Source organism: Camellia sinensis, chromosome 10 (genome assembly GCF_055761805.1).
Source record: "Camellia sinensis isolate YWXY chromosome 10, ASM5576180v1, whole genome shotgun sequence".
NCBI classification, from domain to species: Eukaryota; Viridiplantae; Streptophyta; class Magnoliopsida; order Ericales; family Theaceae; genus Camellia; species Camellia sinensis.
In genome coordinates, this window is record NC_138970.1 from 107412705 (window position 1) to 107484793 (window position 72089).

At 40.3% G+C, this 72089-nt stretch overlaps 1 protein-coding gene across 1 annotated transcript; it reads right to left on the reverse strand.

Annotated features, from left to right (window-relative positions):
* Positions 1 to 24082: 24082 nt before the first annotated feature.
* LOC145800613 (serine/threonine-protein kinase AFC1-like) lies at positions 24083 to 56351 on the reverse strand. The gene is made up of 9 exons (XM_082890324.1): positions 56315 to 56351; positions 55715 to 55741; positions 28819 to 28927; positions 28574 to 28731; positions 26799 to 27002; positions 26201 to 26227; positions 25870 to 25978; positions 25692 to 25783; positions 24083 to 24198 (listed from the first exon to the last, which is right to left on the reverse strand). Exons 1-9 carry the CDS (start codon positions 56349 to 56351, stop codon positions 24083 to 24085), a joined length of 879 nt encoding a protein of 292 aa, XP_082746450.1.
* Between the last annotated feature and the right edge of the window lie 15738 nt (positions 56352 to 72089).

A 72089-nucleotide genomic window follows, 5' to 3' on the forward strand; every position in this document is an offset into this window, starting at 1 on the left:
GTACCTCTCAAAGCTCCGGAACTGACGCAGGCCGTCTGGGGGCAGAACGTGGATCGCCGGCCGGTAGGTCGCCGGGTCGAACGGGCGCTCGCTCAGTGGTAAGAGCTCGACCCCGGGATCCATCTCGTGGTCCGGGGGAGTCCCGCCGCGTGGAATGTCGTCCGCCATGAAGAGAGTGGTGTGAAAATGGCCGGAAAAGGAAAACCGAGCCGGAATACGAAGAGTCAACTGAAAAGTCAACTCCCGAGAGGGTCGGAAATGGCAGGGAAGGCCGGAATGTGAAAAGGCACGAAAACGAAGAGCGAAGTGAGGGGAACAAACCCCGAAAAGGCTAGAACGCCAAACGAGGCACCAAAACGAAAATGTGATCGGTGGAAAACGTCTGAAACGCGAAGAGAAACGCGAATCCGACGACGAAACGGGCGTAGAACGCGAAGAAACGGAGAAACGGGGAAGAGAAAAAGCTCTAGAGAGAGAGAGCACGAGATTTCGGCATGGAGGAAATGAGAAAATAGGGTTTGAAACCCTATTTTATAACACCCAAGGTGAAAAGACAAAACTGCCCCGCACCAGCAACTGTTTGCCGGTCGGCAATATTTTGTGCCGGCCGGCACTTTTTTGTGCCGATAGAATTGTTTTTGTGCCGATGGCCAGCCGGTGGCCTCCCCTTTCGGCCGGTGGGGTTCCCACAGCCTTGTTTAGGCCATTTGAGTTGTTTTGGGTCTTCATAGCTCAAGAAAGTGCAAGAAAGTGCATCTCCGACGTTCAACCGGCCTCCGTTCTGACCGCGGGCCGTGTCTCCAGTGCGTGGCACTCGAATTCGTACAAGGTGTATCCTTTTTGTATCCTTTTGAATTCAAAAGTTACCCCATGTGTGTTGCACAAGTTCATCACACTACTTCGGTGCATTGCATCGCGCTGTCATGCGCCACACATTTGCATTGTTATGCACGTGCTACATGCGTTGCAACACGCACCGCTTTGCATTGTCGTGCACATTTCTCATGCATCATCATTGCATTTCCATTCCATGCATTGTCATGCATTCCGGAATACGTGCGTTGTTGCGCATTTAAGCCCATTTACACTCCGTGTGGCATGCGTGCCGCACTTAGCATTGCACTGTTTTGTGCATTTCAAATCGTCGCACTGTTTTGTGCATTGCAAACCGTCGCACTGTTTTGTGCATTTCAAACCATCGCACTGTTTTGTGCATTGCAAACCGTAGCACTGTTTTGTGCATTTCAAATCGTCGCACTGTTTTGTGCGTTACATTTCAAACCTCGCGCTGTTCTGCGCATCGCACTGTTTTGTGCATTTCAAACCTCGCGCTGTTCTGCGCATCGCACTGTTTTGTGCATTTCAAACCTCGCGCTGTTCTGCGCATCGCACTGTTTTGTGCATTTCAAACCTCGTGCTGTTCTGCGCATCGCACTGTTTTGTGCATTTCAAAATTGTTCGCGTTGTTCTGCGCATCGCACTGTTTTGTGCACCTCGCTTGCATCTTGCATGTATCAATTTCGCGCTGTTTTGCGCATCTCATTGCATTTTGCATGCATTCCATCGCACTGTCCTGTGCACTCGCGTTGCCTAACGCATTGCGCTATTTTGCGCATCATCCCACCGTGATCGCATGGTCTGGCGAGACCTTAAACACGCATGGTCTGGCGAGACCTTAAACACGTACGGTCTAGGAGACCTTAAATCCTTGGAAGGTGTAAGACCTTTAGTGTTCGCATTGTCATGCGTCTCGAAAGCCGCGTGTTGTCGCGCATTCCATGCAACATGCATCACTTGCATCATTTGCATTTCAAAAAACAAAAAAACAACATGCATTATCATGCATACATTTTGCATTCCGGTCTAGGAGACCTTAAATCCTCTAAAGGTGCAATTCCTTTGGTGTTCGTCGTGCCCGAACGACTTTCGGTGGTCTGGTAAAGCCACCTGCCTATGTTTGCGATGAGTTCCTAGAAGACCAACTGGGACGGTGGAAACTAGAGTTCGAACGGCTTATGCCTAGAACGCAAAGGTTCGGGAGTTCCGAGACTAAAGTCTGGTTTAAATACCCAGAGGTTTGCCCTCGGCTTGAAATCTGTATGGAAGCCCCATAGGTTGAGGCGGCATGTCTACGCCTCAATTCTGGATACTGAACCAACCTAGTATATCACCCTGTTGGTAAGATAGGGAAAGTTGCAATCATAGTCATTGCATCATAGTGCATTGTCATGCATTTCCATTGTAGCTTGCATCCATTGCATTTTCCCCAGTAAGTCGCATCATACTGCATTGTCATGTATATTTGTAAATATCCATTCCATTGCATATTTGTGAATATTGCATTGTAGATTGCATGCATTCATTGCATCACCTTCCGCTTATGGCCTGCGCCCTTCCAGGTTGAGCTTGGTCCGGTATGTGTCCTTACTTTTCATGTTAAAACACAGTTCTGCATGTGTATCGCGCCGATTCCACGCTGGTATGTTGGTTGAGGGTTGCGGCACCTTTTCTGTGTTACACATGACTCGTATGTGTACATGCCTTTCCTAGGCAAGATTTGGTTTGGCTTGTATGCCATATCCATTGTATCCATATCCATTCCATTGCATATTTGTACATATTGCATTGTAGCCTGCATGCATTCATTGCATCACCTTCCATCTATGGCTTGCGCCTTTCCATGTTGAGCTTGGTCTGGTATGTGCCCTTACTTTTCATGTTAAAACACAGTTCTGCATGTGTATCGCGCCGATTCCACGCTGGTATGTTGGTTGAGGGTTGCGGCACCTTTTCTGTGTTAGACATGGCTTGTATGTGTACATGCCTTTCTTAGGCAAGATTTGGTTTGGCCTGCATGCCATATCCATACATATTACATTGTAGTGTAATTTTTGCATCCGGCATTAGGATCGTAGTACTTTCTCCAGCGGGTTGTTTCCCCACTTGTGTCAATTCCACCCAATATTTGTTCTTGCGTCTGTCTACAATACTCATAGTTCAGTTGACCGTTCTATGGTAGACAGACTTGTTATCTCCATCAATCTATTTGACATAGGTGTGGTTTCGAACCGCTCGTGATTGGATCACGATTCAAATTCTTTGCATGTAGCTTGCATTGTTTCAATTACATTGCATCTTCATTTGCATTGTTTATACATTGTTTTGTATATATTGCATATCGTTTTGCATTCACATTTGCATTGTCATGCATGTTGCTAACAGTATTGTACCTGTTAAGTTTGTTTTCTTTGCAGGCACGATATTGTATGTACGGTTCACTTGAGGCTGGTGTAACCAGACGAGCCGCACAGGTATTGTATCCTCCGAGTGAGACGTATTGAGAATTCCATAATTCTCTTACATCCTTTCCGTATTGTAGTGTAGTTTGGTATGCTAGCTTAAAATTGTCGCATGTTTGCTTCATTACAGCTTCTTTTGCATGATCATAAGTTATGCTCGGCTTTGTGCATTGCCTTGCATTTTGCCCCTGCCTTCGGGCGCATATCTTATTTGTCTTGTATGTTTGTCTAAGTCTTCGGCCTTGTCAAAAATGGGTCGTCTCTGGGCTTTGACATTCACTCCCGTCATTGTTATGACTTTCGAGTTCTGTCAAAGAGGGGCAACTGTAGACACCCCATTTTTGACCGTCCTCAAGACTTGGACGTCGCCGTTTGAACACTCGGTGATTATCCATGTCTGTGTTCGTTTGGAGTTCCCGGAGGCCTCGGCTCGCATGCCTTACCTCAGGATCTCCGAACTCGACCGTTTAGTGTCTGGTTTTGCACCAAACACTTGCATCTTGCCTTTGAGAGGCAGGGTGGGGATTGTAGACCATCCCCACCCATCACCGGCAGTGGCTAGATGCCACCGGCTGGTTTTTGCTGCCACCGGCAATATAGTTTGCCGGCCGGCACTCTTTGTTGCCGGTCAGCACTATTTGTTGCCGACCGGCACTCTTTTTGGCCAAGATAGCATTTTTGGCCGGCCGATTGCTGTTCATCTGCTTTTGCAGATATTTTTAGACAGCTGTATTGCTTTTGCTCCCCTCCATACACGTGTATGGAGGGATCTCCCTCTTGCAAAGCTTGTCTTGTAAGCTTTACAAGAGGCATATAGAGAGGAGCTCTCTCTAAGGCAAAAAGAGAGGCTTTTAGACATTTTTGAGAGAGAAAAATACAGACCAAGCTCTGGTTTTTCTAGGGTTAGGGTTAGATATACACCTTCCATCTCTCTTTCCCTCTTATTTGCACACTAGGTGTTTTGTGTCTCACTATTGCACACAAACACCTAGTGTTTCACCTTCCTCTTGGAGCTGAGGTTCTAAGGGCTTGTTCTTGAGTTTCTTGACTGGTTTGGAGCCAAAGGAGGTCATTGGAGCATCTTTGTTGAAGAAGGCATCAAGGGTGAGATTCTAGTCCCTTTTTCCCCCTTTTTTGCATTGATTTTATACCTATCTTAGAGCTGTTTTTGTGCTTATTGTATAACATAAAAAAGTTCTGTTTTTAGGCCCTCTTTATTGTTTATTAAGAGTGTTTTGTTGTTTGAGGGTTGTTGACCACCCTTAGGCCTCAAAAGGCCTCATTTTGAGCCATTTTGTGTTAGCTCCGGGATTTTGGTGTTGAGGTCTCTTCACCACTGAAATCTTGAGGGATTTCAGTGGTGAAGATGATGCTTTGAAGTCCCAAGAAGGAGAGGGCCACCCCCTCTCCTTGTTGTCCTTGAAAAGGGCATATTTTGGCCTCTTAAGGAAGCCTATGCTTGAGTGTGTGTTGAGCATGTTTGGTTTGTTTTTCATGCTTATATATCCATAATATAACATGATTTTAAGTTGGTTTTGGAACTCCATGCATGCTTAGCATAGTTGCCATGTAATGCCTTGTTTGTGCCTTAATGTGCCTTAGGTTGTTAGCCTTTGTTGGAGCATGTTTTAGGCTTAGTCTTGTGAAGATTTTGTGCTTATTTTGCCATGTTCTAGGTCTGTCCATAAGTTTTTGGGTCGATTTTAGCATGCATTATATAGCTCCTTTGTATTTGGGCTTGTTGGCCTTGAGTATGTGCATGTGTAGCATGGCATCTTTGCATTGTTTTGGTGATTTGGGGCCACCTTACATGCTATTTTAGTCCCATTTCCATGCTTATTTGATTGCCTTGCATGCCTCTTTAATGCTTTGAAAGCATGTATTGCAATGCTCCATGTTTTAGCCATGGTGTATGCCTTTGTATTTGGGCCATTTAGATGCCATCTAAGTAGTCCTTTAGCTTTGTTTTAACATGCTAAACCTCTGATTTTGGTCCTTCTTGGCATGCCTTGTTTGGTCTTGTTAAGTGTAGTTCATTGCCTCATTGATTTGCTTTGAACACTTAGGCCATTTGTTGCATGCTTCACTTGATTTATAACTTGATTTGGCATCATTTTATAATATGATTTTAGGGCTCATGTCGCATGCTAATTGTCCATGTTTGTCCCTTTCAAGTGTGCTTGAATGTTGCTTGATTTACGCCCAAGTGTAGGCCTTCCATCATGTGTATGTGTACATGTGTTTTGGCTTCTTGTTTTGGTCATTTTGGCCACTGTTTTAGGCCTTATTAGAGTTGCCTAATTCATGTATAAGACCATCTTGCCATCCATTTGCATTGTCTCATGCATGTTTGCATGATTGCATGAGTTCATTACCATGCCATGTTGCATTCCTAGCTTGTATGCCTAGGTTGCATTGCATCTTGCATGCATTCCTTGTTCCTTGAATGGGTGATAGGGATTGGGAGTTTTGTTTGATTGGTTTGCATACATTTGAAACCAAAATTGCATACTTGGTTCCTTGGGCCATCATGCATGGAAATGCGTGATTGGTGGTCCGAGGACCGAGGCACATGTCCCTTTGAATCATCACAATGATAAGAGGCATGATGGGTGCATACATGCCTTGAATTGTGTTGCCATGCTTTGTTTTGCCCTCTGTTGCTGTGAGTTGCAGGTTCTGCAGGAATACTCTGCCGACCGGCAGTGTAATGTGCCGACCGGCACATTTTTCTCTGCCGACAGACCCTATTTTGTGCCGATGGACATACTACACTGCCGGTGGAAGTTTCATTCAGCCGATGGTACTCCTCTCCATCCAAGGGATCAGTCCTGAGGCTTTGACAGCCTCCAGAGAAGGAAAGGAAGGAAAACAGAGGCAGCCCATGCATGGTGGCGCGCTTCCCAAGGCGTTTTCCTGTTTTAATTAATTTATTTAATTTGTTAATTAAATTAGTTAATTTGTAATATTAATTAGCTTGCGTAGTTAATTAATTTGTAATATTTATTCGGTCCCTCCGAGTGAGGGAAAATCTGTAATAAGTGTGCGTGCGTGTGATGTATGCCCTCCAACCCCACTTCTTTCTTCCCTTTTATTTACCTGCTTATGATGGTAGATTAGGGCACGTTTAATTTAGCATACCTTATGCTATGCATGTGTGCATCCATGCATTTGTATTGCATACATTAGGCTCGGTACATCACGCTAACTGCATCAATACTTCAATTCCCAAACTGAATACGTGATAATTGTGCATTTTCACATGACATGTTTAGGATAGCCGAGCCTATTCTAGCAACACTTTGTATGCGATGCATTAGGCACTTAACATGGACTTGGATCATGCATGTTTGCTAACAAGTTCTTTGTTTTGGCACGGCGTACGATGTAAGTATTTCCGCTTTAGCATATCGCATGAGTGTGAATGTTGCCATGACAGCATGCTTAACATGTGGCTAGATGCTTATGTGTTAAACTGTTTTGAATGCCTGTGGGTGAAGGTTGGATTGTTTGAGTTGGAAAAACTCATTGAAATCCGTGTTTTAAGCCTGCTTGCGAGCAGCAAATTCCAAAGCGTTTTTCAAAACAAACGGATATGCAATGTTTCTTCCCAAATTAGGCAATCTAGTCTATACTTGTTTGCTGCGCGCATAACATAGTAATTCTAGGCTAACAATTGGTTTAAGAACACGTAAAGTTTTCAAAAACGGATATCACGGTTAGTAGAGGCCGGTCTTCGGACCAGGCGAAAGGGGGTGCTCATAGCTGACCTTCCCCGATCGTACCCAAGCTCCCGAGCCGAGACAACTCCGGTGATGACGGACGTGTGGCCTTCGGCACCGAGTCAGGGTTTCCTAAATTTCCCATTTTAAAACATTTAGATGGCGACTCTGTATCTGGCAAAGCAGTCCATGTTTGGCACTACTTTTTCAAAAATCTGTTTCTCAAAACGATTTGCCAGATTTGGACTCTTTGGTTCAAGATTAAGAACCGCGACACAAATCGAGTCCGAACTGTAGTAGCGAGGACCACGCGGGCGCTGTTACAACTACACTTAGATATGTAAACACAGAAACACAGAAACAAATTAAAACACAGAAACTCCACTTTTTTCCTTTCTGATCTTCCTTTCTCTTAAAAACTTTCCTGGGGTCTGGGAGTGAGTCTAGACCCATGAGTCTTGTGACTACTCCTGGGGTCTTGACTTGGGTTTTAAAATTCTGTTTTGGGTTTTCAAAGGTGGTGGTGGTGGTAGGGATGTCGATGGTGGGGTCAGATGGTTAGGTTGGGAGGCTGCCGATGCAGAGGAGGCAGCAGAGGATGTCGGAGAAACACTTGAACTTGGAATTCTGTGACTTGGCCATGTTTGAGAGGGAGAGAGAGAGAGAGAGAGACTGTGTGAAAAGGAAGCAAAAGGCAACAAAACTATAAAGGCTTGGTTTGGTACAATATAGAGGGAGGAGTGATCCGTGGAGTCATTTTACCAATTTGAAACTAATTTCCATAATTTAAATCTAATTTTCGTTCTTATTTTAAGACTTATTAGGTAAAATATTTATATAAAAAATTAAGATGATTAGATATTAATTGTGTAACGCCCTCAACAAAATACATATAAACCCAACATTCATGATATCCATAGATATAAGAGAATAAAGTATATTTCCATTTATCAGAGTATTAAATACAAAAGTATTACACGTTGACAACAAAAGTAAATGCCCTACGGGCTTACAACTTTCCAAGTCAACACTTGGGTTTAACAAAAGGAGAGTTCTAACTCTATACAAAAAATAAGCCCTTGGCTTGATATATATGCAATACAAAAAGATAACCACAAAAGATCTCCCAGCCTCTAAGCCTCCCAAGCTACGTCCTTGGAGGTGGCATATTACTTGTACCTGAAAATAATGTCCCATAGAGGGTGAGCCAAAGCCCTGTAGAGATATGCTAAACCAAGTATGAGAAATAATTAAAAATTAGCATTCGATAAATGGTTAACACTCGTAAACCAACTTACAACACTTTCCAATTCCATGACAAATACACCCGTGGTTCATTCCATTTTCCTTTACTTATCCAATTCAAATTCATGAACACGACTCATTATTTAGCCAAACAATTTCCATGAGACTACAACTCATATTGAAACACTTCCAATATCAACAATTCAAATGAGACTACAACTCATATTAAAACACTTCCAATATCGACAATTCAAATGAGACTACAACTTACATTAAAACACTTCCAATATCTATGTTATGCAAACGTAATTAAGATTTCGAGACTTTCACCCTGGACACTCCGACCAACTTAGTTATCAATGGAGTCCGTCCCCTGTCTCCTCCCAAACAGGTTTGAGAGTACATCCCCTATCTCCTCTCAAACCATGGAGTACATCCCCTATCTCCTCCCAAACAAGATACATATGCAATGTATTTAAAAGCTCTATCATATACAATGATCAATCCAGGCACATATTCAATGTGACAATTCAACTGTCATATTCAATGACATATTCAATAACATAACACATTTGATTAGTTTCAATTTTCCCTAATCAACATACAGCGTCTACAACAATAAAGACTATCCTCCACCGATAGTTCAAGGCAGTTATTTCTAAACAGATAATAAATTCATCAAACAGATAAATTAACAACAATTTCTTAAGTGAGTGATTAACTAATCCAACTGCACCATTCAATCTCACAACTTCCCAATTTCATGATTTTCAACTCAATTTCATAATTCCATATTTTCCCAAATTAATTATACAAATTAATTTATCACATTAATTAAGGCATTTTCCCCTTTTCTCAAATATTGATCCTAAGACCAAATTCCACCAATTTGACTTACAAACCCTTATTCCCAAGGCCTTATAAACACATGGAGCTTTAAAACACAAAACCCCTCTTTATATGATTTCAATATAAACCGTAACTTCCCAAATTAACAAAACTTCACCATTTACACAAAATGACTAAAATCTGTGTCAAAACTCATAAGAAGGAGTAGGGTTACCCTACCTTAAGAGAAGAGACTCAAAGGAGATGAAGGTGAAAACCCAAGATGCTCCAAACACCAACTTTTTCGGATTGAAATGTAGCCCACACCAAGCTCCACACTTTTTACAAAGGGACTAGGATAGGCACTCCCAAGAACCAAGGGTATTTGTAGAGAGAAGGTGTATTGTAGAGAGAGTGAGAGACAGCTGATCTAGGGTTTGAGAAGAAAAGGAAATCAAAAGTGAGAGAGAAGACTGCTGCTGCGATCTGATATAATCGAGCCTCGCCCGAGCGAAGGAATGGTCGCACGAGCGACCAGACACAAAGAAACCTCGCTCGAGCGCACAAAGCCTCGCTCGAGCGAGCAACACGAAGCTTTAGGTCCGCAACCCAGACGCACGCTTGTGCGCAGGAGTCCTCGCTCGAGCGAAGAAACCCAAAACATACAGCTCGCTCGCTCGAGCGAAGGAAAGCTCGCTCGAGCCAGGAAACACAACCTTCAGGTCCAAACTAGACGCAGATACACGCTCGAGTGAAGGAAGGAAAACACAGAGCTCGCTCGAGTGACAAAAGCCTCGCTCGAGCGAAGATACCAAAAACTGGGCCGCAGCCATTTGATTCAAAACACTCCCAACCTGTAACAAACCTGCCCAACATATCCCAAAACTCAAATACAAAGAATTAAAGGATGGAAATCCAACATATACAACAACAGACCTCTACGGAACCGAGTCTGGAATACAATAACCAATAGAAGGAAAACCGAGATCGCTATAAATTGTTATAAATTTAAATTATAAAAAACAGATAATTATTTTTAAAATTATATTTGTCGTCTATTTTTTAGAAACAAATATGCTTTAAATATATAGCTACTGATATTCAATTATCTTAATTTTTTATATGAATATTTTAATTAAAGAGTTATAAAAAATGAACAATTCAAATCATCAGAATCGATTCTAAAATAGACCTACTAAATCCAAATGGTCTCTCAAATTAAATAACAACTTAAAAAAAAAGAAGCCAAATCCTTTCTGATACCATGACATGGCTTATGTGTTAATTATATGTACACCAAAAAAAAAAAAAAAAAGTTATAGATAAAACATGTTGAGTTATTTTTTTTAGGTAGTTAAATAAATGGATAAATTATAAATACACATCCGAAATTTATTTAAAATATGAATTATTTCATGTGATTTTAAAAATTATATCATCCCCCTTGAAGTTTTTTACTTCATAATAAATGGACATTTTACCAATAAATCATTTAGTCACAGCTATTATTGATGTCAATAGTATATTTCAATAAGTAATTCAACCAATTTCATTATTATATGGTAGAGCATTTAGAAATTTTATATTTTACAATGATTATTTCTTACTCATTATGTTTTTAAAATTTATTTAATTATTTCCCTTTCAAAAATCAATATGACAAATTTTTAAAATTCATATATTTTTATTCTAAAATAGTGAAATATTATAACTCTGTCATGTTTTATAACAAAGCATAATTTTAATTACTAATTGTTAATACAACAATTTTAATTTATCTATACTATATGCTATAATAAAGGAATATTTGAAACAAAACAATTAGAAAAATGGCTAGTGAGAACAAAGGAAATGATGTTAAATTAGTACCCGCTGCGTACGATTCTATTAACAGTTCAGAATAAACAAATCTACGAATTACCTGTAGGCGGGGTAATTTCCAAACTACCCTCGTCCTTTCTTTGGAGCTTGCACCCTCTAGCCAATCCAATCGTGCACTCCTCTTGAAATATTTCTCAGCACGAAGGTTGAAAAAATACAAATAAGAGCTTTATACATGGGATGAAGCAGATAAATAGTATAAAATAAACAAACAAAAACAACAGATCTTACTCTGCACTAATAATCATGTGCTGTTGCAATGGCCCCAACAACCTCTCCATCATAGCTAGATGTTCCAAGTTCTCATTGTCTAAACATTCTGGCAATAACATTCGGTGGCCGTCCATCAACGTGTACTGTTACAAACATACACTTAGCTATGTAAACACAAAAACTACACTTAGATATGTAAACACAGAAACAAATTAAAACACAGAAACTCCACTTTTTTCCTACTGATCTTCCTTTCTCCTAAAAACCTTCTTGGGGTCTGGGAGTGAGTCTAGACCCTGGGGTCTTGACTTGGGTTTTGAAATTCTGTTTTGGGTTTTCGAAGGTGGTGGTGGTGGTAGGGATGTCGGTGGTGGGGTCGGATGGTTGGGTTGGGAGGCTGCCGATGTAGAGGACGCAGCGGAGGATGTCGGAGAAACACTTGAACTTGAAATTTTGTGACTTGGCCATGTTTGAGAGGGAGAGAGAGAGAGAGAGAGAGAGAGAGAGAGAGAGAGAGAGAGAGAGAGAGAGAGGCAGCAAAATGCAACGAAACTATAAAGGCTTGGTTTGGTACAATATAGAGGGAGGAGTGATTCGTGGAGTCATTTTACCAATTTGAATCTAATTTCCATAATTTGAATCTAATTTTCGTTCTTATTTTAAGACTTATTATGTGAAATATTTATATAAAAAATTAAGATGATTAGATATTAACTGTTATATATTTAAATTAAATTTATATTATAAAAAATAGATAATTATTTTTAAAATTATATTTGTTGTCTATTTTTTTGAAACAAATATGCTTTAAATATATAGCTACCGATATTCAATTATCTTAATTTTTTATATGAATATTTTAATTAAAGAGTTTTAAAAAATGAATAGTTCAAATCATCGGAATCGATTCTAAAATAGACCTACTAAATCCAAACGTTCTCTCAAATTAAATAACAACTTAAAAAAAAGGAAAAGCCAAATCCTTTCTGATACCATGACATGGCTTATGTGTTAATTATATGTACACCCAAAAAAAAAAAAAAAGTTACAGGTGAAACATGTTGAGTTATTTTTTTTAGGTAGTTAAATAAATGGATAAATAATAAATACACATCTGAAATTTATTTAAAATATGAATGTAACGCCCTCAAAATAATAACATTAAAACCCGTCAACTTAGACATGCATTGGTATAAAAGATAAATATTGTTCTATTCATCAGAGTAGTTCTTTACAAAAGTATTACATGTTAACAACAAAAGCAAATGCCCTGCGGGCTTATAGCTTTCCAAGTTAACACTTGGTTACAAAAGAAGAGTACTAACTCAATACATATTAAGCCCTTGGCTTGAATTTACATGTAATACATCAAAAGAAAGCAAATAACAAAGCAGTCTGTCTGCCTCTAGCCTCCCAAGCTATGTCCTTGGAGGTGGAATGCTACCTGTACCTGAAAATGATGTCCCATAAAGGATGAGCCACAGCCCAGTAGAAATATACTAAACCAGCTATGAACAATGACTGAAAGATTAGCAGTTGATAGATGGTCAACACAGCTACATCCACATACATTACATTTCGGTTTCATGACATTAAGTCCATGTTACATTTCATTTCCCATGTCTTTCCAACTTTGAGTTTGAAAACAAGGCTCAACACCTAGCCAAATAACTTAATGAGGTGTTAGACTCATCTTTAAAACACTTTTCAAAATTTATGAGGGATACACATTCTAATGCTGTATCAATAACACATAAACCATTCCCACACTCTGCGAAAGATACAGATTTCGGTGCTGCATCAACGTAACATAGAATCACTTCTATACTTCACAATTGATAAGGATATACATTTTAGTGCTATATCAAATCAATTCAAACACTTCCATAATCAACACTTGATACACATTGTAGTGCTGTATCAATGTCACACAAAATCCGGTTTAGAGGTCCATCCCCTATCTTCCCCTAAATCGTGGAGTACATCCCATATCTCCTCCCACACAACACATGTATATAAACATAGATCATATACAATCAATCAATACATAGAATTAATGTATTATTCCAGTCGCTATATTCAATAGCATACTCAATCGATTAGTTTTAGTTTGCCTAATCATCATGCAGTGTCTACAACAATCAAGGCTATCCTCCACCGATAGCCCAAAGCAGTTATTTCTATACTGAAAATAAATGCCCCAAATGGATATATAATCAACATTTCAACCAGGTGAGCGATGAACGAATTTAACTACACCCTTTATTCCCACACACATCCAATTTCAACATTCTCACTTTAATTCCACTTTTCTTCAAATTAATTATACCAATTAATTTATCAATGTAATTAGAGCATTTCCCATAATTAACATCACAACCCTAAGGTTCCATTTTCACCAATAATCCAACATTGATCTCGTTTCTCTATGCCAAACATGCATATAAGTTTATATAAACAAAACCCCAACTTTTGTAAAATTACACAAAGGCCCAAACTTTCTCAAAATTTCCCAACAACCCCCAACTCATCAAAGTGCTAAAATTCGAAGACCAAAACTCATGAGAAGGAGTAGGATATCCCTACCTCGAAGTTAGAGCTCAAACGGAGAAGAGACCAAAACCAAAATGCTCCAAACTCCGAACTTTTCGGATAAAAAATGACGCCCTTGACGATCAACACAACTCTTACAAAGGCCGAAGGGAAAGGAGGCACTCTATCTAGATCAAACCCTAGAAAGAAGGGAGTTTCTAGAGAGAGGAGCTCTCAAAATATCTTTTTAGAAAGTAAGAGAGAGAGAGAGAATGTAAAAAGTGATTTTAAAATGTCCAGCTGCCAACTGATATACGACATTCCCGCTCGAGCGGAGAACACAACGCTTGAGCGTAAAGAACAAAAAACTAGGTACGCTCGAGCGCAAGAAGGCCCGCTCGAGCGCCATGACACAAGAATAGAGTACATCCGCTCGAGCGCGAAAACCAGTCCGCTCGAGCGTAGATTTCCCCATTTCAGAACTTATATCAAAAAGTACTACCCGCTCGAGCGCGACCACTCGAGCGTAAAGAAACCCGCTCGAGCGTAAAAAGCACACCTACAGAAGTTTTGCAGGGACACGAAATACTGGGAGTGTGCAATATCCACTTGAGCGCAACAAGGCCCGCTCAAGCGGAACGACCAAAAACCTGGCAACAAGATTTTAGACCAAGGTTCAACCCACTTGTTCGAAACATGCCCAACACATCGTAAAACTCAAAAAAATGAAAGTAAAGGATGACAACAAGATAGATACAACTACCAACTCCACGGAACTGGGTCCGGAATGCAACAGAACAGTAAAGGGACAACCGGGATCACTATAATGAATTATTTCATGTGATTTTAAAAATTATATCATGTCCCTTGAAGTTTTTTACTTCATAATAAATGGTCATTTTACCAGTAAATCATTTAGTCACAGCGATTACTGATGTCAACAGTATATTTCAATAAATAATTCAACCAATTTTATTATTATATGGTAGAGCATTTAGAAATTTTATTTTTTACAATGATTATTTCTTACTCATTAAGTTTTTCAAGTTTAATTAATTATTTCCCTTTCAAAAATCAATATGACAAAATTTTAAAATTCATATATTTTTATTGTAAAATAGTGAAATATTATAACTATGTCATTTTTTTTTTCTAACAAAGCATAATTTTAATTATTAATTGCTAATACAACAATTTTAATTTATCTATACTATATGTTATAATAAAGGAATATTTGAAACAAAACACTTAGAAAAATGGCTAGTGAGAACAAAGCAAATGATGTTAAATTAGTACCCGCTGTATACGATTCTATTAACAGTTCACAATAAACAAATCTACCAATTACCTGTAGGCAGGGTAATTTCAAAACTACCCTCGTACTTTCTTTGGAGCTTGCACCCTCTAGCCAATCCAAGCATGCACTCCTCTTGAAATATTTCTCAGCACAAAGGCTGAAAAATACAAATAAGAGCTTTATACATGGGACGAAATAGATAAATAGTATGAAAGAAACAAACAAAAACAACAGATCTTACTCTGCACTAATAATCATATGCTATGTCAGCGGCCCAAACAACCTCTCCATCATAGCTTGATGTTCCAAGTTCTCATTGTCTAAACATTCCAAGACTTGCCCCAAAGTCCCTGCAATTATATTACCCTATGGATTTAATTCATCAAATGAATTAACAATGATGGGATTATGGAATGTCAATTTGAAAGTTTGTGGAACCCAAAAAGTGTGTGTTTTATATTAATACCAATGTCTAGAAGACTTATATTAACAAGAAAAATAAATAATAAATAAAAAAAAGATGGAAAGGAACAAATAAAGAGAGAATGAAAGAAGCTAAAGGAAAAACTAACCTTCACCGATTTTACTCAGAATCCTGTCTGCAAGTACAAGTAAATAAAATATGTTATTGGTGAACAGATTACAATCAAAGAAACAACTGAGAACATGGATCCACAAATAATAGGACATATCTAAACCGAAGATCCATTAGTTTGTTATTTTCAAAAACTGTTTTTAGAAATGAGTTAGAGAACCATTTTCTAGGAAGCACCATATATAGCGATCCCATTTTTCCCTTTCGTGCTTAACTGTAATCCGGATTCGATTTCGTAAGGGTGCCGTTGTCTTATGCTCTTTCCATCCCTTCCTCTGTGTGTGTTCGAGCTTTGGGTCGTGTTGGGCAAGTTGGGAATAAGTTGGTTGTGTTTTAAAACATAAAATCTTCGCCCAGTTTTTGGTCTCTCCGCTCGAGCTGCGCTTTTGACGCCCGAGCGGGACTCTGTTGTTGCTTGTCTGCTCGAGCGGGGTTGTTGGCGCTCGAGCGGGGAAATCACCCATCCAGTATGTCGTCTGCAAAAGGGTAGACGCTCGAGCGGGGTATTGGCCGCTCGAGCGGGAGTTTGTGTCTGACGCTCGAGCGGGGAGCTTGACGCTGGAGCGGGAACCATGTCTGTAAAAGTTCTGGGAGCGTGCATCTGCCGCTCAAGCGGGTAATTGGACGCTCGAGCGGGGATCTATGAGTGACGCTCGAGCGGGGAGTTTGGCGCTCGAGCGGGGCGACTTTTATATAAAGCCGAGATCCGACTTTTTTGTTCACTTTTCAACATCCTTTCTCTCTCTTACTTTTCCAAAAAGCTATTTTGAGAGTTCCTCTCACTAAAACCCTAACTTCTCTCTTAGGATTGATCTAGTAGGAGTTGTTTTCTCACTTTGGGCCTTTACAAAAGTTGTGTTGATCGTCGAGGGCTATCTTTTAATCTGAAAATTTTGGGATTTGGAGCATTTCCGTTTCTTCACCTCCTTCGTTGGGTCCCATTATTTGAGGTAGGGATAACCTACTCCATCTTATGAGCTTTGTCTTTGAATTTTAGCATTTTTATGCGTTGGGGGTTTGTTGGGGAATTTTGAGAAAGTTTGGGGCCTTTGTGTAATTTTTCAAAAGTTGGGGTTTAAAATATATAAACCTATATGCATGTTAAGCACAGAGAAATGAGATTTATGTTGGGACATTGATGGAAATGGAACCTTAGGGTTGTTTTATGAATTATGGTAATTTACCCTAATTGGTCTAATTAATTAGCGCATATAATTAATTGAAGAAAATGAGGAATTGAATTGAGAATGTTATTATATTATCCATGTGTGCATTTATTTCTTGCTTAGAAATAATTGCTTTGGGCTACCGGTGGAGGGTAGTGTTGATTGTTGTAGACAATACATGATGATTAGGCAAACTAAAACTAATCAATTGGATGTGTCATAGAGTATGACGGTTGATAGAATACATTAACTTTATGTATCTGTGGATTGTGCATGTGACCAATGTGTTTATATGCATTATGTGTAGACGGTTGATAGAATACATTAATTTTATGTATTGATTGATTGCGTATGTGATTCTGTGTTTATATGCCTTACTTGTGTATGGGAGGAGATGGGGGATGTACTCCACGGTTTAGGGGAAGATGGGGGATGTACCTCTAAACCGGTTAATGGTTAATGGGAGATGGGGGATGAACCCGGGGATGCAGCTCATATGCTCTCCCATCGTAGTGATGATACAGCTTATATGCTTATCTATTGGAATGTTGATATAGCTTATGTGCTTATCTGTTGTAGTATGGAATATAGCTCATATGCTTATTCGTTGAAGTATTGATATAGCTTATATGCTTATCTGTTGTAGTATTGAATATAGTTCATATGCTTATTCGTTGAAGTATTGATATAGCTTATATGCTTATCTGTTGTAGTATTGAATATAGCTCATATGCTTATTCGTTGAAGTATTGATATAGCCTATATGCTTATCTGTTGTAGTATTGAATGTAGCTCATGTGCTTATCTGTTGTGGTAGTGATATAGCTCATATGCTTATCTATTGAAAAGTTTGTTTGATTTGATATAGCACTAAAATGTATGTCATCATCGTTTGTGAAGTATGGAAGTAGTTTATGTGTTATTGGTACAACACCAAAATGTGTATCCACCTCAAATTTCGAAAATGTTCTAGTGATGAACTATAATCCCATCAAATGTTTTGGCCAGAGTATTGAACCTTGTTTTCAAACCCAAAGTTGAATAAGAAATGGAAGGTGAATTGTAACCTAGACTTAACCGTCATGAAATTGTAATAAGATGTAAATGGTAGTGTCAGTGTTGACCATCTATCAGTTGCTAATTTCTTAGTCATTGTTCATAGTTGGTTTAGTATATTTCTACTGGGCTGTGGCTCACCCTATATGGGAACATCATTTTCAGGTACAGGTAGCATGCCACCTCCAAGGACATAACTTGGAGGCTAGAGACGGACAGACTTTTGTTGTCTGATTTCCTTTTGGATGTATTACGTGTAAATTTGAGTTAGTACCCTATTTTTTTGTAACCAAGCGTTGACTTGGAAAGCTGTAAGCCCGTAGGGCATTTATTATTGTTGTTAACTTGTAATGTTGCTGTAAGAACTACTCTGATGAATTGAAGAATGTGGATCTTTTGTATATAAATGTAGGTTTATATTGTTTGGTTTAATGTCATTATTTCGAGGGCGTTACACCATAACACTATTTTCTGTTCTTTGTTTTGTGGTTTCCAGTTAGAAATAGTATTATGAACACACTCACCCAAAAATGCAAACATGAGTCCTCAAAATTTACACAACTTTTAGAAAAAATGTTTGAGAGCATTTTGGAAACGACTTCTTAATTACGTGATTTGTCCTTTTGAATCATTTAAAAGCAAACTATACCAGCCAGTTTGCATTGGGCCCGAACACAGTTGGGATAAATCTGTAGCATCCTTTTGAAAGAAAAACCACCATTTTCAACAGAAAAAAACGCAAACAACAAACATCAGACAACCAATTTACTCCATGAAAACTGCTCATAAGTCAACCGAACTGGCCATGTTTGAGAGGGGGAGAGAGAGAGAGAGAGAGAGACTGTGTGGAAAGGCATCAAAAGGCAACAATACTATAAAGGCTTGCTTTGGTACAATATAGAGGGAGGAGTGATCCGTGGAGTCATTTTACCAATTTGAATCTAATTTCCGTTCTTATTTTAACACTTATTAGGTAAAATATTTGTGTAAAAGATTAAGATGATTGGATATTAATTGTTATATATTTAAATCAAATTTATATTATAAAAAATAGATTATTATTTTTAAAATTATATTTTTCGTCTATTTTTTTGAAACAAATATGCTTCGAATATATAGTTCTGATATTCAATTATCTTAACTTTTTATATGAATATTTTAATTAAAGAGTTTTAAAAAATGAACAGTTCAAATCATGGGAATCGATTCTAAAATAGGCCTACTAAAACCAAACGCTCTCTCAAATTAAATAACTTTAAAAAAAAGAAGCCAAATCCTTTCTGATACCATGACATGGCTTATGTGTTAATTATATGTACACCCAAAAAAAAAAAGTTATAGATAAAACATGTTGAGTTATTTTTTTAGGTAGTTAAATAAATGGATAAATTATAAATACACATCCGAAATTTATTTAAAATATGAATTATTTCATGTGATTTTAAAAATTATATCATGTCCCTTGAAGTTTTTTACTTCATAATAAATTGTCATTTTACCAATAAATCATTTAGTTACTGTTATTATTGATGTCAACAGTATATTTCAATAAATAAATCAACCAATTTTATTATTATATGGTAGAGCATTTAAAAATTTTATTTTTTACGATGATTATTTCTTACTCATTAAGTTTTTCAAATTTATTTAATTATTTCGCTGTCATAAATCAATATGAATTTTTTTTAAAATTCATATATTTTTATTCTAAAATAGTGAAATATTATAACTATGTCATTTTTTTTTATAACAAGGCATAATTTAATTATTAATTGTTAATACAACAATTTTAATTTATCTATACTATATGTTATAATAAAGGAATATTCGAAAAAAAATACTTAGAAAAATGGCCAGTGAGAACTAAGGAAATGATGTTAAATTAGTACCCGCTGCATACGATTCTGATAACAGTTCAGAATAAACAAATCTACCAATTACCTGTAGGTGGGGTAATTTCCAAATTGCCCTCGTACTTTCTTTGGAGCTTGCACCCTCTAGCCAATCCAAGTGTGCACTCCTCTTGAAATATTTCTTAGCACGAAGGCTGAAAAAATACAAATAAGAGCTTTATACATGGGATGAAACAGATAAAATAGTATGAAATAAACAAACAAAAACAACAGATCTTACTCTGCACTAATAATTATATGTTGTGGTAGTGGCCCTAACAACCTCTACATCATAGCTAGATGTTCCAAGTTCTCATTGTCTAAACATTCCAAGACTCGGCCAAAAGTCCCTGCAATTATATTACCCTATGGATTTAATTCATCAAATGAATTAACAACGATGGGATTATGGAATGTCAATTTGAAAGTTTATGGAACCCAAAAAGTGAGTGTTTCATATTAATACCAATGTCTAGAAGACTCATATTAACAACAAAAATAAATAATAAATTAAAAAAAGAAGGAAAGGAACAGATAAAGGGAGAAGAAAAGAAGCTGAATGAAAAACTAACCTTCACCCATTTTACTCAGAATCCTGTCTACAAATACAAGTAAATAAAATATGTTATTGGTGAACAAATTACAAATCAAAGAAAAAACTGAGAACATGGATCCACAAATAATAGGACATATCTAAACCGAAGATGAATTAGCTTGTTATTTTCAAAAACTGTTTTTAAAAATAAGTTAGATAACCATTTTCAAGGAAGCACCACAACACTATTTTCTGCTCTCTATTTTGTGGTTTCCAGTCAGGAATAGTATTATGAACACACGCACCAAAAAAAAAAAAAAAAACATGAGTCCTCAAAATTTTCACAACTTTAAAAAAAAAATGTTTGAGGGCATTTTGGAAACCACTTCTTAATCACATGATGTGTCCTTTTGAATCTTTTAAAAGCAAACTGGACCAGCCAATTTGCATTGGGCCCGTACACAGTTGGGATAAACTTGTAGCATCCTTTTAAAAGAAAAACCACCTTTTTCAACAGAAAAAAACGCAAAAAACAAAAATCAGACAGCCAATTTAATCCGTGAAAACCGCTCATAAGTCAACAGAACTGGGCTATCCAAATATTATACAACAAAAAAAATTAGTTGAGCAAGAAGCCAACCATGGTCAGCCATGAACTTCTATTGAATGAACGCCATCTCTGCCTCAGACAACTTTGAGTTTATTGTCCTTTTTGCTGGGTAACTACTCCTCTCAACCTTTGATGTATCCAAAACTTCATACTCATCCTTACATTCTTGATGCGCCATTGAGTCTTTCTTATTTGATCGGAGTTCATATGGTTTTCCATCCCTTTGCGGTGATACTGATGTAGTCCATTATCGATAAGTTTTTGAGAACCCTTTATGATGTCTACGAAGAGACTGCTGAGAAGGCAACCTATCAAGACCCATCAATTTGGCAATAACAATCGGTGGCCGTCCATCAACGTGTACTGTTAAAAACATACACTTAGCTATGTAAACACAGAAACAAAGTAAAACAGAGAAACACAGAAACTCCACTTTTTTCCTTTTGATCTGCCTTTCTTCTAAAAATCTTCCTAGGATCTGGGAGTGAGTCTAGACCCATGAGTCTTGCGACTACTCCCGGGGTCTTGACTTGGGTTTTGAAATTCTTTTTTTGGTTTTCGAAGGCGGTGGTGGTGGTGGTGGTGGTGGTGGTAGGGATGTTGGTGGTGGGGATGGATGGTTGGGTTAGGAGGCTGCCGATGCAGATGAGGCCGCAGAGGATGCCGGAGAAACACTTGAACTTGCAATTCTGTGTCTTGGCCATGTTGGAGAGGGAGAGAGATAGACAGAGAGAGAGGGAGACAGTGTGGAAAGGCAGCAAAAGGCAACGAAACTATAAAGGCTTGCTTTGGTACAATACAGAGGGAGGAGTGATCCGTGGAATTATTTTACAAATTTGAATCTAATTTCCATAATTTGAATCTAATTTTCGTTCTTATTTTAAGACTTATTAGGTAAAATATTTATATAAAAAATTAAGATGATTAGATATTAATTGTTATATTTTTAAATCAAATATATATTACAAAAAATAGATCATTATTTTTAAAATTATATTTGTCGTCTATTTTTTTGAAACAAATATGCTTCAAATATATAGCTACTGATATTCAATTATCTTAACTTTTTATATGAATATTTTAATTAAAGAGTTTTAAAAAATGAACAGTTCAAATCATGGGAATCGATTCTAAAATAGACCTACTAAATCCAAACGCTCTCTCAAATTAAATAACTTAAAAAAAAAGAAGCCAAATCCTTTCTGATACCATGACATGGCTTATGTGTTAATTATATGTACACCCAAAAAAAAAAAAAGAGTTATAGATAAAACATGTTGAGTTATTTTTTTTAGGTAGTTAAATAAATGGATAAATTATAAATACACATCCGAAATTTATTTAAAATATGAATTATTTCATGTGATTTTAAAAATTATATCATGTCCCTTGAAGTTTTTTACTTCATAATAAATGGTCATTTTAACAATAAATCATTTAGTCACAGCTATTATTGATGTCAACAGTATATTTCAATAAATAAATCAACCAATTTTATTATTATATGGTAGAGCATTTAGAAATTTTATTTTTTACGATGATTATTTCTTACTCATTAAGTTTTTCAAATTTATTTAATTATTTCGCTTTCATAAATCAATATGAAATTTTTTTAAAATTCATATATTTTTATTCTAAAATAGTGAAATATTATAACTATGTCATTTTTTTTTTTTATAACAAGGCATACTTTAATTATTAATTGTTAATACAACAATTTTAATTTATCTATACTATATGTTATAATATAGGAATATTTGAAACAAAATATTTAGAAAAATGGCCAGTGAGAACTAAGGAAATGATGTTAAATTAGTACTCGCTGCATACGATTCTGATAACAGTTCAGAATAAACAAATCTACCAATTACCTGTAGGCGGGGTAATTTCCAAACTGCCCTCGTACTTTCTTTGGAGCTTGGACCCTCTAGCCAATCCAAATGTGCACTCCTCTTGAAATATTTCTCAGCACGAAGGCTGAAAAAATACAAATAAGAGCTTTATACATGGGATGAAGCAGATAAAATAGTATGAAATAAACAAACAAAAACAACAGATCTTACTTTGCACTAATAATCATATGTCGTGGTAGTGGCCCTAACAACCTCTCCATCATAGCTAGATGTTCCAAGTTCTCATTGTCTAAATATTCCAAGATTTGCCCAAAAGTCCCTTCAATTATATTACCCTATGGATTTACTTCATCGAATGAATTAACAACGATGGGATTATGGAATGTCAATTTGAATGTTTATGGAACCCAAAAAGTGAGTGTTTCATATTAATACCAATGTCTAGAAGACTCATATTAACAACAAAAATAAATAATAAATTAAAAAAAGAAGGGAAGGAACAGATAAAGGGAGAAGAAAAGAAGCTGAATGAAAAACTAACCTTCACCCATTTTACTCAGAATCCTGTCTGTAAATACAAGTAAATAAAATATGTTATTGGTGAACAGATTACAAATCAAAGAAAAAACTGAGAACATGGATCCACAAATAATAGGACATATCTAAACCGAAGATGAATTAGTTTGTTATTTTCAAAAACTATTTTTAGAAATGAGTTAGATAACCATTTTCTAGGAAGCACCATAACACTATTTTCTGCTCTCTATTTTGTGGTTTCCAGTCAGGAATAGTATTATGAACACACACACCCAAAAAAAAAAAAAAACATGAGTCCTTAAAATTTTCACAACTTTAAAAAGAAATGTTTGAGGGCATTTTGGAAACAACTTGTTAATCACATGATGTGTCCTTTTGAATCTTTTAAAAGCAGACTGGACCAGCCAATTTGCATTGGGCCCGAACACAGTTGGGATAAACTTGTAGCATCCTTTTAAAAGAAAAACCACCTTTTTCAACAGAAAAAATAGAAAAAACAAAAATCAGACAGCCAATTTAATCCGTGAAAACCGCTCAAAAGTCAACAGAACTGGGCTGTCCAAATATCATACAACAAAAAAAATTAGTTGAGCAAGAAGCCAACCATGGTCAGCCATGAACTTCTGTTGAATGAACGCCATCTCTGCCTCAGACAAGTTTGAGTTTATTGTCCTTTTTGCTGGGTAACTACTCCTCTCAACCTTTGATGTATCCAAAACTTCATACTCATCCTTACATTCTTGCTGCGCCATTGAGTCTTTCCTATTTGATCGGAGTTCATATGGTTTTCCATCCCTTTGCGATGATACTGATGCAGTCCATTATCGATAAGTTTTTGAGAACCCTTTATGATGTCTATGAAGAGACTGCTGAGAAGGCAACCTATCAAGACCCATCAATCTGGCAATAACAATCGGTGGCCGTGCATCAACGTGTACTGTTAAAAACATACACTTAGCTATGTAAACACAGAAACAAATTAAAACAAGAAACACAGAAACTCCACTTTTTTCCTTCTGATCTGCCTTTCTTCTAAAAAGCTTCCTAGGATCTGGGAGTGAGTCTAGACCCATGAGTCTTGCAACTACTCCGGGGGTCTTGACTTGGGTTTTGAAATTCTTTTTTTGGTTTTCGACGGTGGTGGTGGTGGTTGTAGGGATGTTGCTGGTGGGGACGGATGGTTGGGTTAGGAGGCTGCCGATGCAGATGAGGCCGCAGAGGATGCCGGAGAAACACTTGAACTTGCAATTCTGTGTCTTGGCCATGTTGGAGAGGGAGAGAGATAGACAGAGAGAGAGAGAGACTGTGTGGAAAGGCAGCAAAAGGCAACGAAACTATAAAGGCTTGCTTTGGTACAATGTAGAGGGAGGAGTGATCCGTGGAGTCATTTTACAAATTTGAATCTAATTTCCATAATTTGAATCTAATTTTCGTTCTTATTTCAAGACTTATTAGGTAAAATATTTATATAAAAAATTAAGATGATTAGATATTAATTGTTATATTTTTAAATCAAATATATATTACAAAAAATAGATCATTATTTTTAAAATTATATTTGTCGTCTATTTTTTTTAAACAAATATGCTTCAAATATATAGCTACTGATATTCAATTATCTTAACTTTTTATATGAATATTTTAATTAAAGAGTTTTAAAAAATGAACAGTTCAAATCATGGGAATCGATTCTAAAATAGACCTACTAAATCCAAACGCTCTCTCAAATTAAATAACTTAAAAAAAAAAGAAGCCAAATCCTTTCTGATACCATGACATGGCTTATGTGTTAATTATATGTACACCAAAAAAAAAAAAAAAAGTTATAGATAAAACATGTTGAGTTATTTTTTTTAGGTAGTTAAATAAATGGATAAATTATAAATATGCATCCAAAATTTATTTAAAATATGAATTATTTCATGTGATTTTAAAAATTATATCATGTCCCTTGAAGTTTTTTACTTCATAATAAATGGTCATTTTAACAATAAATCATTTAGTCACAGCTATTATTGATGTCAACAGTATATTTCAATAAATAAATCAACCAATTTTATTATTATATGGTAGAGCATTTAGAAATTTTATTTTTTACGATGATTATTTCTTACTCATTAAGTTTTTCAAATTTATTTAATTATTTCGCTTTCATAAATCAATATGAAATTTTTTTAAAATTCCTATATTTTTATTCTAAAATAGTGAAATATTATAACTATGTCATTTTTTTTTATAACAAGGCATAGTTTAATTATTAATTGTTAATACAGCAATTTTAATTTATCTATACTATATGTTATAATAAAGGAATATTTGAAACAAAATACTTAGAAAAATGGCCAGTGAGAACTAAGGAAATGATGTTAAATTAGTACCCGCTGCATACAATTCTGATAACAGTTCAGAATAAACAAATCTACCAATTACCTGTAGGCGGGGTAATTTTACTTTCTTTGGAGCTTGCACCCTCTAGCCAATCCAAGTGTGCACTCCTCTTGAAATATTTCTCAGCACGAAGGCTGAAAAAATACAAATAAGAGCTTTATACGTGGGATGAAGCAGATAAAATATTATGAAATAAACAAACAAAAACAACAGATCTTACTCTGCACTAATAATCATATGCTGTGGTAGTGGCCCTAACAACCTCTCCATCATAGCTAGATGTTCCAAGTTCTCATTGTCTAAACACTCCAAGACTCGGCCAAAAGTCCCTGCAATTATATTACCCTATGGATTGAATTCATCAAATGAATTAACAACGATGGGATTATGGAATGTCAATTTGAAAGTTTATGGAACCCAAAAAGTGAGTGTTTCATATTAATACCAATGTCTAGAAGACTCATATTAACAACAAAAATAAATAATAAATTAAAAAAAGAAGGAAAGGAACAGATAAAGGGAGAAGAAAAGAAGCTGAATGAAAAACTAACCTTCACCCATTTTACTCAGAATCCTGTCTGCAAATACAAGTAAATAAAATATGTTATTGGTGAACAGATTACAAATCAAAGAAAAAACTGAGAACATGGATCCACAAATAATAGGACATATCTAAACCGAAGATGAATTAGTTTGTTATTTTCAAAAACTGTTTTTAGAAATGAGTTATATAACCATTTTCTAGGAAGCACCATAACACTATTTTCTGCTCCCTGTTTTGTGGTTTCTAGCCAGGAATAGTATTATGAACACACACACCCAAAAAAAAAAAAACATGAGTCCTCAAAATTTTCACAACTTTAAAAAGAAATGTTTGAGGGCATTTTGGAAACCACTTCTTAATCACATGATGTGTCCTTTTGAATCTTTTAAAAGCAGACTGGACCAGCCAATTTGCATTGGGCCCGAACACAGTTGGGATAAACTTGTAGCATCCTTTTAAAAGAAAAACCACCTTTTTCAACAGAAAAAATACAAAAAACAAAAATCAGACAGCCAATTTAATCCGTGAAAATCGCTCATAAGTCAACAGAACTGGGCTGTCCAAATATGATACAACAAAAAAAATTAGTTGAGCAAGAAGCCAACCATGGTCAGCCATGAACTTCTGTTGAATGAACGCCATCTCTGCCTCAGACAACTTTGAGTTTATTGTCCTTTTTGCTGGGTAACTACTCCTCTCAACCTTTGATGTATCCAAAACTTCATACTCATCCTTACATTCTTGCTGCGCCGTTGAGTCTTTCCTATTTGATCGGAGTTCAAATGGTTTTCCATCCCTTTGCGATGATACTGATGCAGTCCATTATCGATAAGTTTTTGAGAACCCTTTATGATGTCTATGAAGAGACTACTGAGAAGGCAACCTATCAAGACCCATAAATCTGGCAATAACAATCGGTGGCCGTGCATCAATGTGTACTGTTAAAAACATACACTTAGCTATGTAATCACAGAAACAAATTAAAACAAGAAACACAAAAACTCCACTTTTTCCCTTCTGATCTGCCTTTCTTCTAAAAATCTTCCTAGGATCTGGGAGTGAGTCTAGACCCATGAGTCTTGCGACTACTCCCGGGGTCTTGACTTGGGTTTTGAAATTCTTTTTTTGGTTTTCGACGGTGGTGGTGGTGGTTGTAGGGATGTTGCTGGTGGGGACGGATGGTTGGGTTAGGAGGCTGCCGATGCAGATGAGGTCGCAGAGGATGCCGGAGAAACACTTGAAGTTGCAATTCTGTGTCTTGGCCATGTTGGAGAGGGAGAGAGATAGACAGAGAGAGAGAGAAACTGTATGGAAAGGCAGCAAAAGACAACGAAACTATAAAGGCTTGCTTTGGTACAATACAGAGGGAGGAGTGATTCATGGAGTCATTTTACCAATTTGAATCTAATTTCCATAATTTGAATCTAATTTTCGTTCTTATTTTAAGACTTATTAGGTAAAATATTTATATAAAAAATTAAGATGATTAGATATTAATTGTTATATTTTTAAATCAAATATTTATTATAAAAAATAGATCATTATTTTTAAAATTATATTTGTCGTCTATTTTTTTTTGAAACAAATATGCTTCAAATATATAGCTACTGATATTCAATTATCTTAACTTTTTATATGAATATTTTAATTAAAGAGTTTTAAAAAATGAACAGTTCAAATCATGGGAATCGATTCTAAAATAGACCTACTAAATCCAAACGCTCTCTTAAATTAAATAACTTAAAAAAAAAGAAGCCAAATCCTTTTTGATACCATGACATGACTTATGTGTTAATTATATGTACACCCAAAAAAAAAAAAAAAGTTATAGATAAAACATGTTGAGTTATTTTTTTTAGGTAGTTAAATAAATGGATAAATTATAAATACACATCCGAAATTTATTTAAAATATAAATTATTTCATGTGATTTTAAAAATTATATCATGTCCCTTAAAGTTTTTTACTTCATAATAAAACGTCATTTTAACAATAAATCATTTAGTCACAGCTATTATTGATGTCAATAGTATATTTCAATAAATAAATCAACCAATTTTATTATTATATGGTAGGGCATTTAGAAATTTTATTTTTTACGATGATTATTTCTTACTCATTAAGTTTTTCAAATTTATTTAATTATTTCGCTTTCATAAATCAATATGAAATTTTTTTAAAATTCATATATTTTTATTCTAAAATAATGAAATATTATAACTATGTCATTTTTTTTTATAGCAAGGCATAATTTAATTATTAATTGTTAATACAACAATTTTAATTTATCTATACTATATGTTATAATAAAGGAATATTTGAAACAAAACACTTAGAAAAATGGCCAGTGAGAACTAAGGAAATGATGTTAAATTAGTACCCGCTGCATACGATTCTGATAACAATTCAGAATAAACAAATCTACCAATTTCCTGTAGGCGGGATAATTTCCAAACTGCCCTCGTACTTTCTTTGGAGCTTGCACCCTGTAGCCAATCCAAGTGTGCACTCCTCTTGAAATATTTCTCAGCACAAAGGCTGAAAAAAATACAAATAAGAGCTTTATACATGGGATGATGCAGATAAAATAGTATGAAATAAACAAACAAAAACAACATATCTTACTCTGCACTAATAATCATATGCTGTGGTAGTGGCCCTAACAACCTCTCCATCATAGCTAGATGTTCCAAGTTCTCATTGTCTAAACATTCCAAGACTTGCCCAAAAGTCCCTGCAATTATATTACCCTATGGATTTAATTCATCGAATGAATTAACAACGATGGGATTATGGAATGTCAATTTGAAAGTTTATGGAACCCAAAAAGTGAGTGTTTTATATTAATACCAATGTCTAGAAGACTCAAAGAGCCTTCACCCCATTGTATATGCCCCTATCCAAGGCTCTCGGGGTATTAATCAAGAAAGGGCACTTAAAGCCCCTGGAGCCGAGGCCATTGCCAAATCCAATCCCTCCTTCTTATAACCCAGCAAAATACTGTGCATATCACCAACAACACGGTCATGACACTGACCAATGTTTCAGATTGCGTCATGAGATTCAAGACCTCATTGACAAGCAGGTGATTGTACCTCCAGAAAAACCCAATGTCACAACAAACTCTCTCCCACCACATAACCAAGCTCCACCTCCCAAAAGAATCAACTTCATCTAGACTGGGGTCATGTCTTACGATCCCAGCATATATATCACTCCTTCCCACCTGCCTAAGCCGGAGGTGCTCCCTCCCGACTGCGCTGACTCTTTGTGCATGTTGGACATCTCCAGAACCCAACCCGAGCCAATGGTGGTGACTGGCAAGGATGGAACAAAAGAGATTTCAGAAGAGGATGGAATAGTTCAATCAGGGTTTGAGAAGTCTGGGAGTGTCGCTGGGGAAGCCTACGATCCAAGTGATTACATTCTGCCAGCAGGCCGATTTGAGCCTAATATTGAATTGCCAGAGAGGGCAGAGCTGTGTATGATCCGAGAAGATGGATTTGAGCAGGGGACAGATGATTTGACGGTTGTGGAAGAGGACTTGGCCAACCTCCAGTTTTTCAACGATCAAGATCCGGGAGGCGCGGCAGTCGACTGGTTTGATTATGAGGAATCGGTAGAGGCTACTGGGTGGCTCGATGACTTTCCAGACGTTGTCGACGAAGCTCAGTTAGAACAGGGCCCGGCAGGGGCAAGTATATCAGTGGTGGCCGGAAGGGCCGGAGATCAGAATGAATCGCCGGAGAGCGCCGGTGCTAAGAATTCCACTCGAAACTTGGGCATTATGAATGCGAGAATTGTCAAACAACCAGCTGTACTGACGCAGCTGGAACAAGAAAGGTTTGAGGATACCGAGAGAGTTAGGAAAGCTAAAAGCCCTAAGGGGACTGAGAGTGCTGTGTGCACGAACATAGAGAATGTTGCGAACATGTGAACAGAGAGTACTGCGAGTCCAATTGAACCAAAGCCAGACAGGTGTCTGTTGGCTGCCGACGGAATGTGGTGGGAAGACGATGATTTATGTCTTGCCCACACGGATAAGGATTGGGGGAGTAATTAGCCAGATGATACCTGGTATATCAGTGAGGTCGATCATATGACGAGAAGCGGACGGTATTTCAAGCCCCCACACCTAGACCAACCAGAGGCATCTGGGAAAGATAAGGAATCTGAAAGACAGAAAGAGAAGCAAGTCGAAGAAGACGCTGTATTGAAGCAGTTAAAGAAGATACAAGCAGACATCTCCATCTGGGGACTGCTTATGGCATCGCGAGTGCATCGGCAAGCTATCTTATTGGCCATGGACAAGGCCAAGCTCTCTATAGACACCACACCCGAACAGCTGGTGGGCTTAGTTTTTCCGGGAGGAGTTACCCCGATGTTGACCTTTTTTGACAAAGAACTGCCACCTGAGGGTGCGAACCACAACAAGCCACTCTACATCTCCGTGGAGTGCAGAAACAAATGGATACCTGTGGTGCTTGTCGACACAGGGTCCGCCATCAATGTATGTCCAGCGAGGACTGCCTATGCAATTGGCTTGAAGACCGCGGACTTTGTGCCAACAGCCTAGGTGATTCGGGCTTACGACAACACAAGTAGAGAAGTCATGGGGACGGCGAAAATTCAAACCAAGGTTAGGCCGGGGCAGCATGAAATTGACTTTCACATCCTAGAGGTTCCCGCCACTTTCAATCTACTTTTGGGGCGGCCGTGGCTGCATCAAGTGAAGGCAGTTTCTTCTACCTTGCATCAAATGGTGAAATACCCCCATGGAAAGGGAGTAGCCATTGTTTTTGGGAATTCATCGATCCATCCACCGCCGGAAGTATCTATGCCAGTTTTGGAAATTGAGCACGGTATGGAGGATGTGTTCTTATCCGGTTTTACCCTAGTTGAGGCCCGGGTCGTGCAGAACATCTTAGCTATTAATGAGAGGGTGTATGTCAGTGCCCAAGCAGTATACCTCATGAACAAGCTTCAACATATCCCTGGGATGGGATTGGGAAAGAGCGGCCGGAAGGGCGTTGCAGCATCGGCCGAGGTGTCACATAATCCACATACCTTTGGTTTGGGTTATCTGCCCACCAAAGAGGATTGGATAAGGAAGGGTAAGAAGATGGCTGGGAGAGCCAGGGCGAAGAAGGCGGGGAAGCCTTTTAACTTAATGCACCGGCCCATTCAGGGTACCCTAAACGGACGCTTCGTCCGGGAGGGGGAGGACTTTCCGTTCTGTGGCTTCCCAGAGCCGTGGCTGAACGCAGAGAGGAAGCGCATGCCGGGGTTTGAGATCTTCTTTGACCTGCAGTTACCCGGGGATGACGTTGCCGGAGAGCAGACAGACCCAATAGCTAAGGTTGAGCAGAGCAGGAAAGTGGAGTCTGAGGACACCGAAAGTGAAATGGGGGTAGCGCTGGCATGTCTACTTTCAGATCCTCCGATCGAACAGAAGTGCTTGGGGGATAACTTCTCGGTATGCATGATCGGGAACGGAACGGATGCGAGCCTACCAGCAAACATTTTGGATGCATCTATCACACCCTCTCTCATTTGGCAATATGAAGAGGGATTTTTGTCCAGCAGCACCGGGTCAGGTAGTGAGCCGGAATCTGATTCCACCGAATCTTGTGAGTCGGAATCAGGTTCCAGCTCGACTGAGTCTGAGTCTGGTAGTCCTAGGGATGATAACCCGGATGCCACAGTCTTGTCCAGGTCATCTTTTTCTTTCTCTTTTGAGTCTATTGTAACCGAGGAATCGGACGATTTGGATGTGCTTAATGAGAATCAAGTAGCTGTGGTTTCTGAGTACTTTTCTGTGCCCTTGATTTATTGCATTAATTCAGACTTTCAAAATTTTGATGAAAACGACGAGGAGGAAATTCCTTCGGTTTTGCAACGCTTAATTGATCAAGAGCAGGAAAGATTTGTTAAGCCCTTAATGGATGAAATCACTACCGTGAATGTCGGTACTGAGGAGGACCCGCGGCTGGTCCAGATTGGGTCCACGTTGTCTTCGGAGGAACGCGAGCGCTTAGTCGCTTTATTAAAAGATTTCAAAGATGTTTTCGCGTGGTCCTACGAAGACATGCCTGGAATCAATCCTGAGATTGTACAGCACCGGATCCCTCTTGACCCCGAGGCTCGACCAGTTAAACAAAAACTCAGAAGGATCCGCCCAGACTGGGCCCTCAAGATTAAGGAAGAGGTCACCAAGCAAATTGATGCAGGCTTCCTGCTGGTATCCGAATGCCCGACTTGGTTGGCCAACATCGTTCCAGTGCCGAAGAAGGATGGTAGGATCCGAGTATGTGTGGATTTTAGGGATTTGAACAGAGCTAGTCCGAAGGACGACTTTCCTTTACCGCACATTGATGGCTTTTCAGGCTACAACCAGATAGTGATGGCACCTGAAGACCGAGAAAAGACTGCCTTCACCACCCCGTGGGGGACCTACTGCTACAGAGTGATGCCGTTTGGGCTGAAGAACGCTGGAGCTACATATCAACGGGCCGCGACCACAATATTACATGACATGATCCACAAAGAGGTTGAGGTGTACGTGGACGACATGATTGTCAAGTCCAAGGAAATAGAGGGCCACTACACCGCCTTGCAAAAGTTCTTTCAAAGGATTAGAGAATTTCGGTTGCGGCTGAATCCTCAAAAGTGTACGTTCGGTGTTACAGCAGGGAAAATGCTGGGGTTTCTCATTACACAGAGAGGTATCGAAGTTGACCCTTTCAAAATCAAGGCCATCCTAGAAATGCCACCACCAAGGACTGAAAAGGAGGTGCGAGGCTTTCTGGGTAAAGTGCAATTCATAAGACGGTTTATCTCAAAATTAACCTTGACTTGTGAACCACTTTTTGGTCTCCTAAAGAAAGGAATGAAATTCCAGTGGGACGGCCGATGCCAAGCTGCTTTTGAAAAGATCAAAGAATATTTACAGAATCCACCTGTGTTGTCACCACCAGAACCGGGAAGACCGTTGATATTATACCTTTCAGTGACTGAGACCACAATGGGCTGCATGCTCGCGCAAGAATAAGAGGACAAAGTGGAAAGGGCCATCTATTATCTGAGCAAGAAGATGCTGGAGTATGAGACTCGCTACACACCATTGGAGAAGGCTTGCTTAGCCTTGGTATGGGCTACCAGGAAGCTGCGACACTACCTGTTAGCTCACTCTGTAATGTTGGTTTCGAGATTAGATCCCATCAAATATCTCTTTGAGAAACCGGCGCTTATGGGTAGGCTAGCTCGTTGGTTGTTGTTGCTTTCCGAATTCGATCTAAAATATGTGACGCGCAAGTCAATCAAGGGAAGAGCAGTAGCAGAATTCTTAGCCGATCATCCAGTGAAAGGGGGTGAAGCAGTTGAGTACTTATTCCCAGATGAGGCCATTTTGCATATCGACGACGAGTTTTGGACGATGTATTTCAACGGAGTGTCCAACCAGTATGGGTATGGAATAGGAGTGTTGCTGATAACACCCGACAATTCCCATATCCCTCTAGCTTTCAAGCTCCAGTTCAAAGTCTCGAACAACGAAGCAGAGTATAAGGCATGCATTGCCGGTCTAGAAGCAGCGCTGGAACTAGGGGCAAAACGGTTGGACGTCATCGGGGACTCAAACCTTGTTGTATCTCAAGCGAAAGGAGATTGGAAAGTCAAAGAAGAAAAGATGTTGATGTATCATCAGGCCCTGGACTTGTTAATTCCTCGGTTTGAGAAGCTAAACTTCGCTCATCTAGCAAGAGAGAACAACAGGTTCGTAGATTCACTAGCAACTCTATCTTCCATGATAGACATCCCGTTCGGAGTCCGGATGCGTCCAGTCATTATTGACCAGAAGTTTGCGCCAGCTTACGAGTCAATTGCTACTATAGACGAGGTTCAAGATGAGAACCCCTGGTATTACGACATCTGGAACTTCTTAGAGAAAGAGGCGTATCCACTAGGGGCAAATGCCAAGGATAAAAGGGCAATCAGAAGAATGGCCGTTCAATTCATCATCTGCGGAGGTAAATTGTACAAGAGAGGTCATCTGGGAATACACAAGCTGTGCGTTGAAGCTGAAGAATCAAAACGCCTGATGGAGGCCATCCATGGAGGAGAATGTGGAGCACATGTGAACGGGGTTATGCTAGCACGGAAGATCCTTAGACAGGGTTATTACTGGTCCACCATAGAGGAGGATTGTATCGGCTTTGTTCGGCGATGCCACAAATGTCAGATCCATGCAAACCGCATGAACATCCCGCCGTCGAAGCTGTACAATATGACTTCGCCATGGCCATTTTCAGTTTGGGAAATCGATGTGATCGGGGCTGTCACTCCGAAGGGGTCTAACGGGCATGAGTTCATCCTGGTCGCGATAGATTATTTCACGAAGTGGGTTGAGGCCCAATCCTATGTGGTGTTGAAGGCTTCGTATGTTGCAAAGTTCATCAGGAACAACATCATTTGTCGTTATGGGGTCCCAAACGAGGTCATTTCAGATAATGGTTCCCACTTCAAGAAGGAAGTGATTGATTTGTTGGAGAAATACAACGTGGCTTTTCATAAGTCGTCTACATATTGGCCGCAAACCAATGGAGCGATCGAGACCGCCAACAAGAATATCAAACACATATTGCAGAAGATGGTGGAAACCTACCGGGGTTGGCCAGACAAGCTGCCGTTTGCTCTGTGGGGGTACCGGACTTCAATTAGAACTTCTACTGGGGCAAATCCGTATTCATTAGTTTATGGGATGGAGGCCGTTCTACCTATTGAAATTGAGGTACGTCTTTGCGAGTGCTGGCTGAGTGTCAGATAGCCGAAGCAGATTGGCAACAGAGCAGATTTGAAGAACTCATGCTTTTTGACGAGTGCAGACTGAAAGCACTGTACCATGTTCAAGGCTATTAGGGCAGAATTGCCCAGGCTTTCAACAAAAAAGTTAAGTCCAGGAATCTAAAAGAAGGAGATTTGGTGCTCAAAGACAACCGAGCTCCCATCCACGACCCAAGGGGCAAGTTCAGACCTAATTGGACTGGTCCCTACATCATCAAGTTAATCTGGTCAGGTGGAGTTGTGGTTCTAATGGACCTAGATGGCTTGGAGTTCTCGCAACCGATCAACATGGACAAGTTGAAGAAATATTACCCCTGAGAGGCTCGCTAGGCCGAAAACCTGAAAGGGCGACCTAGGCAAAAGTTAGAGCATTAAAAAAATTGAAAAATATAAAAACTGAGCTCGCAAGGTTGAAAACCCGCAAAGGGCGGCCTTGGAAAAAGTTAGAGCGTAAAAGGAGAGTGAAAATACTCGAGTGAACCTAAGCCTGAACTACGTAAGGCTTGATTCCCATCTTTGGGATACGTAGACAACGTCATCCTGGAGTTCAGCCATAAACTTTTCCCTGATCAACTTTGTCCATTTGATCATCTCGACCATCTTTGTCTATTCAGCATTCAAGAGTTCGGTTATGATCTCCGGTGCAGTGCTCTTCAGACTAGGGGCAACTTTCTGTTGCTGCGCAGTGCTGCAGTACTCTTCAGACTAGGGGCAACTTTCTAGTTGCTGGGATCCGGGGTTGTGCACCTCAGTGACAGATTTCAGACATGTCCAGTTCTGATCCATATTGGAAATGGTTTTGAAAAGTTTTAATAAAAGTTGACTTTGTTCAAAATTAATCTTTTTACAACTTAGACCATTTTTGGACCAAAGTGGAGAATTTTCAGTACCCACAACCTTCAATTTCATTGATTTCAATACAGAGTTCTCCTGCTCTTGCATACAAATTGAAGTTGCTTTTTATTACATTCATAAAGAAAACTTGAAAGTTCTAATAAAGCAATAAATCCGGGGCATAGCTAAGTCAGATGTTCCTGCGCCCCCTCCCAGAGCTGGTCGAAGCCTCTGATACCAAAGTGGGCCCTTCCTGTGCCTCTTCATTGAGCTAATCCAAGCACTCATCAGACAAGGTGCAACTGAAAGTGGGAGCAGGGGCCAGGAGCTCTCTAGTCCTCCATGCTATGGCATATCGGCCAAGCTGTATGCCTCGAACCGGGAATGCAGCAGGATACTCTATCCCCTCTAGTGGGCAAGTCTGATCATGGCCGAACTGGCACCGGAACCAGAACGAAAAGTAGAACACACAGTGAGTCAGACCAATCAACTGGATCCCGGTCTGCCGGGACATGTTATAGCTCATTGCCGGGAGATTGAGCCAAGGACAGCGCCAAGCAATGCGATCCGCAGACAAGTTGCACATCTAGTCAAACCACCATCCCTCATCAAGGGCATCGACTAATCGTTGTCGGAAGAAGTAGCCGCGAGCTGAGTAGGCTGGGCAAGAGTCCACAACCTACAATTTATCCATCAACCATACCTGGGGAGGGATTGGAAAATGAGAGAATAAAGAATAGAGAGATGTACGGTGAGAGAAAAGTAAGAAAAGGGTTTTGTGGGAAAAACCGAGCCTGAGGGCCGAGTGATGTGAGCAATATATATGTGAGAAAGGGTGGGAAACATTACCTGCAGCAGTAGTGGACTTCCCGCGAATCTGGTCATCTCTCGGCGGTAGAAAGCATCCAAGCCCATTAGCGTCTCGGCCAATGTCATGGCAATGCAACTCTTTCCTTCTTTCAAGCCTTGAGCAACTTCAATCAGGCGGATGCTAGATCTGCTTAAGCCCGGGGCAAGCAAAAAGTGAGATAGTATGCACAAGCAAAGGGCGTGTTGCCGAAAACCTTGCCAATGATGGTCGCCGCGATTACCGGCATCAGAAAAGCGATGAATCAAGCCAAGGATATCCAGTTCCCCGCTGCAGATCAGAGACCGAGCATCATGCATGGTGAGCCTACACATCTTTCCTAAAGCTTGGGCATGACTGAAGCGAAACTGGGACAAATCTCTTCGTGGCGCTCAGATTCCATCAAAATTTGAAAATCTTCGAAGGTCGGACACATCTCTTGCCCGCCAAAGCTAAAGACGTGTGTTACCGGATTCCAAAACCTCATCTCGGCATGGAGGAACAGAATGTGCAGCGAAGTACGACTCAGCATGAATAATGCATTCAAGCCGAAGCCCCGGAAGTTCAACGTTTCCGAGCCATCTAGAGAAGCAATCCAAGCTGTGAGATTTTGGGTGAGAAATGCTTCCATTTCGGTGCAAAACTAAGATGAAATGAGAGAACCATGAGGCTGGAGTTTTTTTAAAGAGGATAAGGCATTGTTCGGAGGACACGTGTCGAAAATTTGGTGGTTGCCAAGCTAGGTGGCCGACCGGCCACCTTTTCTGGCAGGCCGACCACCCCTCTCCCCTCCAATGCAAAAAGCTGGTCGGCCAGCTCCCTTAGGTGGTTGGTCATCAAGGGGAGGGTGGCTTTAGTCTTGTTCTAGCCTCTAGAGGAAAATTTCGAGCATTTCCATGCATTGGGGGCTTTAAAAGTGCGAGTTTTCCTCTGTTTCGGATGCGTTCCGTCACCCAGATCGTCCAAAATGCATTTATTTATCGAGTTGTTGTTAAATCCGGCTTATTGAGTTGTTGTTTTTGCTTATCAAGTTGTTTAGTTTATCGAGTTGTTAAGTTTTGTCGAGTTGACGAGTTTTGTGTATTGAGTTGTTACTCTTAGTTTAATCAACATTGTTGTGTCTTGCTTATCGAGTTATAAGTTTAATCAACATTTTTGTGTCTTGCTTATCGAGTTGTAAACTTGCTAAGGTTCTGTCCTTTCTTAGTAAGTTAAGTTTCTTTGATTGTTGCGTCGGTTCACTACCTGGCTTGGCAATTTTCAATGCACGATTTCCATTCAATCTCATTTTTGTGCAAAATAATGCGATGCGATGCAAGAACATAAAATACAACACCTTTTTTGGAACAAAAGCTGTTTCATTCCATCATGCCTCATTTGTTACAACATTTTATAACAAGGGTACAAGTTTTACAGAAAATAAAACTGCCTAATAATGTACAATGTGCTACAACTATAAGTAAAAAAGGCAAATAAAGCAGGAACATCTGTGCTCTCAAGCGCGAGAAAAAGAAGCCCTCTTCGTCCTCTTCTGCGGAACAGCCTCAGCACCATCATCGCCATCTGAGTCAGAGCTGCCATCCTCGAGATCCTCCTTGGCATCATCTCCGCCCTCAGAACCCGACTCAGAGTCATCCTCTCTGCCAGTAGATGTCTCTGACTGACGATGCGCGGACTCCTCCTCCTCGCTGGACTCCTCCTCAATAATATGTGCTCTCCGCCCGCCTCGTCCGCGAGACGACTCCCCACTCCCGGCTCTCCGAGAAGGCCTAGATGGCCCAGCTCCTCCGGAAGGCCCAGATGGCCCGGCCTGTGGTCCGGTATATATCGGAGGCATCTGAAAAGAAAGAGTGCAATTTGAATACATCAGCCAAAATATGTATATCAGATGTACAGATAAAAAAAAAACTACATGGAGTGGATGTATGCAAATATAGTACATGGATGTGGTGTGTGTCAGATGTGCTCTCCGCATACAGTCGGTCAATCAATGCAGTGAAATGTTCAAATTCAGCATGTCATCAGAAATATGATAAATGCAAGAAAACTGAACAATACCGAGACGCCCATGATGGATAGCTGCGCCTCTCTCCGCAAGACCATGCCTTTGAGCGAGGCCACTAACCCGAGTAACCCCTCAGCATACTCTGTGGTAAGCTGCAGATGCAAGTGTAAATCACCAGTGAATGAATGAGTGTCCAAGTATCTGAGTGATAAAGCAAAGTTGTAAAACATACTGGTGGTGAGTCAGGGTCTCTGGTGTATGGATGATCTGGCATAGGAGGTTCTAGCGGAATTGGGTAGGAAGCCCCGTATCTCCATCCCGTCAACTCAGTCGGGATACCTGGCTATCCGACATCATGATAAGTCGGGGGAATCGGGGGGACCAGTCCAGCTCCACCTCTGGATGTGCCAGCCCTACCGGCCGAAGGAATGTCTCTGGCTCGAGTGTGACTCGAAGACGACATGCCGGTAGACCTCCTCGAGGGAGTACGAACACCTGTCAATGGGGGCATCAAGTAGGTGTGACGGTAGGTCGCATACTCCCCGTCCTCCAAATACAACAATACATCAATGCCCAGCCTAGCATCAATGACACCCTGGGGAGTAAGCCTATCAGCGAGCCGCATGTCGTCTGGGGGTGCTGAAGGGACACTCGGCTCGGGGAAGTCCATAGTCTGACGAAGAAAGCGTTCCCCCAGGAATCAGGCCCTACCAACTGGCCCCTCAAACAAGATCCTATACCGGGAGGAGGCCCATCCTCCGGCAAACTGGAATCGAAGATCCCCACCCAGAGGCACCCAGGGCTGCCATGAGATCTGCGGATGACCAAAGCATAAGCCGATTAGAGATCGCAAATGTGCAAAATAAATCAAAGATCAACACATAAAGAACTGAGAGTTCTGACATACCTCGGTCGCCCGTACCGTGTCAAAATACTGCCGCAGGTAGGGGAGAGTCTCCCGGGGCCGCGACCGGTACTGGCCCTCAAAGACGAGTGAATAAGGGGTCATGAGAGGGTCCTCCACCTCAAGCTCCGGGGCTATCGTCGGAAAGTACGCGAAGACCCATAACTGTGGAAAACAGGGCAAAAGCCATCAGAATACAAAATGCTAAGTGCAGAATCTGAATACAGAATGCTGAGAGCAGAATACAAGTACAGAATGTAAAGTGTGCCGTGTGTGCAATGTACAGATAATGAAAAGCAGAAATGTAAATCAAGAGGGCAGAAGGTACCTCCCAGGCTCTCCAATAGCCGCCGACTATGTTCCCCCGTCCGCGGGAGGTCTCACTCATATAGCAATAGAGGGTAGCCAAGCTAGCGCCACCCCTGTCATACTGACTAACCTGTGTGAGGTCTACCAAGGCACTCAGCAAATATAGCCCAACGGTGTTCCCCCTGTCAGCGAATAGCGTGGTCCCGAAGAGGAACATCAAAAACCCGCGGGCGTACTGCGCAATCTCCTCAGGAGTCTCGGGCTCAGTCCCCCTGAACTATGCAGAAAACCAGGTATATTGGACTCGGCCCGAAGATCGGTCTATCGGTGGGCGAGCTCCCAACAGATGAATCCAGGCTGCCTCTCACTCGCCCATGTCCTCGTCATAAGGGATCGCCCAGCCTCCCACGTCAAGGCCCGTCAAAACGGCGAAATCAAATGGGGTCATAGTCATGTCCCCGGCAGCTGAGAAATGGAAGGAGTTGGTGGTGTCCCACCATCTCTCTACCAAGGCGCCCATCAATGTCCGGCTAGCTGGATAACGGGATATCCCGGTACAAAAGGTCCCGAATCCTGCCAGATCGACCCAATCGCGGACAGCCTCTGGGAGCTCCGCGTACTAATCCCTCGCAACAATAGAACCGTATCCCCGCGTCAGGCGGGAGGATGTCTGCATTCATAACAAACACATGTATTCAGTTTCAGAATGGAATGAATAAACTGTATGCAAATAAAGGAAATGTGCTGTGTGCAAATCAAATCAACTTTCAATCAAATTTGGGCTGTGTGTTCAGATTTCAGAAATTTAAAGTTTGGGCTGCGTGTTCAACTTTCAATCGAATGTGGGCTACGTGTTCACCATCAAATTTGGGCTGCGTGTTCAGATTTCAGAAATTTACAATGTGGGCTGCGTGTTCACAATCAAATTTGGGCTGCGTGTTCAGATTTCAGAGATTTAAAGTTTGGGCTGCGTGCTCAACTTTCAATTAAATGTGGGCTGCGTGTTCACAATAAAATTTGGGCTGCGTTGTAATAACCCTCACGCTATCCTAACCATACTCATATGCATTCATGTGATTCTGTCTTGCAAGCTTGCGTTTCAAGTCTTGCCCTGTTCGTTTAAGTGCTTCAGCATGTTTTGTACCTTGCATGGTGTGAGTTTAGCCGAGGTCGTCTTCCGTCTAGGATTACCTTGGAACCACTTTGTTTGACCTCCACCTTCGCCCTGACATATTGGCCGAGATGTCATCATCTAGGCCGAGGTGTTCATCACCAAGGCCAAGGTGTGAATCATCTAGGCCGAGATGTTACCTTTGTACCTAAGTGATCTTGTCCCGAAGAGGTATGACCTAGACCGAGGTGTGGCACATCTAGGCCAAGGTGTGGCACAGCTTAGTCAAGTGTTGTCCTTCCTAGCCGAGGTCATTGTTCCCTACTTGCCGATGTCTTGTTCCTAGCCGAGATCATTACTCGCCAGAGTGCCCATGCTGTCTTGCTTGTTGAACACACTTTGTCATAGTTTTGTCTTGTCACTCAGCCACCTTTCTGTGTAGCACCAACCAGCCGCTGCCACGTGCCTCTGTAGAGGGTTAAGTCAGCCAGCAGACTTAGAAATGTATCATTTTGCTATATATCTTCGTTTGTGAGGAGAGAGAAGCTCTAGAAGAAAAAGAAGAAGTTTAGAGTGAGAGAGTGGGGTTTCGAGCTTGATTCCTAGAGATCAAACCATTAGATTCGCGTATTGAGGTTAGATTCTTGAATCACTCTTGTCATTCTTATCGATCATCTAGCTGCATTGCATGATTGAACCCGTTTTGCATGTCATGCATCGATTTAAAATTGGTTTTAGAAAGAGAAAATAGTGTTCATGTGTTTTTGAAGGAAAAGCCTTGTTTGATTTGAAAGTTTGCATTAAGATTCATGCTCTTGTGTTTGTTTTCATGAAATCCTTGAATATGGGTACCCAGGTCCATGTTTTTGAACTCATAGCATGAAATCCCAGATCTTTGTAATAGCAAATCACGATCTTTGCATTCATCTCCCTCGTGTTCTTGTTCTTCATGTCCATCATGTTCTTCAGAAAAGGGAAACCCAGATTTTCCCGACTTCATTCCTTTGAATGTGGCCATCGAGGCAACACCTCGGCAAGGAGGTGTGGGACCTCGGCCTAGACCTGGTAGCCGCCCAACATGTTTTTCCGAGATAAAGAATTGTGTTTGTTTTGATTTGACTTAGTCTTGAGGAATGCCGAGATCATCTGCATGCATGTGAAATTTGTTTGAAAGTGCATTCAATAGACTTTGCCATGTGTTTGTAGGGTTTGGACTTGCCTCGACCCCGACGTTTGAAGAACTAAGTGAGTGGTATTTTTAATAAAGCTATGTTATAATGCTTTGATAAAGTCTTGTTTTTCTTCGTTTTGAGAAAGTATTTGTAAGCATGAATGGTTATTCCTAATTGGAAAATATATATATATTCTTGTTTTGATGACATTCTTGGAAGTCCGTACGTGCTAAGGGACTATAAGCATTTGTAGCAGAAAGTTTGGAAGTTCGTACGTGCTAAGGGACTATAAGCATTTGTAGCACAAAGTTTGGAAGTCCGTACGTGCTAGGGGACTCTAAGCATTAGTAGCATAAGTCCTTAGTGTCCGGAGACTATAATGCAACGACACCATTGAATTGAGATATCTCCCTTTTCTTGCCTGGTCTTGTCTTGTTTGCCACTGACTGTTTACCGCGTGGGTCTTGTTCGACGAGATGTCATCACTTGTATTATAATGATGTTAGTAAGCATCCTTCGAAAACTTGACAGATTTGGTAGATGGACTTGGTTCATCCCTTGACTTGTACTAACTATGTTATGTATTGTTTGATAAAGATCTTGAATACCAGTCATGCAAACCCCTTTATTTCTTATACCATTCACTGAGTATCCAAGCTCACCCTCTCTATATATATGTAGGTGATGAGCAGGAAGGCGGTGACGCCTAAGTGTGACTCGCAAGCCGTTTTGGGTTTTGTTATGTCGGCTTAACTTGCATACACGTCGACAGCCTTGAAAATTAAGCTTCTCGGCTTATAATGCTTGTAATTTACACATGTCGGCTGGAGAAGCCTTTTGATCAAGATGTAAAATGTATTTTGTAATTTATTGTATTTGTATCCAAGTTGTAATATTATGTAAAGCTATATGCCATTCCATGTAACTTACGCACTGCTCATATGGACCACATATATTTTAAGATTATTGCTTCCGCACTTGTGAGCCCCATATATAATCATACTTTGTTGTGTGTGAATTTTGAAAGTTGGCCTTCGGTAATCTCGGATTACTGGCCATCACGGCACTAAACTACTTGGGGCGGTTTGGGGTCGTGACATGCGTGTTCAACTTTTAATCAAATGTGGGCTGCGTGTTCACCATCAAATTTGGGCTGTGTGTTCAAATTTCAGAAATTTAAAGTTTGGGCTGCGTGTTCAACTTCCAACAAATGTGGGCTGCGTGTTCACAATCAAATTTGGGCTGCGTGTGCAGATTTCAGAAATTTAAAGTTTGGGCTGCGTGTTCAACTTTCAACAAATGTGGGCTGCATGTTCACAATCAAATTTGGGCTGCGTGTTCAGATTTCAGGAATTTAAAGTTTGGGCTGCGTGTTCAACTTTCAACAAATGAGAGCTGCGTGTTCACAATCAAATTTGGGCTGCATGTCCAGATTTCAGAAATTTAAAGTTTGGGATACGTGTTCAACTTTCAACAAATGTGGGCTGCATGTTCACAATCAAATTTGGGCTGCGTGTTCAGATTTCAGAAATTTAAAGTTTGGGTTGCGTGTTCAACTTTCAACAAATGTGGGCTACGTGTTCACAATCAAATTTGGGCTGCGTGTTCAGATTTCAAAGATTTAAAGTTTGGGCTGCTGTAGACACCCTATTTTTGACCGTCCTCAAGACTTGGACGTCACCATTGGAACACTTGGTGATTACCCTTGTTTGTGTTCGTCTTGAGTTCCCGGAGGTCTCGGTTGCGCGTCTTGCCTTAGGATCTCTCGACTCGACTGTGTTGTGTCTGGTTTTGCACCAAACACTTGTGTTTTGCCTTGGAGGGGCAGTGAATGCCTTGTGAGCCATCCCCACATATCACCGGCCATGGCTTGAGGCCACCGGCTAGTGATTTTATGCCATCGGCAATGTATATTGCCGGTCGGCACTATTTGTTGCCGGTCGGCCATTTATTTTGCCAAAATGGCAATTTTGAATGGCCGATCACTGTTCATCTACTTTTAGTAGATATTTTGTGCCAGCTGTGATAGCTGGCACCCACTCTGTTCCCCTCCATACACGTGTATGGAGGGATTTCCCTCTTGGATGGCTTGTTTTGGAAGCCTTACAAGAGGGAGTCGCCTATAAGAAGAGGGCTCCTCTCTTGGCATTAGGGTTACAAAAAATTTCAGAGGGAGTTCTAGATTAGGGTTAGGGTTGATACATATTTTCTATCTCTATATCTCTCTCTTGTGTGTGTCTAGTGTGTGTTTGTCCATACTATTGCACACAAACACATAGTGTTACACCTTCTCTTGGTTGTTGAGGGACCAGAGGGTTGTTCTTGGTGTTCTTGACTGGATTTGAGCTCAAGGAGGCAACAAGATCATCATTTGTGAAGGAGGACTTCAAGGGTAAGAAACTAGCCCTTTTTACCCCATTTTTGCACACCACTTTTACCTATCTTGCAACTGTTTTTTGGCTTTTCATATAATACATAAAAGTTCTATTTTTAAAGCCTCTAAATAGTTTGTAAAGAGTGTTTTAAGCTTTGGGGTTGTTTGACCCCTCTTAAGCCTTGTTTGGCCCTTGTTTTGTGCTATTTTGTGTAAGCTCCGGGAGTTTGGTGTTTGGGCCTCCTCACCACTAAAATCTTGAGGGATTTCAGTGGTAAGGATGGTGCCTTGAGGTTCCAAGAAGGAGAAGGCCACCCCCTCTCCTTGTTGTCCTTGAAAAGGACCATTTTTGCCTCTTGAGGGAGCACCTAGCTTAGGCTCTTGTTGACCATGCCTTAGCTGTTATTTATGCTTATTTTGCCATGAAATAGCATTGTTTTAAGTTGGTTTTGGTACACCATGCTTGCTTAGCATACATGCCTTGTAATGCCATGATTTGCCTCAACATGTGCCTAGCATTTAGACTACCATGCTCATGTGTTTTGGCCTAGCTTTGTGAAGCTTTTATGCTTGTTTTAGTATGCTAAGGGACTATTTTTGGTCATTTGAGTCATCCATGCTTTGCTTTGTATAGCTACCATGCAAACTCTCTTGTATACCTTGAGCATTGACCTCTCTAGCATGCCATCCTTGCATCATTTTAGTGGTTTGGAACCACTTGTCATGTTATTTCAGTCCTTGTGGCATGCCTATATGCTTGCATTTGATATCCCTTTAATATGTTAAAAGGTTGTTGTCTTATGCTCCTTGTTTGGGCCCTTGTGCATGCTTCCATACTTAAGCCATTTAGATGCCATTTAGGTGGGTTTTGAGGCTCATTTTAGCATGTCACATCTCTATTCTCAGTCACTTAATTCATGCCATGTGTGGTTGCACTAAGTGTAGTTCAATGCTTCTTTGGTGAGCCTTAGGCTTTAGATCATTTATTGTATGCTATGCTTGTCTTGTTTGCTTGTTTTGGCACCATCATTAACATGATTTTAGAGCTTAATGCATGCTATATGTCCATGTTTGCATCCTCTTGAGTGTGCTTGAGAATTGCTCTTTAATGCTTGAAGTGTTGGAGATCATTCGCATGAATGTTTGTGTGCCTATTAGTCCTTCATTTTTGAGCACCTTGGCCACTATTTTTGGCCTAGTAAGGGCTGCCTAAACCGTGCTTAAGTCCATCATTTGCTTGTTTGCATGCTTACCTTGCATATTTTCTTGCATACTTGTATAAATGCATTGTATGCCCATGTTGCATGCTAGTTCACATGCCTAGGTTGCACTCCATCTAGCATGCATGCCTTGTTCCTTGATTTAGTGATGGGAGTTGGTTTGCGTTGGATTTGAAATCAACATGCATAACTTGGTCTCTTGGGCCATCATGCATTGAAATGCGCGATTGATGGTCCGAGAACCAAGGACCATGTCCCTTTGAGTCATAAACATGATAAGGGATATGGTCGGTGCATACATTGCTTGAATTGCATTGTCATGCAAAGCCCTGTCCTCTGCTGCTGTCAAACAGATTCTGTAGGAACTTTTTGCCGATCGACTGTGTATGGGGGTGAAATATCCTCTGCTTTCCGTACTCCTTGTACTCTTAGCTTCTCTTGATGGCATCTACCTGGCAACACAGAAACGGTGAGCTGCCCGGCGGTGGTGTGCCGGATAGACCCTCCGATGATCAAGTCAGTCCACTTGGGAAAGAAGAAGAAGACTCGGAGAGAGAGTGTTCTCTTTGGGGAAGAAGTTGCATACCTCTAACGTTCTTCCTCCTCCCTATTTCAAGGCTGGCCATGCAGCCTCAAGATGATGCGCGCACTACCTTTGCTGTCCTTCCCAAGACAGGTGGCAGTGCTCGCCTCTCACCACCTTACGCGTGTAAAGGTTTAGTCCTCCCATCAGTACACGTAGAACTGCCTAATGGTATTGAGGCATGCGTGGAGCAGATGTCCCTTCGCTCGTGCCATTGGCCCAGGTGGCACACCTGACCGTTGTACCACGACCGGCCTATCTTCTATGAAGAACTATCACTACAGGCGCTCAACCGCACTATGCCCCACCGGACTGCCCCTTGGCAAAGGGGCGGTGGGGTGATGCTCATGGGCCGGGCTGGAGTTGATCGGTTTGTCGTGGCATACCGGTCGCGAGGCATGCCGGCCTCCGTCCGTTCTATCTTCATCCGAGGTTCTATGGAATCTGCCCATCTCGGCTCACCGATCAGAGACGTACCAACCCTCGCTTGTCCATAGTTTAGCCCGAGCTATCAGTAGCCTGGTCTCACCACTTGGCTGTGTGCACTGCCGAATATTTGCGAGTCGCAGCTCGGCCAAGCTTAGTTCATGCCGGCTAGCCGGTCTTTAAGACTGAGCAAAATAGATTCGTCCCATCTTAGCTTGGCCGTACTAACGACGCAAATCTCCCTTCTCAGACTGCACAGAGTGCCGACCAGCAATCCATATGTGGCCGATGGATTCATTTTTTGGCCGATCGACACCAAATCACAGCCGATGATGATTCCCTCCGGCCGGTGGCATTCACCAACATCCAGTGAGCACATCCTGAGACTTTGGCAGTCTTCAGAGAAGCAAAGCAGGGAAAATAGAGGCAGCTTGTGCATGGCAGTGGACTTCCGAGCAAGACCCGAGCACGCGTGCATTGAGCCCTCTTCCCGAGGCCCTTTTTTATTGCTTTCTTAAATTAATTAATTTGTTTAATTAATTTAGTTGGTCTGTAATAATCAATTAGCTAGGATAGTTAATTAATTATCCAAATTGTATTATTTCTTTTGGTCCCTCCAAGCGAGGGCGAATTTGTAATAAGTGTGGGTGAGTGTGTGCATGTCTTCCAACCCCCACTTCTTTCTCCCTTTTACTTACCTGCTTTGATGGTTAGTAATAGGTCATGTTTAATTTAGCATACCTTATGCTATGCATGCGTGCATCATTCATCAGTATTGCATGCACCGGGCTCAGCACATCATGCTAACTGCATTAGTATTTCAAATCTAACTTGAATATATGCTACTTGTGCATTTTCACATGTCATTCATAGACTAGCCGAGCCTACTCTAGTGACATTCCGTATGCATTGCATTAGACATTTAAACATGGACTTGGATCATGCATTGATTACTGACGAGTTCTTTGTTTTGGCACGGAGTACGATGTAAGTATTATGCTTTAGCATCCTTGCATGCGTGTGAGTGTTGCCATGATAGCATGATTACCATGAGGCTAGCTGCTTATGTGATATAACTGCTTGAATGCCTGTGGGTGAAGGTTGGATTGTCTGAGTTGGAATAGCTCATTGAAATTCGTGTTTTAGCCTACTTGCGAGTAGCAAATTCCAAAACATTTTTCCAAAACAAACGGATATGCAATGCTTATTCCCAAATTAGGCAATCTAGTCTATACTTTTGTGCTGTGCGCATAACATAGTAATTCTGGGCTAATAATCGGGATAAGAACACATAGTGTTTTCAAAAACGGATATCACGGTTAGTAGAGGCCGATCTTCGGATCGGGCGAGAGGGGGTGCTCATAGCTGACCTTCCCCAATCGTACCCAAGTTCCTAAGCCGAGACAACTTTGGTGATGACGGACACGTGGCCTTTGGCACCGAGTTAGGGTTTCCTGAATTCCCCCAAAATAAAATATTTAGGTGGTGACTCTGTATCTGGAAAAACAGTCCATGTTTGGCACTTCTTTCAAAAATCCGTTTTCTCAAAACGATTTGCCGGATTTGGACTCTTTGGTTCAGATTAAGAACCGTGACCCAAATCGAGTCCAAACTGTGGCGGGGTCCCTCGCGGACGTGTTACAGCTACGTGCTCAACTTTCAATTAAATGTGGGCTGCGTGTTCAGAATCAAATTTAGGTTGAGTGTTCAGATTTCAGAAATTTACAGTTTGGGCTGCGCGTTCAACTTTCAATCAAATTTGGGCTGCGTGTTCAGATTTTAGGAATTAAAAGTTTGGGCTGCATGTTCAACTTTCAATTAAATGTCGGCCGCGTGTTCACAATCAAATTTGGGTTGTGTGTTCAAATTTCAAAAATTAAAGTTTGGGCTGCGTGTTCAACTTTCAACAAATGTGGGCTGCGTGTTCACAATCAAATTTGGGCTGCATGTTCAGATTTCATAAATTTAAAGTTTGGGCTGCGTGTTCAACTTTCAATCAAATGTGGGCTGCATGTTCACGATCAAATTTGGGTTGTGTGTTCAGATTTTAGAAGTTTAAAGTTTGGGCTGCGTGTTCAACTTTCAACAAATGTGGGCTGCGTGTTCACAATTAAATTTGGGCTGAGTGTTCAGATTTCAGAGATTGAAGTGATTGAGCTTTGTGTTCAAGACGGAGTATTGTATTATAAACTAAGCATGCAGAACAAGTTGTGTGCTAAAATGAGCAGGAGCATGGCATGCGAATGTGTTCAGAACGAGCAATAAGCATACATAACATGAAATGCAGGGAAAATGCAGAATTAAGGCAGGAAATGTAAAAAAGTAAAGTACATACCTCTCGCGCCTCATGAGAGAGATGGGACTCCGGCTCCCGCAATAACATGTCTACTGGAGCTCAAGGGTCGAAGTCGGTAAAATGATAAAAAATCGCCCGGCGAAGGACATGAGTCGGAGGATCGTACCTCTCGGGGATAAAGGGGCGAACCCTCAGGTGCAAAGACATGATGTCAAGCTCGCCTCTGGCGCTTGGAGAACCTCCGCCGTGGGGAAATTGACCCGCCATTTCAAGAAATCTGCAAAAAGGAGCCAAAATGAGCGAAATGAGCCAAAATTAGAAAAAGTCAACAAAAGTCAACTCTCGGGAAATGAAAAAGTCAACAAAAGTTAACTCCCGAGAAAATCTTCCAAATATTGAGACGAACTTACCTCAAGTGGTGAAAATGAGAAAAGAAGCCCCGAAATCAAATTTTAATCGGTTCAAAGTGAAGAGAACTGAAAGTTTTCGCGAAACAACTTGGCGTGGGGCATTGGAAAATGCGTATAAAGCGCAGATCTGAGAAAGAAAATGGTCTAGGAAGGGGGCGAAGATAGTTTCGGACCTGATGTTATGAGGAAAAGAGCTTTGGACATGTATATTTAAAGAAATGGGAGCAAAAGACCAAACTGCCCTGGATTTGGGCTAGGTGGTCGGCCGGCCACCTTTTCTGGTAGGCTGACCACCCCTTGCACTCCAACCTGGTCGGTGACCTCCCCCTGGGACCAAACCTAGTCGGTGGTGTTCCCAAGGTGGTCTACAAGGTCTCTGCAAATTTTGGTGATGATTGGAGTCCCCGGGACCCGAGAAAGTACAAGGAAAGTGCACTTTTCGTCGCGAAATCCCTCCGCGGGAACTCCAACTCCAACTTTCGATGCGTGTTTCATCGTCACTCGTCAAGAGCAAGATGTAACCTTTTTGAGTATCTTGTGACCCTTTCGGGAGGTAAACCGAAGGTCGCGATTAAATTGCACTCGTCGAAACTTGCATTTCTCTGCTCGTTGTTTCGCGTCACACATGCATTCGAATTTGCACTTATCTTGCATTGTTATGCACGCCACTTGCATTCTCATGCATACCACTTGCATTGTTGTGCACATTTCATTGGTATTGTTATACCCTCACGCTTAGCTTGCGTTGTTATGCTCGTATCTCTCGCATTGCGATGCACTTTCCCATCAACATCCTGTTTGTCTACATTCGATGTAGTGTTGAACATGTGTTGCTAATGATGCTGTACTTGTTGAGTTTCTTCCTCTTTCAGGCACGATATTGTATGTATGGTTCATTTGAAGCTGGTGCGACCAGACGAATCGCGAAGGTATTGTATCTTCTCCGTGTGAGACGTGGCGAGAATTGAACAATTCTCCGCATTCTTAAACTGCATGAAATGTAGTTGTTGCTTTGCATTCTTGCTTAAAATTGTTGCGTGTGCACTTCATTACAGCTTGCTGCTTTGCATGATCATGAGTTATATCCGACTTTGTGCATATCATTTTGCATTTTTCCCATGCCTGCGGGCATGCCTGCGGGCACATCTTTGTTATCTTGTATGTTTGTCTAAGCCTTCGGCCTTGTCAAAAATGGGCCATCTCTGGGCTTTGACATTCACTCCCGTCACGTGTGACTTCCGAGTTCTGTCAAAGAGGGGCAACTGTAGACACCCCATTTTTGACCGACCTTTAGACTCAGACGTCACCAGTTGAGCGCTCGGTGATGTTGCATATTGTGCTCGTTCTGAGGTTTCAGAGTCTCGGATGCGAGCCTTGCCTTCAGACTTGCCTCGGTTTGCGAACCGGGTCCTGTTTTCTCCATTTTCTCTTCTCGAAGGGAGGGAGAGGTCTCGTAGATCATCTCTCAGTGGCCGTAGGCTACGTTTCGTGGTTGTAGGCCATTTTTCATGTTTGGAGCCCGGTTTTCGATTTTCGGAGCCATCGGTCGTGTGCCTCAGTTCGGGACCGCTTAACTACCTCTGATTGCTCCAGTTTTTGGCACACATCTTATTTCCTCCCTTTAGAGGAACACTGTGGCCCTGGAGACCACCTTCGTGGTCATACGCCACTTCCGGTGCCTAACAGCCTGTTTTCGGGGCCCCGAACCGCGCATTTTGGCCCCCAAACCTTCGTTTTGCATCCGTTTTGGTCCATTTTTGGTGGGGACCCTATTTTCACTATTAGGAGGATGGTGGGATGGTGGCCGGCCACCTATTCCCCTTAAAAGCCAGTTTTCTCATTTTCTCTTTCGAAAAGTTCGTTTTTCTGACAGAAAGTTGGTTTTTCCCACTTTTGAGCCACATTTTCTAGCTTTTCATACCACCATCGTGATCTACTCACCTGGGAGGCCACCAATATGGGTAGGCCGACCAGTAATTCACTTTGCCCCTTTTGAACCTTGTTAAAAAGCTAACTTTTCTCTCTCTTGGGTCACATTTTCTGGTTTTTCTCCACAGGGCTGTGTTTTACACATCTGGGAGGCCACCTTTCTGGGTAGGCCGACCAACAATTGTTCTTGAACCTTTTGACCCTTGGTTGGCCGACCAGGGGGAGTGGCCGGCCGGCCACTTGAACTGGCCGGCCTGCTTATTGCTTTTCCTCTCTTTGAGTGTAATCCAGCTGTGGCAGTTGGAGATCATTTGGGGCATCCTCCATACACGTGTATGGAGGATCTTTGAAGCTTCCAAGGGAAGCTTTGGCCTCTCTTCTCTATAAGAGAGGCCCTCCTCTTCCATTAGGGAGGTGAGACACTTTTGACCAAGGCATACACACCTCTCCCTCCATTGCTACCATTCCAAGCTCCAAAACCCTAACTTCCTTGGTCCATTTACACTACAACCCATAGCACCACACCACCATCATCCATTCCAGCTCCTTGGAAGTCATTTGCAGAGGTTGAAAGCTCCTTTCCTTGGACCAAAGGCTGCTGAAAAGTTAGGCTACAAGGGTAAGCTCATATTCTCCATTTTTTTGCAATATTTTGTTCTATATCGTAGCCCCTTTTGCTTACATTTTTGGGCTTCGGCCTGAACTAAAAAAAGTCTTATTTTGAGCTCATCTTCATGTTTTATTAAGGACTTTTCTTTGTTTGAAGTTTTCTACTCCCCTTTGTGCTTTGTCCCTCTTTTGGGGCTTATTTTGCATGAGATATTAGCCCTGTTTTTGAGCATTTCTGGGCTTCGAGCCAAACTGTGAAGTACCTTATATTGATCCCCTCTTCAACTTTGTTGAAGGGATGTTTACTGTTTGAGGTCATCTACTGCCCCTTTCCCTTTATCTCTCTTTTAGGGCTTTTTTTGCATCATATTTTAGCCTTACTTTTGAGCATATTCGAGATTTGACATAAACTGTAAAGTATCTTGTTTTAAGCCCCTCTTCAACTTTATTGAAGGGCTCTTTGCTGTTTGAGGCCTTTTGCTGCCCTGTTTGTTGAATCTCTCTTTTAGGGCTGTTTTTGCATGATACATTAGCCTTATTTGTGAGCCATTTTAGACCTCGACCTAAACTAAAAAAAATCTTGTTTTGAAATCATATTTATGTTTTATTAAGGTCTATTCTCTGTTTGGGGTCATCTTCCCCTATGCATGCTTCATTCCTTCATGATTAGGGCCATGCATTAGAGCACTTGCATTGGCCACGGTTTGGCCTCTTAGCCACTGAAATCCAGAGGATTTTCAATGGCTTTCATGCATTTTTGAGGGCCAAAATTAGAGGGGGGTGACCCCCTCTCTCCTTGTTTTGTTTGGGGATCTTTTGGGCCTTCCAAAGGGACCCCATTTTTCATGCATCGAAGTCTGATTTCAGGCCTCATTCTGAGAGTTTTGAGGTCTGTCTTAGCTCTTTTCTAGGCCCATTTTGCCATATTTTAGGCCTACAATGCATGTGTAGAACAATCCCATTCAAGGCCCTTCAAAGAGGCCTTTCTTTGCATGTTCCCTAGACCAATTTCAGGGTCAATTTGGTGAGTTTTAGGGCTTTCATATTTGATTTCCAGAGTTGGTTGTGCCATGCTAAGTGTCCTTGATGCATGTGCTTAATTACCCCTTGTATGCCCTTCCAAAGAACCCCCTCATTTTTGCACATGTTGGTTGCATTTCAGTGATTATTTGGACATATTTTGGCATGTTTTATTCACTGATTTTTTTTGGTTTGGTGAGATTTCATATGCTTCATAAGCATGCCATGTAAACCATGTTTGCTAGTCAAAGTTGCATGCCATTTTAGTCCATCATGCTAGCATCTTTTGGTCATGCTTTAAACTAGAAATGTTCATATTTTGGGACTGCCTTGGCTCTGTCTTTGTGCTTCATGGTTAAATAATGCATGCTTTGTATAGCTACAAGTCAATACATGTGCCTAGTTTTGAGTTTCGGGGCTCATCTCATGCATCGGGTACCATATTTCCATGTTTCGGGACCATTTGACATTGTATTTCAGTGCTGAAATTTACATGTTTGAATGCCATGTTGCATGACTTGCCATGTCGTGTTAGAGTTGCACGTTGTGCCTTAGGTTCGGTCCTCGATTTGCATGCATGTCTGCATGCATTTCGGTGGTCTCAGTTTCATCTTATGGCTATTGATGTGAGTGTGGTTGAGGTCCACTCATGTTGGTGTAAGTCCATTATGCATTGTGTATGCCATTTCATAGCATTGCGTATGCTAGGTTATATGTTAGTTGCATCGTGTATGCCATCCTATTTGCATTGTGTTTGGGATAGGAGTTAGCCCGAGCACGGGAAACGAGGGACGTTTCATACTCCGAGTGACGGAACGTGTCTCAATTCCCTGTCGCCGACACTCCGGATTACCCATGATGGAGTTTAGGTCTTGTTGTGTTTTCATGTGCATTTATTTCATATTGAGTCGTGCAACGCGACCCCTCGGCCATCATGCATCGATATGCGTGATTGGTGGCACGAGGATCGAAGACTACACTCCCTGAAGAGTAGTCATGCATACATGTGTGGAATACTTTGCCATGCCCCTTTGTTGCTCTCTGTTGCAGTAAATCAGAAATCAGCGGCCTTCTGGAGCGTTGCGCAATATTCTGAAAACAATTGCAAACAGAGGCGACTCGGGGCATCGCAATGGATTTCCGCGCCAGGCAACTCAAGCATGAATCATTTATCATTTGGAACAGAGCTGAGGCAGTCCATGGATTCGCGTGCCAATTTACTCGCTTTCCTAGATTAATTTGTAATTAATTAGGGTTTTGTAATATTTGATTATTCATTTCGGACTGTATTATTCTTTCGGACCCTCCAAGCGAGGGCAATGTTGTAATAAGTGTGCGTGCGTGTGATGTATGTCTTCCAACCCCACGTCTTTCTCCCTTTTATTTACCAGCTTATGATGGTTAGATTAGGACATGTTTCAATTAGCATACAGTATGATAGCATGTTTGCATCCATTCATCTGCCTTGCATGCACCGGGCTCGGCGCATCATACTAACTGCATTTGTATTTCAATTCCGAGTTGAATACTTGTTAGTTGTAGCATTTCATATGCCATCCTTTAGAATAGCCGAGCCTATTGTAGCTGCATTTTGCGTGTGTTGCATTAGGCATTTCTGTATAGTTAGGATCATGCATGAATTTCTGACATAGCTTCTGTTTTGGCTTGGAGTACTCGGTAAGCATTTATGCTTTAGCATCCTTGCATGTGTGTAAGTGACTGCCATGATAGCATGCTTATCATGAGGCTATTTGCTTATATGATATACCTGCCTGAATGCCTGTGGGTGAAGGTTGGGTTATTTGGATTGGGACAATTCATCAATTGTGAGTTTTAAGCCCACTAGATAATGGCAAAATCATCTTGTTTTCTAAGCCCACCTGAGGGTGGCAAATCCACATTTTAGCCTACTTGCGGGTAGCACCATCAAACCATTTTCAAAATAAACAAACATGAAATGTTTTGTTCCAATTCAGGCGATCCAGTCTATACTTGTATGCTGTGCGCATCACGTAGTAAATCTAGGCTAATAACCGGAATAAGAACACATAATGTTTTCAAAACTAGATATCATGGTTAGTAGAGGCCGATCTGTGATCGGGCGAGCGGGGGTGCTCACGAAGTGACCTTCCCCAATCGTACCCAAGTTCCCGAGCCGAGGCAACTTTGGTGATGACGGACACGTGGCCTTAGGCAACGAGTTAGGGTTTCCTAAATTTCCCAAAATAAAATATTTAGGTGGCGACTCTGTATCTGGCAAAGCAGTCCATGTTTGGCACTTCTTTCAAAAAATCTATTTTCAAAAATGATTTGCCGGATTTGGACTCTTTGATGATTCATCGGTATTGCATTGCACTCTGCAAGATTAGATACAGGACGGTGACATTGAGTCCCGAACTGTAGTGAGCCCAATGAACAAAACCGGGGGGGGGGGGGGGGATTCCCTCCCGGGACGTTTGGGGACGTCTACAGAATGTCAATTTGAAAGTTTATGGAACCCAAAAAGTGAGTGTTTCATATTAATACCAATATCTAGAAGACTCATATGAACAACAAAAATAAATAATAAATAAAAAAAGAAGGAAAGGAATAGATAAAGGGAGAAGGAAAGAAGTTGAATGAAAAACTAACCTTCACCCATTTTACTCAGAATCCTGTCTGCAAGTACAAGTAAATAAAATATGTTATTGGTGAACAAATTACAAATCAAAGAAAAAACTGAGAACATGGATCCACCAATAATATGACATATCTAAACCGAAAATCAAGTAGTTTGTTATTTTCAAAAACTGTTTTTAGAAATGAGTTAGAGAACCATTTTCTAGGAAGCACCATAACACTATTTTCTGCTCTCTGTTTTGTGGTTTCCGGTCAGGAATAGTATTATGAACACAAACACCCAAAAAAAAAAAAAACATGAGTCCTCAAAATTTTCACAACTTTCAGAAAAACTGTTTGAGGGCATTTTGGAAACCCCTTCTTAATTACATGGTATGTCCTTTTGAATCTTTTAAAAGCAGACTGGACCAACCAGTTTGCATTGGGCCTGAACACAGCTGGGATAAACTTGTAGCATCCTTTTGAAAGAAAAACCACCTTTTTCAACAGAAAAAAACACAAAAAACAAAAATCAGACAGCCAATTTAATCCATGAAAACTGCTCATAAGTCAACAGAACTGGGTAGTCCAAATATCATACAACTAAAAAAATTAGTTGAGCAAGAAGCCAACAATGGTTAGCCATGAACTTCTGTTGAATGAACGCCATCTCTGCCTCAGACAGGTTTGAGTTTATAGTCCTTGTTGCTGGGTAACTACTCCTCTCAACCTTTGATGTTTCCAAAACTTCATACTCATCCTTACATTCTTGTTGCGCCAATGAGTCTTTCCTATTTGATCGGTGTTCATATGGTTTTCCATCCCTTTGCGATGATACTGGTGCAGTCTATTGCTGATAAGTTTCCGAGAACCCTTTATGTTGTCTATGAAGAGGCTGCTGAGGAGGCAGCCCATCATGACCCATCAATCTGGTAATAACATTCGGTGGCCGTCCATCAACGTGTACTATTGCAAACATACACTTAGCTATGTAAACACAGAAACTACGCTTAGATATGTAAACATAGAAACACAAAAACAAATTAAAACACAAAAACTCCACTTTTTTCCTTATGATCTTCCTTTCTCTTAAAAGCCTTCCTGCGGTCTGGGAGTGGGTCCAGACCCATGAGTCTTGCGACTACTCCTGGGGTCTTGACTTGGGTTTTGAAATTCTTTTTTTGGTTTTCGAAGGTGGTGGTGGTGGTGGTGGTAGGGATGTGGGTGGTGGGGTCGGATGGTTGGGTTGCGAGGCTGCCGATGCAGAGGAGGCAGCAGAGGATGCCGGTGAAACACTTGAACTTGGAATTCTGTGACTTGGCCAGGTTTGAGAGGGAGAGAGAGAGACTGTTTGGAAAGGCAACAAAAGGCAACGAAACTATAAAGGCTTGCTTTGGTACAATATAGAGGGAGGAGTGATCCGTGGAGTCATTTTGCCAATTTGAATCTAATTTCTGTTCTTATTTTAAGACTTATTAGGTAAAATATTTATATAAAAAATTAAGATGATTAGATATTATTTGTTATATATTTAAATCAAATTTATATTATAAAAAATAGATCATTATTTTTAAAATTATATTTGTCGTCTATTTTTTTGAAACGAATATGCTTCAAGTATATAGGTACTGATATTCAATTATCTTGACTTTTTATATAAATATTTTAAATAAAGAGTTTTAAAAAATGAACAGTTCAAATCATCGGAATCGATTCTAAAATAGGCCTACTAAATCCAAACGCTCTCTCAAATTAAATAACTTAAAAAAATGAAGCCAAATCCTTTCTGATAACATGACATGGCTTATGTGTTAATTATATGTACACCCAAAAAAAAAGTTATAGATAAAACATGTTGAGTTATTTTTTTTAGGTAGTTAAATAAATGGATAAATTATAAATACACATCCGAAATTTATTTAAAATATGAATTATTTCATGTGATTTTAAAAATCATATCATGTCCCTTGAAGTTTTTTACTTCATAATAAATGGTCATTTTACCAATAAATCATTTCGTCACAGCTATTATTGATGTCAACAGTATATTTCAATAAATAAATCAACCAATTTTATTATTATATGGTAGAGCATTTCGAAATTTTATTTTTTACGATGATTATTTCTTACTCATTAAGTTTTTCAAATTTATTTAATTATTTCCCTTTCAAAAATCAATATGACAAATTTTTAAAATTTATATATTTTTATTCTAAAATAGTGAAATATTATAACTATGTCATTTTTTTTTTATAACAAGGCATGATTTAATTCTTAATTGTTAATACAACAATTTTAATTTATCTATACTATATGTTATAATAAAGGAATATTTGAAACAAAACACTTAGAAAAATGGCTAGTGACAACAAAGGAAATGATGATAAATTAGTACCCGCTGCATACGATTCTGATAACAGTTCAGAATAAACAAATCCACCAATTACCAGTAGGCGGGGTAAAGTTCAAACTGCCCTCGTACTTTCTTTGGAGCTTGCACCCTCTAGCCAATCCAAGCGTGCACTCCTCTTGAAATATTTCTCAGCACGAAGGCTGTAAAAATACGAATAAGAGCTTTATACATGGGATGAAGCAGATAAATAGTATGAAATAAACAAAGAAAAACAACAGATCTTACTCTGCACTAATAATCATATGATGTGGTTGTAATAACCCTCACGCCATCCTAACTATGCTCATATGCATTCATGTGATTCTGTCTTGTAAACTTGCATTTCAAGTCTTGTCCTTGTTCGTTTAAGTGTTATAGCATGTTTTGTACCTTTCTTGGTGTGAGTTTAGCCGAGGTCATCTTCGGTCTGGAATTATCTTGGAACCACTTTGTTTGACCTCCACGTTTGCCCTGACATATTGGCCGAGATGTCATTATCTAGGCCAAGGTGTTCATCGCCAAGGCCGAGGTGTGTATCATCTAGGCCGAGGTGTTACCTTTGCACCTAAGTGATCTTGTTCCGGAGTGGTATGACCTAGACCGAGGTGTGGCACATCTAGGCGAAGGTGTGGCACAGCTTAGTCAAGTGTTGTCCTTCCTAGCCGAGGTCATTATTTCCTTACTTGCCGATGCCTTGCTTTTAGCCGAGATCATTGCCTACCGAAGTGCCCATGCCATCTTGCTTGTTGAACACACTTTGTCATAGTTTTGTCTTGTCACTTAGCCACCTTTTCGAGTAGCACCAACTAGCCGCTGCCACGTGCCCCTGCAGAGGGTTAAGTCAGCCGACAGACTCAGAAATATACATTTTTGTATTACATCCTTGTCTTTTAGAGAGAGAGAGAGAGAGACTCTAGGAAGAAGAAGTTCTTGAGGAGGAAGCAGACTACCAAGCTCGATCTTTGGAGTTTGAACCGTTAGATTCGTGTATTGAGGTTAGATTCTTGATTCACTCTCGTTGTTCTTATTGATCATCTAGCTGCATTGCACGATCGAACCTATTATGCATGTCATGCATCGATTTAGAGTTGGTTTAGAAAGAGAAAATAGTGTTCAGGTGCTCTTGAAGAAAAAGTCTTGCTTGATCTGAAAGTTTGCATTAAGATTCATGTTTTTATGTTTGTTCTCACAAGATCCTTGAATATGGGTGCCCAGGTCCATGTTTTTGAACTCATAGCATGAAATCTCAGATTTTGTAACAGCAAATTATGATCTTTGCATTCATCTTCCTCATGTTCATGTTCTTCATGTTCATCATGTTCTTCAAGAGAGGGAAACCCAGATTTTTTTTCCCGACTTCATTCCTTTGAATGTGGCCATCAAGGCCACACCTCGGCAAGGGGGTGTGGAACCTCGGCCTAGACCTGGTAGTTGCCCAGCATGTTTTCCCGAGATAAAGAATTGTGTTTGTTTTGATTTGAATCAGTCTTGAGGAATGCCGAGATCATCTGTATGCATGTGAAACTTGTTTGAAAGTGCATTCATCAGACTTTGCCATGTGTTTGTAGGACTTGGACTAGCCATGACCCCGACGTTTGAAGAACTAAGTGAGTAGTATTTTTAATAAAGCTATGTTATAATGCTTTGATAAAAGTCATGTTTTGCTTCGTTTTGAAAAGTATTTGTAAGCATGAATGGTTATTCCTAGTTGGAAAATATACGTACTATCTTGTTTTGATGACATTCTTGGAAGTTCGTGCGTGCTAAGGGACTATAAGCATTTGTAGCACAAAGTTTGGAAGTCCGTACGTGCTAAGGGACTATAAGCATTTGTAGCACAAAGTTTGGAAATCCGTACGTGCTAGGGGACTCTAAGCATTAGTAGCACAAGTCCTTAGTGTCAGGGGACTATAATGCAACGGCAACATTGAATTGAGATATCTCCCTTCTCTTGCCTTGTCATGTCTTGCCTTGTTGCCACTGACGGTTTACCGCGTGGACTTGTTTGCCGAGATGTCATCACTTGTATTATAATGATGTTAGTAAGCATCCCTCGAAAGTTGACAGATTTGGAAGATGGACTTGGTTCATCCCTTGACTTGCAGTGATTATGTTATGTATTGTTTGATAAAGATCTTGAATACCAGCCATGCAAACCCCTTTATTACTTATACCATTCACTGAGTATCCAAGCTCACCCTCTCTATATATATGTAGGTGATGAGCTGGAAGGCGGTGACGCCTAGGTGTGACTCGCGAGCTTGTTTTGGGTTTTTGTTATGTCGGCCTAACTTGCACTCACGTCGGCAGTTTTGAAAATTATGCTTCTCGGCTTATAATACTTGTAATTTACACATGTCGGCTGGAGAAGCCTTTTGATCAGGATGTAATATGTATTTTGTACTTTATTGTATTTGTATCCAAGTCGTAATATTATGTAAAGTTGTATGCCATTCCTTGTAACTTACGCCCCGCTCTTATAGACCACTTGTATTTTTAAATTATTGCTTCCGCACTTGTGATCCCCATATATGTTTATACTCTGTTTGTGTGTGTTTTTTTGAAGGTTGGCTTTCAGTAATCCCGGATTACTAGCCATCACAGCACCGAACCAGTAGGGGCGGTTTGGGGTCATGACAGATTGGTATCAGAGCGCAAGTTTCTTATAGTGCGCTATTCACACACTCAGTCCTGAAGAGCATAGGATCTCCCTTAGAAAAATGTTAGGATCGCATCATATTGCTTGCTATTTGACAAGGTGTGCATCATCTCGGTATGACCATTTGTTATTTGCATACATGATTCTTGGTTCAGTTTATTTTAAGATTGCATTTTGCCTACTCATAGTATCATGAGGAGAGGTGGACCACTAGTTAGCCAAGATCAATCAGAGGATAGACTGGGCAGACTAGAAAGACTAGTTGAAGGTTTAACCCGTGAGCTGAGGTAGATGAGGCAACAGAATGCAAGTGCTACATCTACCCAGGCCGAACAGACGGATGGCCGACATGCAGCTCTACCTCCTCCAGTGCCCCAAGTGCCTCCACAGCCAGCCTTGTATGGGGAAGGGACGATGACTTTGATTAAAGAGTTCAAGAAGATGAACCCACCGAGATTCTCAGGGGGCATAGAGCCGATAAAGGCCGAGGCGTGGGTTTTGGAAATGGAAAAGCTGTTTGAGATCTTCCCCAGCACCGACACTCAGAAGGTGACATTAGCAGCATTCACATTTGACAACGACGCTCGAAGGTGGTGGATGATGATCCGGGAGGCTAATCCTGGTTTAACTTGGGCCAGATTTTTAGAACTGTTTTACAAGAAGCATTTTCCGCTTAGCGTTCGAGATCGCAAGACCACAGAGTTCTAGACTCTGACACAAGGCAACAGAACAGTGGCAGAGTACGACTGTGCCTTCACCGCATTCGCGAGATATGCGCCTCATATGGTCAGTGATGAGTATAGGAAAGCCAGGAAGTTCGAAAGTGGACTACGTGGACCAATTTAGGATCGGGTCAACATGCTCAATATGCCGACTTACGCCGAGGTGTTAGACAAGGCCATCTTGGCGGAAGCTAACTTAAACCGATATCAAAGTTCGGGAGAGAGTCAGAGGAAGAGATAGAACTATGAAGGTCGTCGGATGCCGTTTAATGCCAAGAAAAAGGCGAATGTGGGCAGTTCCAGCAACTCAGATCGGGATGGAAATGCTAAGCCGACGTGTGCGAGTTGTGGGAAGCCGCATCTCGGGGTTTGTCGCTGGGCGACAAGAGCCTGCTTTGAATGTGGCGAGATAGGCCACCGCGTGAAAGGCTGTCCGAAGGCAAGAGCTGATGATGGTAAGAAAAATGGGAGCACCTCGGGCTCTGCACAAGGAAGCAACGTCGGAAGGACACAGATGAGAGAAGGCAGAGTTTTTGCTCTAGTACCAGGAGACACCTAGAATGCTGAAACGGTAGTGTCAGGTACACTCTCAATTTGCTCTCAAGTTGCATACGTCTTGATTGATTCGGGCTCTACACATTCATTTGTATCTGTTAAATTTGCCGAGAAGTTGAATAGACCGTTAGAACCCCTTGATTATGTGCTATCTGTATCTACTCCATCTGGGGGAACTATAATTATTGCATCCATATATAGGGCTTGTGTTGTGGTGACTGAGGATGTAGAATTATTAGCTGATTTGATGCCATTAAGCATGACTCACTTCGATGTCATATTGGGAATGGATTGGTTAGTAGCGCATCATGCATCCATTAATTGTGTTACTAAGAGCGTTACGTTGAAGACCCCAAACGAAGCCGAGGTCTTTTTCCAGGGTAAGGGAGTAATACCCCCACCCTACTTAATCTCATCCATGAAAGCCTATAAGTTGATCCAAAAAGGGTGTCAGGGCTATTTGTGCAGTATACTAAGTGATTTGAATGAAAGTGTTGAGTTAGCCGACATACCAGTTGTTAAGGAATTTCCCGACGTTTTTCCAAATGAGCTGCCTGGCCACTTGGTCGATAGAGAAATAGAGTTTACTGTGGACCTCATGTCGGGAACGCAACCTATCTCTAAAACACCCTATAGGATGGCCCCAGCTGAACTTAGAGAACAGAAACTACAGTTACAAGAATTGTTGGATAAGGGATTCATTAGGTCGAGCACATCACCATGGGGAGCACCCGTTTTATTTGTTAAGAAAAAGGATGGCACCCTTCGCCTTTGCATTGATTACAGAGAACTTAATAAGGTAACCATTAAGAACAAGTACCCATTGCCTAGGATTGACGATTTGCTTGATCAATTACAAGAGGCACGAGTCTTTTCCAAGATTGACCTTAGGTCGGGCTACCACCAGTTGAAAGTTAAAGCCAAAGACATTGAGAAGACTGCTTTTCGGACAAGATATGGCCACTACGAATTTTTGGTAATGCCTTTCGGGGTGACCAATGCTCTTGCAGCGTTCATGGACTTGATGAACAGAGTCTTTAAACCGTATCTAGATGAGTTCGTAGTTGTTTTTATTGACGACATATTGATCTATTCCAAGAGTACAATTGAGCACGAGAATCATCTGAGGCTTGCCCTGCAAATCTTGAGAGATAAGAAGCTGTACGCCAAGTTGAGTAAGTACGAGTTTTGGCTTTCTAGCATCTCATTTATAGGGCATATGATTAATGAAGAGGGTATATCAGTTGATCCAAGTAAGATTGGAGCCATTGTGAATTGGCCGACGCCGACCAACGTGTCCGAGGTTCGTAGTTTTCTGGGCTTGGCAGGTTATTACAGAAAGTTTGTGAAGGACTTCTCAAGGATAGCAGTACCATTGACACAACTAACTAAGAAGGGAACAGCATATGAATGGACCGATGATAGAGAATTAGCCTTCCAAGAGTTGAAGACGAGGTTAGTTACGGCACCAGTTCTTGTACTCCCATCAGGTAATGAAGAATTTTAGATTTTCAGTGATGCTTCACGTAAGGGTTTGGGTTGTGTATTAATGCAAGGGGGCAAAGTCATAGCATATGCATCTCGTCAGTTGAAACTTCATGAAAAGAACTATCCAACCCATGATCTAGAGCTAGCAATCGTGGTGTTTGCTTTGAAGATTTGGCGCCACTACTTGTATGGAGCCTCTTGCCAAGTTTTTACGGATCACAAGAGTTTGAAGTACTTGTTCACCCAAAAGGAACTGAATTTGAGGCAGAGAAGATGGCTTGAATTATTAAAAGATTACGACATGCAGATTCAGTATCACCCAGGTAAAGCAAACTCGGTAGCCGACGCATTGAGTAGGAAGTCAGTGGGAAGTTTGGCATGCCTAGCCATGATTTCAGTGGAGTCGACTACTATTGGGGAAGTAAAGGCAAGGCAAATGGAGGATGGATTCCTGAAGAAGGTAGCCGACGAGATTACCACCAGGCCGAGGCCGGGTTACACCCTTGAGAATGAGTGCTTAAGTTTGAAGGAAGATTGTGCGTGGCTGACGTCCCAGAATTGAAAAGAAGGATTTTGCAAGACTCTCATGGATCCAGATTTGCAGTTCATCCAGGGAACACCAAGATGTATCAAGATATAAAACAGACCTTTTGGTGGCCGAATATGAAAAGAGAGATAGCCGAGTTCGTGTTTCAGTGTTTGTACTGTCAACAAGTGAAAGCGGAACATCAGAGGCCGACAGGACTTCTCCAACCTTTGCCGATTCCTGAGTGGAAATGGGAAGACATCTCCATGGACTTTGTGATTGGTTTGCCGAAGACACAGAAAGGAATGGATTCGATTTGGGTTATAATCGACAGGTTAACTAAGTCAGCACATTTCTTACCGGTTAAGACTTTGTTCAATACTGATCGACTTGATGTGTTGTATATGAATGAGATCATTAGGCTTCATGGTGTGCCGATGTCCATCGTGTCAGACCGAGATCCAAAATTTGTTTTTAGATTTTGGCAGAGTTTACAAAGGGCTTTGGGGACCGAATTGAGGTTTAGTACAACTTTTCATCCCCAGACCGATGGCCAAACAGAGAGAACAATTCAAACACTTGAAGACATGCTTAGCTATGTGTATTGGACTTCAAGGGAAACTGGGAAGTGCATTTGCCATTAGTAGAATTCGCTTACAACAACAGTTACCAAGGTAGCATTGGCATGGTGCCGTATGAAGCCTTGTATGGAAGAAAGTGCAGATCGCCAATATGTTGGACCGAAGTAGGAGACAAAGCTCTGATCGGCCTCGATTTAGTCCAAAGGACAACCGAAAAGATTAAGCTCATCCAACAGAGAATCAGAACTGCTCAGAGCCGACAAAAGAGTTATGCCGACCAGAGAAGAAAGGAGTTAGAATTCGAAGTAGGGGATCATGTGTTCCTGAAAACCTCACCGATGAAAGGAGTTTCAAGATTTGGGAAGAAGGATAAATTGGCACCTCGTTACATTGGACCGTTTGAAATTCTTGAGAAAGTTAACCCGGTTGCCTACAGACTTGCTTTACCACCGAGATTAAGTCAAGTTCATAATGTGTTTCATATCTCGACGTTGAGGAAGTATATACAGGATCCACTACGCGCGATTGACCATTTCGGGATTGTGGTTGATGAAGGCCTAAGCTATGAAGAGAAGCCGATACGCATCATCGATAGACAGGTGAGGCGATTGAGAAATAAGGCAATACCAATGGTGAAGATTGAATGGAAAGAGCATTACGGCGGAGATGCTACGTGGGAAATGGAAGAGGAAATGAAAGTCCGATACCCGGAGTTATTCTCGAAACAAGGTAACTCAAGTTTGGGGACGAAACTTCTTTAAGGGGGGTAGGATGTAATAACCCTCACGCCATCCTAACTATGCTCATATGCATTCATGTGATTCTGTCTTGTAAACTTGCATTTCAAGTCTTGTCCTTGTTCGTTTAAGTGTTACAGCATGTTTTGTACCTTGCTTGCTGTGAGTTTAGCCGAGGTCATCTTCAGTCTAGAATTATCTTGGAACCACTCTGTTTCACCTCCACCTTCGCCCTGACATATTGGCCGAGATGTCATTAACTAGGCCAAGGTGTTCTTCACCAAGGCCGAGGTGTGTATCATCTAGACCGAGATGTTACCTTTGCACCTAAGTGATCTTGTCCCGGAGTGGTATTACCTAGACCGAGGTGTGGCACATCTAGGCCAAGGTGTGGCACAGCTTAGTCAAGTGTTATCCTTCCTAGCCGAGGTCATTGTTTCCTTACTTGCCGATGCCTTGCTTTTAGCCGAGATCATTGCCTACCGAAGTGCCCATGCCATCTTGCTTGTTGAACACACTTTGTCATAGTTTTGTCTTGTCACTCAGCCACCTTTTCGAGTAGCACCAACCAGCCGCTGCCACGTGCCTCTGCAGAGGGTTAAGTCAGCCGACAGACTCAGAAATATACATTTTTGTATTACATCCTTGTCTTTTAGAGAGAGAGAGAGAGAGTACCAAGCTCGATCTTTGGAGTTTGAACCGTTAGATTCGTGTATTGAGGTTAGATTCTTGATTCACTCTCGTCGTTCTTATTGATCATCTAGCTGCATTGCACGATCGAACCTGTTCTGCATGTCATGCATCGATTTAGAGTTGGTTTAGAAAGAGAAAATAGTGTTCAGGTGCTCTTGAAGAAAAAGTCTTGCTTGATCTGAAAGTTTGCATTAAGATTCATGTTTTTATGTTTGTTCTCACAAGATCCTTGAATATGGGTGCCCAGGTCCATGTTTTTGAACTCATAGCATGAAATCTCAGATTTTGTAACAGCAAATTATGATCTTTGCATTCATCTTCCTCATGTTCATGTTCTTCATGTTCATCATGTTCTTCAAGAGAGGGAAACCCAGATTTTTTTTCCTGACTTCATTCCTTTGAATGTGGCCATCAAGGCCACACCTCGGCAAGGAGGTGTGGAACCTCGGCCTAGACCTGGTAGTTGCCCAGCATGTTTTCCCGAGATAAAGAATTGTGTTTGTTTTGATTTGAATCAGTCTTGAGGAATGCCGAGATCATCTGTATGCATGTGAAACTTGTTTGAAAGTGCATTCATCAGACTTTGCCATGTGTTTGTAGGACTTGGAATAGCCATGACCCCGACGCTTGAAGAACTAAGCGAGTGGTATTTTTAATAAAGCTATGTTATAATGCTTTGATAAAAGTCTTGTTTTGCTTCGTTTTGAAAAGTATTTGTAAGCATGAATGGTTATTCCTAGTTGGAAAATATACGTACTATCTTGTTTTGATGACATTCTTGGAAGTCCGTGCGTGCTAAGGGACTATAAGCATTTGTAGCACAAAGTTTGGAAGTCCGTACGTGCTAAGGGACTATAAGCATTTGTAGCACAAAGTTTGGAAGTCCGTACGTGCTAAGGGACTATAAGCATTTGTAGCACAAGTCCTTAGTGTCAAGGGACTATAATGCAACGGCACCATTGAATTGAGATATCTCCCTTGTCTTGCCTTGTCTTGTCTTGCCTTGTTGCCACTGATGGTTTACCGCGTGGACTTGTTTGCAGAGATGTCATCACTTGTATTATAATGATGTTAGTAAGCATCCCTCGAAACTTGACAGATTTGGAAGATGGACTTGGTTCACCCCTTGACTTGCACTGATTATGTTATGTATTGTTTGATAAAGATCTTGAATACCAGTCTTGCAAACCCCTTTATTACTTATACCATTCACTGAGTATCCAAGCTCACCCTCTATATATATATGTAGGTGATGAGCAGGTGAAGCCTAGGTGTGACTCGCGAGCTTGTTTTGGGTTTTCGTTGTATCGGCCTAACTTGCACTCACGTTGGCAGTCTTGAAAATTATGCTTCTCGGCTTATAATACTTGTAATTTACACATGTCGGCTGGAGAAGCCTTTTGATCAGGATGTAATATGTATTTTGTACTTTATTGTATTTGTATCCAAGTCGTAATATTATGTAAAGTTGTATGCCATTCCTTGTAATTTACGCACCGCTCTTATGGACCACTTGTATTTTTAAATTATTGTTTCCGCACTTGTGAGTCCCATATATGTTTATACTCTGTTTGTGTGTGTTTTTTTGAAGGTTGGCTTTCAGTAATACCAGATTACTGGCCATCACGGCACCAAACTAGTAGGGGCGGTTTGGGGTCGTGACAGTGGTAGTGGCCCTAACAACCTCTCCATCATAGCTAGATGTTCCAAGTTCTCATTGTCTAAACATTCCAAGACTTGCCCAAAAGTCCTTGCAATTATATTACCTTATGGATTTAATTCAATGAATGAATTAACAACGATGGGATTATGGAATGTCAATTTGAAAGTTTATGGAACCCAAAAAGTGAGTGTTTCATATTAATACCAATGTCTAGAAGACTCATATTAATAACAAAAATAAATAATAAATAAAAAAAAAAAGAAGGAAAGGAACAGATAAAGGGAGAAGGAAAGAAGCTGAATAAAAAACTAATCTTCACCCATTTTACACAAAATCCTGTCTGCAAGTACAAGTAAATAAAATATGTTATTGGTGAACAGATTACAAATCAAAGAAAAAACTGAGAACATGGATCCATAAATAATAGGACATATCTAAACCGAAGATGAATTAGTTTGTTATTTTCAAAAACTGTTTTTAGAAATGAGTTAGATAACCATTTTCTAGGAAGCACCATAACACTATTTTCTGCTCTCTATTTTGTGGTTTCCAGTCAGGAATAGTATTATGAACACACACAGCCAAAAAAAAAAAAAAAAACATGAGTCCTCAAAATTTTCACAACTTTCAAAACAAATGTTTGAGGGCATTTTGAAAACCACTTCTTAATTACATGATGTGTCCCTTTGAATCTTTTAAAAGCAGACTGGACCAGCCAGTTTGCATTGTGCCCGAACACAGTTGGAATAAACTTGTAGCATCCTTTTGAAAGAAAAACCACCCTTTTAACAGAAAAAAAACACAAAAAACAAAAATCAGACAGCCAATTTAATCCATGAAAACTGCTCATAAGTCAACAGAACTGGGCTGCCCAAATATCATACAACTAAAAAAATTAGTTGAGCAAGAAGACAACCATGGTCAGCCATGAACTTCTGTTGAATGAACGCCATCTCTGCCTCAGACAACTTTGAGTTTATTGTCCTTTTTGCTGGGTAACTACTCCTCTCAACCTTTGATATTTCCAAAACTTCATACTCATCCTTACATTCTTGCTGCGCCATTGAGTCTTTCCTATTTGATCGGAGTTCATATGGTTTTCCATCCCTTTGCGGTTATACTGATGCAGTCCATTGTCGATAAGTTTTCGAGAACCCTTTATGTTGTCTATCAAGAGGCTGCTGAGAAGGCAACCCATCAATATGGCAATAACATTCGGTGGCCGTCCATCAACATGTACTGTTACAAACATACACTTAGCTATGTAAACACAGAAACTACGCTTAGATATGTAAACACAGTAACAAATTAAAACAGAGAAACACAGAAACTCCACCTTTTTCCTTCTGATCTTCCTTTCTCCTAAAAACCTTGCTAGGGTCTCGGAGTGAGTCTAGACCCATGAGTCTTGCGACTACTCCTGGGGTCTTGACTTGGGTTTTGAAATTCTTTTTTGGGTTTTCGACGGTGGTGGTGGTGGTGGTGGTGGTGGTGGTAGGGATGTCGGTGGTGGGGACGGATGGTTGGGTTAGGAGGCTGCCAATGCAGAGGAGGTAGCAAAGGATGCCGGAGAAACACTTGAACTTGCAATAATGTGACTTGGCCATGTTGGAGAGGGAGAGAGAGAGAGACTGTGTGGAAAGGCAGGAAAAGGCAACGAAACTATAAAGGCTTGCTTTAGAACAATATAGAGGGATGAGTGATCCGTGGAGTCATTTTACCAATTTGAATCTAATTTCCATAATTTGAATCTAATTTTCGTTCTTATTTTAAGACTTATTAGGTAAAATATTTATATAAAAAATTAAGATGATTAGATATTAATTGTTATATATTTAAATCAAATTTATATTATAAAAAACAGATCATTATTTTAAAATTATATTTGCCGTCTATTTTTTTGAAACAAATATGCTTCAAATATATAGCTACTGATATTCAATTATCTTAACTTTTTATATGAATATTTTAATTAAAGAGTTTTAAAAAATGAACAGTTCAAATCATCGGAATCGATTCTAAAATAGATCTACTAAATCCAAACGCTCTCTCAAATTAAATAACTTAAAAAAAAAGAGAAGCTAAATCCTTTTTGATACCATGACATGGCTTACGTGTTAATTATATGTACACCAAAAAAAAAAAAAAGTTATCGATAAAACATTTTGAGTAATTTTTTATAGGTAGTTAAATAAATGAATAAATTATAAATACACATCCGAAATTTATTTAAAATATGAATTATTTCATGTGATTTTAAAAATTATATCATGACCCTTGAAGTTTTTTACTTCATACTAAATGGTCATTTTACCAATAAATCATTTAGTCATAGCTATTATTGATGTCAACAATATATTTCAATAAATAAATCAACCAATTTTATTATTATATGGTAAAGCATTTAGATATTTTATTTTTTACGATGATTATTTCTTACTCATTAAGTTTTTCAAATTTATTTAATTATTTCGACTTTCATAAATCAATATGAAATTTTTTTAAAATTCATATATTTTTATTCTAAAATAGTGAAATATTATAACTATGTCATTTTTTTTTTTACAACAAGGCATAATTTAATTATTAATTGTTAATACAACAATTTTAATTTATCTATACTATATGTTATAACAAAGAAATATTTGAAACAAAACACTTAGAAAAATGGCTAGTGAGAACAAAGGAAATGATGTTAAATTAGTACCCGCTGCATACGATTCTGATAACAGTTCAGAATAAACAAATCTACCAATTACCTGTAGGCAGGGTAATTTCCAAACTGCCCTCGTACTTTCTTTGGAGCTTGCACCCTCTAGCCAATCCAAGTGTGCACTCCTCTTGAAATATTTCTCAGCACGAAGGCTGAAAAAATACAAATAAGAACTTTACACATGGGATGAAGCAGATAAAATAGCATGAAATAAACAAACAAAAACAACAGATCTTACTCTTCACTAATAATCATATGCTGTGGTAGTGGCCCCAACAACCTCTCCATCATAGCTAGATGTTCCAAGTTCTCATTGTCTAAACATTCCAAGACTTGCCCAAAAGTCCCTGCAATTATATTACCCTATGGATTTAATTCATCGAATGAATTAACAACGATGGGATTATGGAATGTCAATTTGAAAGTTTATGGAACCCAAAAAGTGAGTGTTTCATATTAATACCAATGTCTAGAAGACTCATATTAATAACAAAAATAAATAATAAATAAAAAAAAGAGGGAAAGAAATCGATAAAGGGAGAAGGAAAGAAGCTGAATGAAAAACTAACCTTCACCCATCTTACTCAGAATCCTATCTTTAAGTACAAGTAAATAAAATATGTTGTTGGTGAACAGATTAGAAATCAAAGAAAAAACTGAGAACATGGATCCACGAATAATAGGACATATCTAAAACGAAGATAATTAGTTTGTTATTTTCGAAAACTGTTTTTAGAAATGAGTTAGATAACCATTTTCTAGGAAGCACCATAACACTATTTTTTGCTCTCTGTTTTGTGGTTTCAAGTCAGGAATAGTATTATGAACACACACACCCAAAAAAAAAAAAAAAACATGAGTCCTCAAAATTTTCATAACTTTCAAAAAAAATGTTTGAGCGCATTTTGGAAACAACTTCTTAATTACATGACGTGTCCTTTTGAATCTTTTAAAAGTGGACTGGACCAGCCAGTTTGCATTGGGCCCGAACACAGTTGGGATAAACTTGTAGCATCCTTTTGAAAGAAAAACCACCTTTTTCAACAGAAAAAAACAAAAAAAACAAAAATCAGACAGCTAATTTAATCCATGAAAACTGCTCATAAGTCAACAGAACTGGGCAGTCCAAATATCATACAACTAAAAAAATTACTTGAGAAAGAAGCCAACCATGGTCAACCATGAACTTCTGTTGAATGAACGCCATCTCTGCCTCAGACAACTTTGAGTTTATTGTCCTTTTTGCTGGGTAACTACTCCTCTCAACCTTTGATGTTTCCAAAACTTCAAACTCATCCTTACATTCTTGCTGCGCCATTGAGTCTTTCCATTTTGATCGGAGTTCATATGGTTTTCCATCCGTTTGCGATGATACTGATGTAGTCCATTGTCGATAAGTTTTCGAGAACCCTTTATGTTGTCTATGAAGAGGCTGTTGAGAAGGCAACCCATCAAGACCCATCAATCTGGCAATAACATTCGGTGGCCGTCTATCAATGTGTACTGTTACAAACATAAACTTAGCTATGTAAACACAGAAACAACGCTTAGATATGTAAACACAGAAACACATAAACAAATTAAAATAGTGAAACACAGAAACTCTACCTTTTTCCTTCTGATCTTGCTTTCTCCTAAAAACCTTCCTAGGGTCTGGGAGTGAGTCTAGACCCATGAGT

What these genes read in the sequence shown, in the direction of transcription:
- LOC145800613 (XM_082890324.1), bottom strand. Translation starts at nt 56,351, where the DNA reads ATGGCGTTCATTCAACAGAAGTTCATGGCTAACCATT. An exon ending in GAAGTTCATGGCTAACCATT is followed by an intron (nt 55,742 to 56,314) that starts GTTGGCTTCTTG and finishes TTGTACTTGCAG; the next exon opens with ACAGGATTCTGAGTAAAATG. An exon ending in TAAAATTACCCCGCCTACAG is followed by an intron (nt 24,199 to 25,691) that starts GTAATTGGTAGA and finishes TGTTTTTAACAG; the next exon opens with TACACGTTGATGCACGGCCA.